Here is a 72,089-nt window from a genome sequence, read left to right on the forward strand (position 1 = left end):
TTGGGGTGTCACATGTGATGGGGTCTGGGGGTGTCCAGTCTCGAGGGGCTGCCTGTGGGGAGTGTCCAGTCTGGAGTGTGCTGCCTGTGGGGGGTGTCCCGTCTGGAGTTGGCTGCCTGTGGGGGTTATCACAGGTGAGGGGGCTGGGGGTCAGTGTGTGGACTACAGTGATTCATGTGCAGTAGGGGGATTTGAGGACAGGATGGGTGCCGAGGGCGTAGGGGGAACTCACGTTTTTGTAAGGGGTTTAGCCTACACTTAGGGGATACAGAGAACGTTGCTCATTGGGCAAAGGGGACAAGTCAGTACACATTACATAGATGCATTGCTCCGGGATTGGTCAGCGCCGATCTTGTAACTTCTTGGAGGGCGCAGGTCAGCTGGGCTCATCAGGTAGGGGTACAGGGACAGGCGGTGTCTGTGCAGTAATATTTATTGCTCTTTCTCTGATCTAGCTCATCTCATCAATTCTAATCAAACCTAGCCATAGCATATATATCACATAAGCTTTTGACGTGGGCCACAGTGAGAGCGAAGATACCTGGGTCCAGGTGCCTTATCTAACACAGCATTTCAGAATACATTGATCAAGTGCCTCTAGGATCAAACACATGTTTTACTTTTGTTAGTACAAGAAGAATATATGGCCTCACGGGATTAGTACTATGGGGGTGAACTGGGGTGGCTCATGGGCAGGGGTCTCACAACTGGCCCATCAAAGAAATGTAAGGTTAGGGGGCTTGTGGTCTATATTTCTCTAAAAGGGGTCTCCTATTCATCACATAGCCAGCCGCCTGTATACCATGCCTCGTATATCTCTGCTTCTGTGTCCAGGATCCACTGCTGTGCCTGCACATAGCTCCAGCAACTCTCTCCTCTGTGCTCCAACTGTACTCTCAGTATCAAGCACTACATGGTGTCTCAGGAACATTTGCAGGGTTCCACATAGGTCTGTTTATGCCATGTCCCACTCCCAATACAATCCCACCCATCCAATAGAACGAGGGCCTGAAACTACGTCTGCATACCCAGGGTATTCAACACGCTGAAAGCCAGACCGCACGGCGGATGCTTCTGTTGCTACTGTGCATTCATATGAATGCCTCCACTTGTACATAAAGCATGGCAATGCTCCACATTGAGGGACACATGTATAAATCAGACCAGCCCTTCCTTTATTAGTTTCTCAGATACACACATTAATATGAGCTACAGCTGTATAATGTCCAGAACACGTTCTGCTACTTTAAAATGCATGCATTTTTTATTGTGTTCAACATATTCTAGTAGGGTTTATATAAGTACTTTTCATACATAGGTTAATAGTTGTGATATATGATTTCTCTCTACACAAGGTAACTCTATTCCCTTACTATAGCACCGAAAACACTTTCCTAATGGCCTGATTGTCAGGAGCCCCTGGCAATTCTCCACCACCGTTACTTTATACACACCCAAGACGGAGACAGTACATCCAGGCTCAACAATTATCTAGATTGTTTGTTATGTATGGAATATAGATTTGGCCATAACATGTAAGATTATTATGCTAAATATGATGTGCATCACTACCCCTAAATAGGTCTGTCAGTACATCTAGGCCATGTATGCTGTCGCACTCGCATAACACAAATGTACTGAATGTCTGTACACTGTACCTCCAGTCACTACTGTTATTGACCTTTTATGCTAAAATCACATCTAGATGCCAGTATGTTTGAACATCCTCAATGCTTTTCTACATTGTAAGTGTACTGAATGTTAGTTTACTGTACCCACTAGTCACTAGTGTTTTAGCCCTTCTGTGCTCTCCAGTTATCAGTGTTTTAAGCCTGTGCGCTAAAGTCGAATCTAGATGCCAGTATGTTTGAACATCCTCACTGCTTTTCTACATTCTAAGTGTACTGTATGTTAATTTACTGTACCCACTAGTCACTAGTGTTTTAGCCCTTCTGTGCTCTCCAGTTATCAGTGTTTAAGCCTGTGTGCTAAAAGTCGAATCTAGATGCCAGCATGTTTGAACTCCTTCACTGCTTTTCCTACAACTTAAATGTACTAAATGTTAGTTTAATGTACTCCCTAGTCATTAGTGTCCTAGGCATTAGCATTTAAAAATAGCTCTGTGCGACCCTAACTAAAATACCCAGACGCCAGCACACAGGATGCTCCTGGCATAGACAGAAATGTCCCCTACCTGCCTCCTCAAAGTCACCTTGACCCTAATATTCATCACCACTATATTTAGCATAATGGCCTCTACTATCAAAACCAACTCCCCCAAGGATAGAAATTTGAGACTCAGGTCCAGGCTGCCCACCTTCTATGAACCTGTAAGAAACCATCCGAATAATGCCAATAGACGTACCAATACCCAGCCAAAAAACCTGTCTCGATCAGTCAAACAATCCACCTACTCTGGCGCTCAAACTTCAACTAAAATCTGCATAACTCTAGATACCATACCACCTAAAACTTGTCAAATAACCAAACCCAATACCTCTTTAACGCTAATAGGATCCTTCATTTACGCGAGATCAGTGGTGGCCCACGCCACAGAAATTGCTGACATCCTAAACAATGACAACTTGGACCTATTGGCCATAACTGAGACCTGGCTTCACGAGGCTGCAGGACCAACACTAATGTTAGCAGTGCCTGATAAATACCAAATTCTCACAGCAGACAGGCCAAATGCGAGAGGCGGCGGACTAGCCATCATCTTCAAATCTACCCATCCCATCAGACCTGCCACGTCCGCTTCCTACTCATCCTGTGAAACACTCACAGCTAAAATGTCCCTTTATAACAATCGCACGCTCTCAATCCATTTGATATATAGACCTCCTGGGCCACTAGGCACCTTTGAAGACGATCTAACCAGCCTTATAGCCAACAACACCAAAGATCATTCCCAAACCCTACTACTGGGAGACTTTAACCTCGGCTTTAATGATACGGACAATAAACATGTAAAGTCAGTTGCAGCCCTGATCAAGGACCATGGGCTTGATCAAAAAGTCCTCTCCCCTACCCACATCAAAGGAAGGACCCTCGACTGGGTATCTGAACTGAATTGCAATGTGAGTATTACAGATATTGCTCCTCAAACATGGACTGATCATTATCTAATAACTTTTTCCGCCACACTAGATCTCCTGAGCCCCAAAATCAACAACATGGTTCCCCCTCTCCCGACTAGAAGCAAGAAGGATATGACTGTTGAAAACATCATCCCTCTCCTCCTTCCAGACATATCTGGATTGGAAAGCAATAACCCTGACGTCTTAGTAAACACTTTCAATGATGCTATGATCAAAGCACTAGACGCAACTGCCGCAATCAAACTGCGCAAAGCTGAACAGGAAGCTCATCTAAATGCCTGGTTTACGCCACACCTCAAATCTCTAAGACTACAAAAAATAAAGCTCCAATCTATCTGGCACCACTCACCTACTGAAAACAACAAAAATAACCTAAATGAATTTGCCAAATCGTACAAAAAAGAAATAATCAAAACCAAGAAGAACACCTTTAACGACAGGATCGTGAAAGCTAACTCTAATACTAAAGAGTTATTCGACATCCTCCGCGAACTGGAATCCCCTATTCAACCTACAGACAATGCCCCTAAAAACAAAGCCTGCTGTACCAACATTCAAAATGCCCTCTCCAACAAAATGTCCGCACTTCAATGCAAAAATGCACAAAAAAAGCCACACTGTCACCCTCGGACCAACAAACACCCCAATCTCAGGTGAATAAGTCTAACGCACCTTTCAGATTCAAGACCATCTCCACAATCGACACAGAAAAAATAATACTGTCCCTCAAACCGTCAAATTGCAAGGGCAACTCCTGCCCAGCACAAATAATAAAGGAGGCGGCTAGGGACTTAGCTCCCTTCATTACCAAGCTCATAAACTCCTCCTTTAAATCCAACACGGTACCCACCAACCTCAAAGAATTATGGGTCCTACCACTATTGAAAAAACAAACCTTGGACCCCAATATCCCCACCAACTACAGACCCATCACTACTGTGCCATTTCTACTTAAAATTCTAGACAGAGCCGCCTACATACAAATCCAGGATTATCTGGAAACTAACCACCTGCTTGGATCACAGCAACCTGGCTTCCGCCCACTCCATGGTACGGAAACAGCTCTGTTAGACCTCAAGACACAAATTGAGGAACTAAAGGATAATGGAAAAACAGCCTTGCTCCTCCTACTAGACTTGTCGGCAGCTTTCGACTTGGTGGACCATGCAGTCCTATGCAACCACCTCGAATCTGCCGCCAACTTCACTGGAGATGCCATAGCTTGGGTCCAATCCTTCTTAGCCAATCGCGCTATGCGAGTCTTCTCCACCTCCAACTCTGCTGACCCTATCAAAATAACATGTGGTGTCCCACAAAGATCCTGTGTCTCCCCCACCATGTACAACATCTTCACCAAGCCTTTGTTTGACAAGTTGGACAGACTGGGTGTCACCTACACAAACTACGCAGATGACACCCAGATCCTTATACCCCTTTCAGGTGACTACGAGACAGACTTAGCCTTGGTGAACAAGATATACACCCTCATTCAGGCATGGATGGCCTCACATGGCCTCTGCCTGAATGACGATAAAGCGGAGATACTAATCTTAGGCTCTGAAGCCAACATCCATAAACTAAGCCCAAACTACATATCCTTCAGCATTGATAACAACCCTATCAAGGTGATGTCTGTGGTTAAAACCCTTGGATTCTATCTGGACTCCTCCCTCACCCTCAAGAAGCAGGTCAACTCCCTCACCTCTTCCACCACCTACACCTGCAAACTCATCCGCGCATCCAGACCTTACCTCTCTAGTGCTAGCTGTACCACTCTAGCTAATGCTCTCATCATGTCTAGATTAGACTATTGCAATGCCCTGTACTCAGGAGCCAACAAATACATCACCGACAAAATCCAAAGACTGCAGAACAATGCCCTGAGAGCAGCACTAAATATCCCTCACAGAGAGCACGTCACCAAATCCAGGAAAGAGGTTAATTGGCTACAAATAACGGACACAATCCTACTCAAAACAGCTTCCCTCACCTCTAAATGTCTGAACAACCTAGCCCTCCCGTACCTAATGGAAAAAATCACGAGAAAAACTTCCACGCGACCCACGAGATTCGCAAACACCTTTAAACTGGAGATTCCTAGGTTTAAACGCTTGACTGCAGGAGGAACTAGCTTTCCTGTCAAAGCTGCTCGCTGCTGGAACAAGTTACCACTTGACCTCAGAACTGAACAACCGTACCCTAAATTCAGACACAAGATAATCAACTGGTTGCGGGCCAATGACACATAACCTGACTTACACCCTACCCATTCCCACCCTCGGCCCTCACCATATCTCCTGCTTCCATGTATTTCTCCTTACTTATATTTCCGAGCATGCATCCCGACTCTCCCACCTAGCCTATATGTGATACTTAGATTTATAGTCTGACTTATAAACCTGATTATTATTTATCCTTCTGTAAGACAATCTTGCTAGAGTGTTTCAGACTTTTCTAAGCTAGGCCTTGTACTTGTACATATTGTTTGTATATAATTCTGCATATATTTTTTGCCTATGCTCCTTATACTCATGCCATATACTATAATAAGCCTAAGATTTCTTGTACACTGTTGCGCCCGGCTACCCAAGGGTTTGGCGCGCATTATCAAATAAACAAACAAAACAAACAAACAAACAAGCTTTAAATATCCTTTAATATTTTTTAAAATCTGTAATTTAGCAGGTTGCATGGTGAAGTTAAAAGCCCCGTTCTTCAGAAACCTATGACTCGTGACCAAGTAATCGAAGTAAGCAGAGGCTAAAAGTTGGAACAATATCCTTGAAAAATGTTTGGAATAAGTGAACCTTCAAAAAATGTCAAAGTTTCCATTTTTTTTTAACTTTTAATTTGTTTATTTGTTTTGGTAGCAAAAATAAATTTACACCTTTACAAATTATACATAACACATGTGAAACATATAAAATCTCATGAAACAAACACACTAACACAAATGATTGTACAACCAAACAATACTAAGATCAATAGCTCGTTAAAACATTTCCTAATGCATCAGCAAGAATCCTCAAAGTCGCCAACTCACAAAGTCACAAGGTCACATAAACGTCGCCGAATCGCAGAATCACCACATCACAGAGTCACAATGTCACAGAATCACAAAGTCACAGTAAAGATCAATGATGCTAAATATCAAACCTAACCCATCCTAACCTACCCAACATGGTAGTGCTAATAGGGCATCGCAGGCCTCCACCAACATAGGTCTTGCCACAAACAGACGGCAAAGACCACTAATCATCGAGTATGCAAAATCTCACAGATTTAAAAGTTTACCCACTCCAGAAGGTCCTATTGAGTGGCAACAGATGTTCTTCGATTATTGCAACGAGTCTAACGGTTGCTAATATGATAGAGTTGGAATTTCCCTGCATACATCGCAGCCATACTAGATGACATTCAAACAGCGAGAACGAAGTAAGGTATGCAGCCAAACAGCGTTGTCTCTGCCTGAAAAAGAAATTACAGTACATGAAAAGATGAGACAGGGTTTCAGGCTCGGATGTAATTAGCCAAAATCTGCATCCCTCCCATTTTGCCAGTGTCCTGTAGCCATTCCAATTTCTGATGCGAGCACCCGTCTCTATGAGATCCATGCGGAAGCGCATATAATGCCTTCTTGCTCCTTTGTCTGGAAAAGCTAGAATATAAGGCAGCCGAGGTGCGACTGCATGTCTAAAGGAGGCATATATAGTGAAGGAAGAGTAGCGTCCAATCCGATCGCAATTTTGGGCCCAAGAATTTTTTAAAAAACGCCTTTTGACTTTGGCAGGGTTATTTACCAGGTCATCCTGCGTCATATTCAGAGAGATTAAAACCGCTTAGATTTTATCTTTCACGCTAGTGATTGAACTGGGACACTTTCCGGCTATCATTTCCTGGAAATCCTCATAGAGTGAGTTAGGGGGGGGAGAAATCATTTTGGAAAAGGCAGATACCGTCCGCCAAATAAGTCTGTCTTCTAGTGGATATAGACCCAATTCGTGAATAATTAAAGCGTTCGGTAAGTATCCGGGCAACCCCAAGATGTTCTTCCAAAGTTTACCCTGTAAAATGTTTAGAAGGGGCCCCAAGTTCAACAGGCAGATGTCTAGTGCATAGAGAAGGATGGGCTCTATCTTCGTGGTGTAATATTGTATCAAAGGCAAAAGAGAGTAACGACAATATTTGGTGAAGATGATTCTCATTTGGGCCAAGAGGGGATTAAACTTTGCAATCAATACGGAGCGCCACTTATTAGCTGACATTCCATTCGATATATGGTAGCCCAAATACTTGATCTCTTCTTTTCTCAAGATCACCTGAGCATTTATAGTAAAGTTGAATCTCGGAAGCTTTTTTTTAGCAGTGAAAGCCAGTATATGCGATTTAATTGAGTTAATAGTCATGTTATTGAGCTTACAATAATCTCCAAAAAGATTTAGTTTGTTTTGGAGTCCAAACGGCACTCTGTCAAATATTATAATGTCGTCGGCAAAAGCTAGCCAATGGAGCCGCATAGAACCCAGTATAACCGGAAAAGAGTTAGAACCCTGCCAGATCTCCTCGATGTCGGCAAGGTAAAGATTAAACAGGACTGCTGCCAAGTTGCAGCCCTGTTTAACACCAATGAACGTCGGTATATTGTCAGACAGTAGCCCTTCCGCATTAATGCGGACTCGGTAAGAAGTCTTCTGATGTAGTGCTGCGATTAATGCAACAAGTGGAGAAGGAACGCCATAAGCCAACATCTTCTGCCAAAGCCGGGTACGGAGTACGTTATCAAAAGCAGCCGAGAGGTCCAAGGCAGCCATGTATATAGTTCCATTTGTTTCGATGTGAGCGTTCCGAAGCAAATGGGCTAAGATCGTAGCATTTAATTGGGTGCCCATTGCTCTGCGGAAACCGACCTGTGATTTGGAAAGAATTTTTAGCTCATGTATACAGCGTTCCAATTCCACTAAAAGCAAACGTGCAAAAATTTTCGCAGCAGTATCTATAAGGGCAATAGGCCTGAAATTTGAGGGGTTGTTGAGCACACCCTTTTTGTGTATGGGAATAATTATAGCAGTCAACCATGATTCCGGGATCTTACCAGTTAAATAGATCAACTGGTAACAGGGAAGAAGATAACTAGCCCAGAAATGGGGGTCGTCTTTTATGACGCAAGGCGGAAGCCCATCGGGACCGGCTGCTTTGGAGAACTTCAATTGGGAAATTGCCCATATGATGTCTTTAGTGGCCCATGGACAGACTCGCGGTATGGGCAAACACATATCTGAGCTCTCAAGAGTGTCGTGAGTTGTGGGCAAAGCATATTTTTGAGAGAAATACTTCTCCCATTCTGAGCCCGAGATGATCGCCACAGATCGAGTCTCCACCTTACCATAGGGGTTTCTTAGGATTGCCCATATCTCTCGGTTTTTTTTTTTGCAGAGCAGGCTAATCATGTGTTGATTTGCGAGAGTAAAGGCAGCCTGAGAAAGAGACTTTATATGGTGCTTAAAGCACCCAATGATATGGTTTTTTTCACGATGGTAGGAGAGAGGGCAGAGGGCCTTTTTTCTTAAAATCGCCAAATCCTGATTTTTTTGCTTTTTTAATGTTGCTATCTGATTCGGGAGAGAGTTGACATCGGATGGGCTGCCTTTAACCAAAGCGTCCTTCGCTAAAGAAAGTAAATGAAACTGAATCATGTTGATGTTTCTATCGTTGATTTTTTTAATATGCCCCTGCGACATGAGGTTATCATGGTTTGGTATAAGATCTCTATTCACCAGAAACACCAATTTCCTACACACGGCCCGATTCCAGTTGACAGAGATGGTGTTTCGGTCAGGAACCGCCAAAGAAGCCGAAGGTGAAGGACTAAAGACCTCGTACCTCATATAAAGTGTTGAACACAACATGTGGTGGTCGCTCAGACCCAAGTCTAAAATTGAGACTGGTTCGAGCAACCCGGAACACACTTTAGACGCAAGGATGTAGTCAATAAGGGATGAAAGGTTGCCTCGTGACCATGAGATATGTGAAGAGTTAGGTGCAAATTGAATTGGATAGATACCCCATTTTTCAAAGAATCTTAACAAGTGGTACCCTCTATAAACAGCATGTTGGGCGTAGGAGGAGAGGGAGGAAAGAGAGCCTGATGACTGAAAGTACTGAAGGTATGAATTTAAATCGCCTCCAATCACAATTTCATGGAAAGGACACGAGACTGAAGCATGACCCAACATCCTGTCGAGATCATCCACGAGCAGGGAAAAGGAAACAGCCTTGGGATTCCAATACAGCGAGATTAAGAGCAGAGGGACAGCCTCGGCAGATTCAAACGACAGCTCCACTAGGACACAAGATTTCGAAGTGTCAAGAATAGAGGCCACTGCTTTTAGACCATTTTTGATAAGGATAGCAATACCGCCGGAGGGACGGCCTGTAGAAATACGACTGGCTGGAACCGAAAAAGTGGCGTACCCATCGAGAAAAAACTCGGTTAGGCACATCGTTTTCTGCAGAAATTAGATGTCAGGTTTCTGGGCAAAGGCAGCCCGCTTGTGCCATACGACCAAATTGGTGAGGCCACAACAATTCCAAGATGCAATAGTCAGGCTCGACTGTTATGAGCCTAGAGTGGGCCCTTTGCTGGCTGCAGCTGTTTTTATCAAGGGTTCCAACCACGCTAGCCCACTCAATGCTTGGGTTAGCGATGCTAGTTGGAGGGCTAGTTGCGTAACCTGAGAGTCAGATGAGTCTATGGCCTGCCCGACTGGACATACTGGCAAGGGGGGAGCTACCCAGTCAAGATAGGCCCATGCACTATCCATGTCCGGAAATAGGCATGGAGTCAGACCAATGGAATGGAAGTCCTCAGCAAAGTCCAACAGCATTTTGGTAATAATCTGCGATTGGACTCTGCACAGGGCTCTATGATTGTTGTGGGTTGCCAGTTTGACCCAATCTAGGTCTTTAGATGAAAGGTTCCTAAGGGCTGGAATTTGGAAGAATGAATTCATCAGAAATGACCTATTTATGCGAGCAGGGCCGTTTGTATCTGGGTTGCTCGTCCAGCCAAGAATTAATTTCATGTCCTTTGGAGTATGCGAGAAGGATAAGACGGCTGGTAGAGATGATCCGGCCACTAAGGGCGGGAAATGCTTAACCTCCACGTAAGGAGACACAGAGACCCCAGGTACTTCCAAAGGAGACGGAGAACAACCAAGATCTGCTCTTACCGCACCTTGGGGGGCTGGAGGCATGGTAACAACATCCGTCCCAACCAAGGCGAGATCCAACTGGGAGGGCGCATTACTTGGATTCAGAACAGGTGTGGTAGAGGCCTCGGCTAGCATTGTCGTGCTCGCCTTTCTGGGTTGAATGGAGGGAAAAAAGGAGTGTAACTGTGATTGGAGCTTGACCGTGGGAGGGCCATGGGGGCCACGAGCGGCGATTTGTGTGTTCCCAGATTTCGGGGCTGCAACCTGAAGATGTTTTCTACTTTCTTCATCAAGGTCGCAGAGGGTTAAGCCAATATCGTCATGACTGGCCCCCATGCCCAAGGATACTGTGGGTTCGGGGATCGTCATAGCACGAACCGGAGGTGGTATGTGAATGCTAGCTTTCTTTAGGCCAGCCTTGGTATGATTTAAGCGTTTTTGAGCTCTTAGGAAGGACTTTCTCGCTTTGCGCGAGACAAAGTGTCTTCCTTCATGCACCACCGGTCCTTCGTCCAAGTCCGAGCCCAAGTCTACTGCCAACAATGCGGGACTGGGCGGAGCCTCAATGATGTCAGTCAGGGCGGAGGGACTATCCAAGGAAGTAGCAAGACCTTGAGTAACGTTGGAACCCTCTCTTGAGGGGACCACTGGATCAAAAAGCTGTTTGGTGTCAGCTAGCTTATAAAGGAGCTGTTCCACCTGTAGTAGACGTTCGTGCTGAAGTTTGAGAACCTCCACCAAGTCGATAGCCTCCGAGGTGGCATGAGTCGTCGTCAAGGGATTAGCGCCAGACACTACCTGAGAGTAAGACGTCTGTGGGACAACTATAGAGCCCATTCCCAGCTCAGTCTGGGAGCCCTGAGTGTGAGTCATAATGGAGGTTTGGAGCTGGGGGGCTCTATGTGGAACATTCTCCAACAGTTTTTCAAAGTGGGCCAGATAGAAGGATCTAGAGTGCTCCTCAGCTAGAATAAAGCCTTCAAGTCTGGCCATCTTGTCTTTCATAAGAGAAAAAGAGGCTTGCATCTCCCTTAAGGTGCAATGTGTCAACTCGTGTCCCTTATCCAATAAATTGAGAATGCGTGAAATAACTGGAAAATTGAAGGGTTCGTTTAGCTGCGAGTGTGCGCTATATTCCTCTGGGGTGGAGGCCGATCTAACCTCGCCTTTTGGAGCAGTGGCGTCAGCCTCTTCATTCGCCAGGGAGAAGGGAACCGCACCTCCTACGAACGAAGACTCTACTGCCGTCTCTGTGCCAAAAGATGTGTTATCATATAGAGTAGCAACACCCCCTTCCAAGACCCTATATTGAGACGTCGGTGGAGCCGTCCCATGGTCACCATTTGTTTCGCTGTTAGATACTGGGGGGATGTAAAAGTGTACTTGTTCACGAAATGGAAAAGCGGATGACGCAGGAGACGAAGGGCCCAAGGAGAGCCGCACTCTTTTGCTTAGTTCGCTTACAATCGTGGGTGCCAGGATAGACGTATCTGTAAGATAGGAAAGGCCTCGAAGGCCTTGTGGAGAGGGGCAATCTACATCAAGCCCATGATTGAACACCTCACCCTCATCACCAACATAGTCATTAGCGTCTTGGACTGAAAAAGTTGCCATAGCTAATGCCAAAGATGGACCATGCAGTGAAGGGGAGTTGGCCAAAGATGGTGTGGCTAGATTGGCAGGTTCCATATATCCCGCCTGGACCCGTCCCACCCCGCTCTCGATGGGGAGGCTAGACATAGGTGGAACAGGGGCAGTGGCTGCCGAGTACTGAAGAAGGGCAGGGGATGGCATGTTGGTGGAAGCCTCTGGGGCGAGGTCCTGCAAGGGAGAGCCGATTTTGCAGCCACTTCTTAAAATCGGACTCATATTCAGGATCGATATACACCCCAAAACCAAAACGTAAGGGCCGCCCCTTGTTAGCCAAGGCGAGGGATGCAGCCAGCTAACAGTGAACCAAGTAGTATAGGGGCCCAAAAACCACACTTCAAGACGAGACCTCTATAGGTTTACAGGGCAAGTTGCAAAAAAGTAAACCAGGCCTCTAAACACATGAAAAATAACATCTTAGAAAAGTGACAATAGTGTTACGCCTTTGTGTGAATTGTGGACACAATGTTGAGGGCACCCCCCACAAAGCACCACACAGGGAACCCCACCCAGGCTGAGGGACTCCCCGACTCCTGAAGGGTTAGGCCACAGTATCCAAAAATGTAACAGAAGTTTCAAAGTAAGTTAGAATAAACTAAGAACAATAAATCACAAACCGCTTGTGCCTCTAGATCAAACAGGACACTACCAGGAGCCTACAGACCTCCTCCGCGCTCCCGCAAACCGCGAACAGCCAACAGTACTTAGAATGTACTTGGCAGGTGCGCGGCGCGGGTGCGCGAGGAGGCTGGTATTAATAAGGCTTCCTGGGCGTCGCTCGGCACAAGGGGGCGGGGCCTAAAGAAAAGAAACACAAAAAAAAAAACGTTAACCACACCTTCCGGGACGGTACAAGGCGGGGAATACAATTGAAACAATGTGGGGACAAGTGCTGACGTAACGAAACGGGGCCCTTGCCCAAGGATGAGATCAATTAGAGGCAGTTCGATGGGCAGCTCAATGGGCAGTTCGATGGGCAGGGACAAATTAGGGCATAGAAAGCAGTCACCTCCTTTCCACGAACGAGGGCCAGGCAGACTGTGTGTATCACAGAAGGACGTCCTCCAGGCGGTCGAGAAGCTCCGAGTACACACAGCGTCCAAAGGCAGGGCGTGGGCCTGCACGAAACAAAGGCAGCGCTGCAGGGAAAATCCAAAGGCAGCGCAGACCAGTCCGAGTCCACAGCCAACAGTACTTAGAATGTACTTGGCAGGTGCGCGGCGCGGGTGCGCGAGGAGGCTGGTATTAATAAGGCTTCCTGGGCGTCGCTCGGCACAAGGGGGCGGGGCCTCCTTTCCACGAACGAGGGCCAGGCAGACTGTGTGTATCACAGAAGGACGTCCTCCAGGCGGTCGAGAAGCTCCGAGTACACACAGCGTCCAAAGGCAGGGCGTGGGCCTGCACGAAACAAAGGCAGCGCTGCAGGGAAAATCCAAAGGCAGCGCAGACCAGTCCGAGTCCACAGCCAACAGTACTTAGAATGCTTTGTTTGTCCTAGAGTTCAAATTAAAAGTTGGGCTATTTCTTTAAACCAATGCGTTCAGGGGTGGACTAGGAACCAAAGGAGGCCCTGGAAATATTTTCAAAGTTGCCCCATATTAGACATTTTCCTATGAAAACATTTAGAAATAACATAGGTTACCGCACAAAAGAGCCCCTGAATGCAGAGGCTTACCCGGAAATCTCCAGAGTTCCCTAAAGGCCACTCCACCCCTAAATGCATTATACGTATAAAACAGACAAGGTTTGAAAGTTCTGCTGCAAGCAAAGTCAGAACACAATTTTAGCAGCTTGCATATTGTGATTAATAACTTCACGATGAAATATTTTCATTACTGTCACTTTTGCAGGGCGCCAATAAGCAAAGAGACCCGTGAACCTCTCAGGGGAAAGCAGGGGAGTTGTTAATGAGAGGATGCATTATTAATAATAGTGCCAGAATGAAGAAACAGAATTATCAAATCGCTGGACTCGGGTCATACAAATGCATATGAGATTTTGTACAAAAATAAAGTTTACTGATGCAGAGAATATCCCGAGAGGGCTGCCACTCATCAATATACAGTAGGCATGACCTCTACGCAGGTGACAAAAGTGTCACGTTAATAGTCTAATAATGAAAGAAGGTCAGATGAGGAATTTTTGCATTGCCATGGCCTTTACAATATGCAAAACAACACTCGTAAAAATGATTTTACATTAAAACTCATCATTATGGAAAAGAAAGCCCAGCGGTACAAATTTAGCTTAATAGATCATTAATTCAAGAACAAGCCATCTCTGCTCCGCTCATTGTATGGGCTCTCCTGGAGACCAGCGCCACCACAAGCATGTGAAGCCCACCCCTCTTTTCAGGATCAGCATCGCCCTTGGGCAACCTTATTGTAGCCCACTTCCTCCTTTCCTTCCTCCTTTCCTTCCATGCTCACCAAACATAGGGCACAACTGCCACCTGATATTATGCTTTGTGGATGCACACAAGTCTTCCACAGTCGGTGTTGTTGAAACTGCAAAGTAATACAAAGGAGAAACAACTTTCCATTTGTTTCCCTTGGATTACAAACATGCCCCTTCACACTCCTTATTACCAATTCTTGCATCAGTTGCCTTCTACGAGGCCTGAAAGGAGGACGCGCACACGGAGGGGTTTCTCAACACGTCTTTATTTTACTTTCCCTAACAGTAACTGGCGCTTCTCGCGCCTTACCCAGAACTCCCTTCGTTCCCCAGCTCCCCGTCACAAACTCCGCCTCTCCAACGGCGGGGGCTAAACAAGTTAACCCATGGGTGGCCGGCAACAGCATTTTCTTTTTATTCCTTTAAATTCTCTGTTTAGTTGACAATTGTCTTAGATGACGCCTAAAACATAATGGAGCTCATTTTCGTGAGCACATAACGTAAATGCATGGCGTAAAAGCCTTGTGTAAGGCTTTTAAGCAAAGCATTAATATAACGTCACATTTTTGTAATTTGTACAGCAGAGAGCAAGGACGGAATGCAACTTGCATTTCCACCTCTCCATTCCTCTCCACCATACGAATCCTCCAGCATTTCCGCCGGCATGCATTTTCAATCCAGCGAAAATGCTGGGCATCCTTATCCAGCTTTTTGCACCAGACCAACTCAAGTCCACCTAGGAACGGATCAAGGAAACGGCTCTACTTTCTATTTCAGAGGTATTTTGTTCTGTAGTGTGGTACCCTGGACCCATAGAACCCTGCTTACCTAATTATTTATTTTCAAAATGCATAACAATTATAATTTTTCGCAGAAGGATCAAGCTGGACTATATATGGATATCTTCAACTAAATACATTGAAGGCTTTATGCTTGAAGCAACCTATTATGATCTGTGACTCGAAGCTAATGATATCCTGAAGGCTGATATGTGATCACATTCACACATGCCCCCGGAACAGCCACACTGCTGCATACTGGGCTTGCTGCAGTTGGTCAACCAGATGGGTGAGCATGGCAGAATTCAATCTACCTTAGTAGTTGTGGAGAGAGTTAGGCAGGACTGCCTAACTCGTGCCTTGAAATCTTGTGTATTGGCGCGCTATAAATAAAATATCATATCACATGATATCATAAATATCTTTAGTGATACAATCTGGTACAAAATAACAATAAAGCAAAGGAAAGAAAACATGTACTGTAAACTTTGATGTGAAAGAGAGGCCGCCACACCACCACACATCCAAGTTCCATACTTTTTCTTAAAGCAATATGTCGCATGGAACAATTAAGGGGGGGGGACTGAGGAGGCAGGCATTTTAAAACCATCGTGATTCACAAATAAAATAATCCCAGCCTTATCTGCATTTAATTTGAGTTACTTGGTCTCTGTCAACTTCTCCAAAGTGGAGAGGCAGCTGGATGGAGCATGGCTTGTTCTAGCCTGCCATTCATTGAGATGCTCAAAAAGTGTCTCTTAAATAGAATAGATGAAGCAGAAGGTAAAGGTGACCAGCATGGTCCTGCTGAGGAAGCAGACTAAGCCAGTAGATTGCCTATAACTTTCTCGCTTTTTTGGCTAGATGACAAACTCATTTTGAAAAGGGAGCACAGACTGCTAACTTCCATCTTCCTCTCTTATGAAAAATTAAGCCATTTGCCGCAGCTGAGCTTTTTTCCTCAGTGACTCAAGATCGGATTCCCGCCCCACAGTAACGCCATTCTATTAGCAGCATATAGGTGTGCCTTTAAAACCCATGAAGTGTTCCTTGCGCAGAGCTGCTCGCCTGATGACTAGGACAGAAATGTGACCATATTACACTAATTCTAGCCAATCTGCATTGACTACCTTGGTATGCTTGGATTCCTCTCAAACCAGGACGTATAACCAAAAAATGGCAGAAAAATGTTGGTAAGCAGGAGGTTCTGGAGGTAAACGAAGCAAAGATATCCTGCATGTTATTATTCCCAAAGGGTATACATCTCAAAATTAGAAGTAAATGCTGCCAGTAGCTCTACCCAGATGTTTTAATTCATTGCCTAATTCTTTGTGCTTGTCACCACCACTGTTGCTTTTTCTTAACAGACATAAAAATGTTTTCTTTCACAAATAATTTGTATTTTTATTTTAAATTGTCTTTTGATAGATGTGTAATTCAATTCAAACCCTTGGGTTAAGATTGCTCACTATAAATATTAAAATAAATAACTAAAGTGCAGTAGAAAATACTGACATTAGATTCAGAAGAAGGACAGACTGAAGTATATTTCTGGGTAAATGGTGATCCCGGTTTTGAAGGTTGACTTCTAAACACCTCTAAAATGTCAACGATTACACAGCAAAGGCCACAACATACTGGAACAAGAAGTACCTAACGACTTTTTATTGAATGATCTCTACAGTATAAGAAGTTGAGACCTAGCCTACAAGATGTGGAAAATGGTTCACTTTGCATTACAGTGACTATGGAGTTTTTCAGTCCCGGTCGACTACTCAAAAGAGATGAGGATACACATTAGATTTTCTTGCATATTAGGCAATAGGGATATACGTTACGGTCTTTTATACCCAGACATTATTTTTTATCACAAAAGACCAGAACATTTTTGATTTACATTAACCTGCTGAGCAGTAAAACTAGAGCAATCAATACATCATCAAGCTATGGCATAGTCCATGACATGTACTTTCAAAAGCCTACTCACTGAATCACTTTCTCATTCACTCACTCACCTCACTCACTCACTCACTCACTCACTCACTCACTCACTCACTCACTCAGACATTCACGCATTCACTGGTCCTTGTTTCACATATTGCAAGCGTAAACCAGGGACAATAAAGGAAGAAATACCTATCCTTTTATAAACTGTTCTGTGTTATGAAACTTGTAGACCAGAGACAATAAAGGAAGAAATACCTATCCTTTTATAAACTGTTCTGTGTTATGAAACTTGTAGAGTGCATGGTCAACCATGAATGGGTTTCTTGGCACTCCTATAAGAGAGTATTTGCCACCTACAAGACAAAACTTCAATTAGCAATCTTTAAAAGGGAGGAATGATTGTGTGACAAAATGCATCTCTGGCTGAGGGAAAATATTGGAAACCGGGACAAGTGCGTGGGGATTACAAAAATAGCATAGTCTCTTCACACTTGATTCTGAATGTCCAGAAGGGTTTTGAGGCTTGGGAGGAAATGATACTTAGAAGATGAGGTCAGGAAGCAGACATGGTTCTTGTTTCTGAAGGAAAAGACAAAAGTGTCCTGGGAATCATCTGTATTAGAGGGAATTCATTGCAGAAAAAGACGCTGTTAGGACTAACCTATTGGATAAACTAATTAATTAAAAAAGCCATGGGATAGGGATTTGTGGCTGTTGATATCTATCATTGTGGGGGAAAGAGTAGCCTTTGGCTGTCATGCTTCTACTTTTGCCTTATTCAGATGGTGATGGGAGTATAGACTTCATCAGTTACTGCTAATAATATCACCACCCACTGTGCAGGCATAGTTTCTGCATTATGAAATGGGCAACAGTACACACCAGACCATTCTAGACATAGTGATCAGGATAGGCATGAGGGAGTGGGGTGGCAGAATGCCCAACTATCTTAGTGTTGTTGTGGTCCTCCTTTGATCCCATCTTCTCATGCATGGGAACATCACTTAGGTCATGCTTGGTTGAGGACTGGAGGGAGGAGACCAATACCCTTCATCCATTGGTCCAGCTCTTACGTCTCCAACATGACACATGTATGTGCTATGGGAAATCTTTCCTAAATCCAAACTACTCATATTGGGTTATCCCTCACAGCAATGAAGAATAATTGTCAGCGTTCAATATATCCATGGCCCCTCTGATGCAAATGATTGGTTGGGGTGTCATTCCTTTGCCGATGACACCCAGCTACAGCTAACAGTGCATGGGAACTTCTGGAATTCTACAATTTTGGAGGCTTCTCTCTCCCTACACTATCCAGTTAACTGTACCATTCAAACAGAACATGATTGTCAAGGCAGTCAGTTCTGGCTTTGATTACTTCATCCACCTCTTTAGTGGTTTTCCTATACCAATCATTATTTATCAGTTGCAGGCACAGAATGAAATTTGATTAAATCGATGGGGGTTGTTTTTCAGGAACTTCAACCATGCATTTGGGTTGATCAGTGGTCAGCAATGGGAATTGATTCAGAAAAGAATTAAGCAAATGCCAGACATTGCCCTGCATAACAGAGTAAAAAGATGTAAAACATCTACTTCTTCATGATGCTCTTGTCGGACCATCTGATTTTCCGTTCTTTTAAGTTACACAGAGTAAAAGTGAGGAGCTTCCTAAACAATTGCTGGTCCATTAACATATCCATAAAATCAAAATCAGTCATAGCAATTTTCAGAAATACATCATACAATCTATGTTTCTCTATTGGGTGATTGTGTTTGCCTTTCTCTCCTTTCATTCAGATCGTGTGCCAAATCTCTATACTAACCTAACACTACCCTAAGAGAAAGAAAGAATTTCAAAAGGATGCATATCAGGATGCTGTACAATATAAAGTCGGTCTGCCGGCTAGAAACCTAAGCTAACCTGAGCCTGATACCTACCACTAAAAGGAAAACATCTAACATGGACACAAAAAGATTTCCCATGTCCTTCTGATCAAATGTCAATTTATTGGCTGGTTTCAGACCACAGACGTACTGTCTCTGGATTAGACAGGGCTGCTCGCCCTCAGCAAGAGCCCCCTTTTTCAAAGCAGCAAATATATATGTGGTTTCCCCCGTCTCTGTTACTTGATGAGAATTGTTTTTACCTCTTCTCAGGGTTTCCTGCTTGATGTAAAAATGAATAGGAAATGTCTCTAGGCTCCTGGCCTCCTATACAGTTCAAATCCATGATGAAAAATAGTTCCTGTCAATGTCTCTGTGTGACTGAACTGCTTCTTGCACAGTTCAGAGCCCTTTTGGTTCCTACCTCTTCCTGGGGTATCAGGATTCGCACCCTCTTCTGGGGTTGGTTTATTGAGAGCCCGCTCTGGGCCGACAGATTAACACCCCACGCTGAGGTCTTGGGTTTCAGACACCCTCTTGGGGTATTTGCTCTTTCAGCCCCTGACAAGCTATTTGTTCTGCCTGCCTTTCTTGGGCTATTCAATTTCTCAGACCCACATGGGCTCCTCAGTATCTCTGCCCCTACTTGGCTCATCAGTTGTTCAGCCTCTATTGGTCTCTTGGGCACGTTCATTTCTCAGCACCTTTTGGGCTATTCAGTTTCTCAGCCCACCTGCGGCTCTTCAGTCTCTCAGCCCCCTTGGGCTATTCAGTGTCACAACCCCTCTTGGGCCTCTCGGTTCCTCACCCCTTCTTGGGGTATAGCCACGGCTGTTCACCCTCCTCCTGCTTCTTGGGACTTACTGTGCACCTTGTTTGCTGAAGCTGCATTCTTTGTGTAAGGCGTTCTCTTTAGTGGAGGCCAGCAGCATGGTTCTGGCTTCCCCTAGGTCTACTGTTTCGAAGCACGGGCATTGTTTTCCACTAGTTCGGCATGAGACTTCGGTGTCAGCTCCAGTAGGTTCTAGCAAACCACTTTCCATGTGGTCTTTGGTCGTCTCTCTTCTCTTGGCAGCAGGCCTGGGCTTTCCCAGCTTCTGGGCTCCTTACAGGTAGCAGCGATCCACAAGCTCTCAACGTACTCTGTTCACCAACCCGTCTGCATGGGACTCTGCCTTGAAGAGGGATGGAACCTCCTCTATGTGGCTGCAGAGGCTTCTATCCTGTTTTCATATTCACAAGGAGAGGAAGCATTCCATTGATCTGGGGCTTGATGCAAAATTGGAGACAGTGCAGGGTTAGAAACCATACCAGATACTTCAGTGTGAACATGTACAGAGTTGTCTTGTGCACTATCTATAAAGATATTATATGCCTGGGATAAGTGAGGATAGCAAATATTCCTGTTAAGGACTGGACTGTCCTCTGAGGAGGGAGTCGCCCTCAGTGGGATCCTGCTTGCCCTGTCCCCTAGGGGGTAATAGGCATACCGCCCTGACCTCCCTAGTCCCAAAGGGGGTGGCTCACTCATTGGGAGAGGGAACACATTCCCTGCATTTTTCACACTACATATTAGAGAAACAGTGTCTACTGCCTTCCCATACAGTTGGTATAAAGATGCATCAATGATTTGTAAAGTGGCCTACATTTCTTTCCAAAATCTTCCCCATAGTGTGAAGCCTAGAATGGTATGAATGATACCAAGGTGCATTCCAGTAGACTCCGTTTAAAAGCGAGTGTGGGCTTGACCAGAAGTAGATAAATGCATACCCTTAAAGAATGATACAGTGATAATTGTCATAAATGTAGAGTGAAACTAAAGCATGGTCATGGAATGTGTTATCACCAAACATATTATTTTCATGTGGGCGTGTCTGCAATCGGTGTCTGTGCTCCGTGCACATTTTGAAACTGCCTTTTTGGTTAATCTAGGAAGTTTGAAGTTGAAAGTTTACCCTTCCAGAGCTCGTAGAGCCATTCTTAGTTGATCTCTCAACTTTTCGCAACTTTCCTAGGTCTATTTTAAATTCAGAAGTCCGTGGACAGGAGAAAGGTCTGTGGATGGTTCCACAGAAGGGACCCACCCATTACTTTTAGTCATTTCCAATATGGCAATCCAGGAGAGAGCACGTGCAGAAAGACCTTCTTGCAGACTATTAGCAGACCTGTTATTTACCTTCAGATGGCATCAGTCATGGCCATCCTTCCTCCCCATGGGCCACCACAAACACCAACACCACCAGCTGGAGGGCCAGGACAGGGGAGCAGGCCCACTGATGCAGAGGAGGATCAAGAGGACAAGGAAGATGAGGTAGAGGAAGTACCTACCTCCAGCACCCGGAAAGAATCACGGGTGTGGTAGTTTTTTACAACTGTTGGAGGGGCAGCAAAGGCTCGGACTGCCCTGAGTCACACTCAGTCGCGGACAACACAGACAGTACTCCTTTGGTACCACCTCCAGTCGCCACCAGACCCGCGCATTCCACCCGGGTGCTCTGCAAAAGACTGTTAATTTCTCAGGGAATAGGCTGTCTTCCTCTACCCCATGTTCCTCAACCGCTTTTGCCACCAAACAGTACACTCCTCTGGGGCAGAGGATTCCACCGGTTGCCTCACAGGCCATACAGGAGGCTGTTGATCCCTGCCTTTCTAGGACAACAGTACTCTGTATGTACTGTGACACAACACTCTGCAGGGGTGAGCAGTTTCGAAGTGCTTTCGAGTCTGCGGTCAAGGAGTATGAGAAACACTGCCCACTACCTTAGATTTAAGGCAGGCCCAAAATCTTCCCCTGTCCACCTGCCCTTCCGTATCTGTGGTTGGTGCCCCTTCCCTCCCTTCCTGCCCCCACCTTATCCCCTTACGTCTAAAAAATTACCACTAAAAAGGTTTCATTTGGAGCCACCATTCACAGTAAAAAAATAAAAAAAATCATCTTATAGATTCCATCTGCTTTACATTTTTCAGTAAAGTAGTAAGACTCAATAAGATCCTCCAACATTTCATTAGCATTGTGTTCAATGTGAATGGGAATAATGCACAATTGTATACTAGAGATAAATAAAAAAGGACAGAAACAATTTTCTGTCCCAAATACTTTTCTCTATTCTACAATAAGGACCATAACTTCCTAAGCACCTTTTGTAATCTGCATAGTCTGTGCACACTATAATAGTCCCCAGACCCCAGGAAAATTCCAGGGGGGCAGGATGCTTAAAATAAATTATGAACCTGTTTTTGCTTCAAAATGGTGGCTCTTAAAATAACCTTCCATTAAATAAATGCTTTCGGTTTTTATATACTGAACTAACAAATGTTCTACTGTACTTAATTGTTTTTTGTAACCTTCACAAAAACTGCTCCTAACTTTTTTCTGTTTTTGCTTTTCATTTACTACAACCACTAAAAAATACTTCAATACATATGTTGCATGTTCACTTAAACGGTTTCAATGCATTCTGAACATTGGAAAGAAAAATGTAAATTCCAACATCAGTCAAATTAATTCATCTCTTTGAAAAAAATATTCACGCCATCAAACTTGATATTTTCATTGTGGAAAGATGTAATTCCAACATCCCGTAAAAAAACCACATACAGCTTTATTTACATTCCGCCTGGCTTTTTTTCGATTAGAACGTTTCCACATTTCCCTTTGAGCTATTCAAGAAAAAATAATCTTCAAACCTGGAAACAGTTCCGTTAACTTTGCAAATGTATCCTTCATGGCAAACTGTAAGGATATTCCTGCCACATAGCCCAGACTATTGCCTCCACAGTGAACTATATTATGTCTGGATGCTTGAAAGTAACCATACTCTCGCAAAACGATAGCAATTCAGCCCACTTCAATGCTTGAACTCCATACCAAGAAACTTCAAATTCTTCTAATCCAAGATTCACAGATAATCCACACTGCTCAGAGTACACCTTTAACGAATGGATCCAAGAATCTCCCACCATCCAGAAACTCTGCTTCTTCATATCCATAGCCATAGCCATCTTCACTGCACACAACAAAGAAAACACTTGCTGCCCTGTCTTCCTGTACACCACAACCACAAAACCTGATTGGCTAATCCCCCTATGTCTGCGGACGTTCGTGACTGTCAGAGGTCCCCACAGTCCTGTTTCTATGCCAGGCATCTGTAAAAGACCTGGATGGCAAGTGCAGGTCCGCGGACTCCCACCTTGTCCGTGGACTGCATGGCCAATTAAAGGGAGTGTGGAGTTTTAGGATCAATTTAAATCATTTATTCTCAAATGGTGTTCTTAAAAGAGCCTTTATTGTTTTTTTGTGGTTTGTTTAAAAAAACGTGTTTGTTTTTTTTGTTTTATGTACACATGCTGAACTGTACTTATTTCTTTTTTATAACTTCTACTTCTTCAAACTTTTTTTTGTTTTTAATTTTTATGTTCTACACCTACTAACAAATGCTTTAGTATACACTCCACATCTTCCCTTTTCATCTTTTCACAGACACTGTTTCAATGAATTCTGAACATTGGAAAGAAAAATCAAATTTTCAACATCTGTCAAATGAACTGCATATCCAGACAAAATATTCACACCATCAAAATGTATGTTCTCATTGTCAAAAGCGGCCATTCCTACACCATTTAAAATAGTGTTGATGATAGAATCGTGGTTGGCTCTAGGTTTGGAAGCAACCGTGCTAAGCTCTATTGTTACTTAAGCATATTCGTAAAATACATAAGTCGCAAGATCACAGGAGCGTTTTGGGGTTTAGCCAGTACCCCAATTGTTGAGTAGGAAAGGAGGGTGTTCTCCTGGCTATCTTGCTTGATTGGTTCCAAGAAACGTTCTAACACAGTGGTTATTGCGATACAATTTTTGCTTTATTTGTGCTAGTGATGGGTTAATTCTTCATACAGTTGATATGCATCTAGTACATTTGGGGCAATATTGTCCGCTGGTTATCAGCCGACAACTCCTGGTCGAGCTCAACGAACCGCTCAAGCAGCATTCAGGGCCCAACAGGAGCCACTGTCCCCACAAGACAGTCAAGCATCATGTACCAGGACCCCACAGGGGGCTGCAGACCGCATCCAATAGCCTTGATAAAGACCCACGGGTTGAAACACGTGTCGGCTGACAACCAGGGGACAATATTGCCCCAAATGTACTAGATGCATATCAACTGTATGAAGAATTAACCCATCACTAGCCCAAATAAAGAGAAAATTGTATCTCAATAACCACTGTGTTAGAACCTTTCTTGGAACCAATTAAGCAAGATAGCAAGGGGAACACTCTCCTTTCCCATTTAAACTAGTGCATACAGCTTTATTAACAGGCTGCCTAGTTTTTCCATTTGAGGACAAGACACGTTTGGACATTTCCACATTTGCCTTTGATTATTTTCTGAAAAAATCATCTTCACAGCTGGAAATAGTTCCCTTAGGCTTTTCAACATATCCTGTGTGGAAAACAGAAAGGATACTGCAGTCACATACCCCAAACTGTTGCCTCCACAATGCACAATAACAATGTTTGGACGTTTAGTGTGAGCTATATTCTCACAGAATGGTAATAAGTTCACCCAGTTTAACCCACAAACTGCATACAATTAAATGTCCAAATCTTCCAAAGCAACACTAGCAGAGATGCCAGAGTATTCAGTATAAACCTCTGAAGTCCCCTTTCCATGCCAGGCATCCTTAAAAGACCCGGATGGCATGTGTGGATCTGCACACTCTCACGTATGTCCAGAGATGCCATAGCGCAGGGCAGCCCTTCTACCCTTTTTACTTTTATGTTTGTAACACTCCCTCATTGGCTACTTTCAAACAGTCACACATCCATCCACCAATCACATCCAGAAACTCTACATGTAACCCTGACATCTCACTGTAACACATCAGATGTACATTTCAACTCTGAGAGTGCATGTCTCCTGTAAATCACAGCCTCATGCATTAAAAAATACTGTGGAACTCTCCAAGATTTCAGTTTACAGATTCAACAATATCTAGATCTAACAAAACATAGTACAGGCATGCTTATATTTATTTAAGTAATGTTTGTAAACTTCTCATTAAATATATAGGGCCTCATTCAGAGTTTGGCAGTAACAATGGAGCTATTAGCGGCATGGCTGCCTCCAAATCCTTACCGACTCCGCCCTGGTGAATGGAGCTATTACCGCCCCATTCCAAGGTTGGCGGGGGCGGTAATTCCCCATTCACCAGGGCCCTTCCCCATTCCCATTTGAGCCCACATAGGGCTCAATGGGAATGGGGAAGGTGCTAATAACGGTACCACAAATTGCGGTACCGTTATTAGCACCAAAGTCCCTTTGCGGGTCCCGTCCTTAACGCCTGGCAAAACCAGGCATTAAGGGAGGACCCGCAAAGGGAACTCGTAATTGGGTGGTAAGGGATTACCGGTACCGGTGCCCTTACCGGTACCGGTAATCCCTTACCGTCCACCTCGTAATGAGGCCCATAGACAGTGTTCCTGTCACTAACCCTGTAATAAGCATCTCAATAAGCATATTCTCTTTTTTAACCACTGCTACCAAATGCCATGTATTGCAACATTCTGCACCTGGTCACATTATGAGGGTAATTCATAGAATTTTGCAGAAAAGTGTCGCAAGCGGCTGGCGCAGAGTGTCCGCGTGCGATTGTCTGCGCCAGGCACGTGCGCAAAAACCGATTTCCGCGCACAGCGCATTCATGGATTTTAGGCTCCCAAACCAGCCGTGGCGCAGAGTATCGCAGCGACCCTGCAGCAGCGCCAGTAACGCCCCCAAGAACGCCCTCACGCAAGGAAAAGCCATCAAAATCGCTAAATCATCGCAAAGGGCTGCACTAACACTGGACCAGTTTACAGGGCTGCCAAACAAGGAACGCAAAGCGGGTAACGTGCATATCAGGGGTACGCGGGAAGTTATACACGCGATTAGCCAGGGTACGTGTATTACAGGGGTACGCGGGAAGTTTTACACGCGATTCGGCTGGGTACGTGTATTACAGGGGTGCGCGTGAATTCTCACATGCGATTTGGCCAGGTACGTGTATTACAGGGGTGCGCGGGAAGTTCCACACGCGAATAGCCTGGGCGCGTGTATTTCAGGGGTGCGCGGGAAGTTCCACACGCGAATAGCCTGGGCGCGTGTATTTCAGGGGTGCGCGGCAAGTTTTACACACAATTTCAGCAGGGTACGTGTATTACAGGGGTGCGCGGGAATTCTCACATGCGATTTGGCCAGGTACGTGTATTACAGGGGTGCGCGGGAATTCTCACACGCGATTTGGCTTGGTACGTGTATTACAGGGGTGCGTGGGAAGTTACACACACGATTAGGCTGGGTGGGTCCTCACAGGTGTTCCCTGTACACCCTCGGCGGCCCCTGCAGGCAGCCCACAAAACAGGGGACTACCCTGCACACCTGCTCATGTCCCCCTGCGCCCCCACCCCCCAGCAGTGCAGGGGCACCCTCCACCAGGCCCCCACTCATGTCTCCCACCACCCCCACCCCCCAGCAGTGCAGGGGCAGCCCCCACCAGGCCCCCACTCATGTCTCCCACCACCCCCACCCCCCAGCAGTGCAGGGGCACCCTCCACCAGGCCCCCACTCATGTCTCCCACCACCCCCACCCCCCCAGCCACCAGGGGCACCCTCCACCAGGCCCCCACTCATGTCTCCCACCACCCCCACCCCCCAGTCACCAGGGGCACCCTCCACCAGGCCCCCACTCATGTCTCCCAGCGTGCTACGTGTATTTCAGGGGTGCGCGGGAAGTTCCACACGCGAATAGCCTAGGCGCATGTATTTCAGGGGTGCGCGGGAAGTTTTACACGCGATTTCAGCAGGGTACGTGTATTTCAGGGGTGCGCGGGAAGTTCCACACGCGAATAGCCTGGGCGCGTGTATTTCAGGGGTGCGCGGGAAGTTCCACACGCGAATAGCCTAGGCGCGTGTATTTCAGGGGTGCGCGGGAAGTTCCACACGCAAATAGCCTGGGCGCGTGTATTTCAGGGGTGCGCGGGAAGTTTTACACGCGATTTCAGCAGGGTACGTGTATTTCAGGGGTGCGCGGGAAGTTCCACACGCGAATAGCCTGGGCGCGTGTATTTCAGGGGTGCGCGGGAAGTTCCACACGCGAATAGCCTAGGCGTGTGTATTTCAGGGGTGCGCGGGAAGTTCCACACGCAAATAGCCTGGGCGCGTGTATTTCAGGGGTGCGCGGGAAGTTTTACACGCGATTTCAGCAGGGTACGTGTATTTCAGGGGTGCGCGGGAAGTTCCACACGCGAATAGCCTGGGCGCGTGTATTTCAGGGGTGCGCGGGAAGTTTTACACGCGATTTCAGCAGGGTACGTGTATTTCATGGGTGCGCGGGAAGTTCCACACGCGAATAGCCTGGGCGCGTGTATTTCAGGGGTGCGCGGGAAGTTCCACTCGCGAATAGCCTGGGCGCGTGTATTTCAGGGGTGCGCGGGACGTTCCACACGCGAATAACCTGGGCGCGTGTATTTCAGGGGTGCGCGGGAAGTTTTACACGCGATTTCAGCAGGGTACGTGTATTTCAGGGGTACGCGGGAAGTTCCACACGCGAATAGCCTGGGCGCGTGTATTTCAGGGGTGCGCGGGAAGTTCCACACGCGAATAGCCTAGGCGCGTGTATTTCAGGGGTGCGCGGGAAGTTCCACACGCAAATAGCCTGGGCGCGTGTATTTCAGGGGTGCGTGGGAAGTTTTACACGCGATTTCAGCAGGGTACGTGTATTTCAGGGGTGAGCGGGAAGTTCCACACGCGAATAGCCTGGGCGCGTGTATTTCAGGGGTGCTCGGGAAGTTCCACACGCGAATAGCCTGGGCGTGTGTATTTCAGGGGTGCGCGGGAAGTTCAACACGCGAATAGCCTGGGCGCGTGTATTTCAGGGGTGCGCGGGAAGTTTTACACGTGATTTCAGCAGGGTACATGTATTTCAGGGTTGCGCGGGAAGTTCCACACGCGAATAGCCTGGGCGCGTGTATTTCAGGGGTGCGCGGGAAGTTCCACACGCGAATAGCCTGGGCGCGTGTATTTCAGGGGTGCGCGGGAAGTTCCACACGCGAATAGCCTGGGCGCGTGTATTTCAGGGGTGCGCAGGAAGTTTTACACGCGATTTCAGCAGGGTACGTGTATTTCAGGGGTGCGCGGGAATTCTCACACGCGATTTGGCTTGGTACGTGTATTACAGGGGTGCGTGGGAAGTTACACACGCGATTAGGCTGGGTGGGTCCTCACAGGTGTTCCCTGTACACCCTTGACGGCCCCTGCAGGCAGCCCACAAAACAGGGGACTACCCTGCACACCTGCTCATGTCCCCCTGCACCCCCACCCCCCAGCAGTGCAGGGGCAGCCTCCACCAGGCCCCCACCCATGTCTCCCACCACCCCCACACCCCAGCAGTGCAGGGGCAGCCTCCACCAGGCCCACACTCATGTCCCCTATCACCCCCTCCCCGCCCGCCACTAGGGGCACCCTCCACCAGGCCCCCATCCATGTGTCCCACCACCCCCACCCCCCAGCAGTGCAGGGGCAGCCTCCACCAGGCCCCCAACCATGTCTCCCACCACCCCCACCCCCCAGCAGTGCAGGGGCAGCAGGCAGTCAGGCAGCAGCAGATGGCAGGTGGGAGCGTGCTCGGGGCTCTGGGGGGCAGTAGTTCGGCCTTCCGGGCAGGAGCGTGGTATTCCGTGTGCTTACGCGTGGCCAGCTTGGTACGGAGTGATTTGGCACGTGAAAATCCTGCACGTCAGCGTGAAAACCGAGGAAAGGCCCTCAGCGCGTCTGTGACGTGACCCGCATGGGTGTTTCCCACACAGCACGTGATGACAGAGCACACGTGGAAAGACTGCACGTCAGAGTGTAATCGCGTGTGATTGGTGGAAATGGCCCTACACGCAGAAGTGACAAAGCGTGTGATTGGTGGAAATGGCCCTACACGCAGAAGTGACAAAGCGTGTAATTGGTGGAAATGGCCCTACACGCAGAAGTGACAAAGCGTGTAATAGGTGGAAATGGCCCTAGCGCGTACACGCCGCGTAAGTGACGCTGGACGTGTGGGCCTGTATAAAAGGTACGTGTAGAACACGTTTTCCTTGCTTTTCGTGGAGAGCGAGTGGGTGAATTCTGTACTTCTTGTCGTTTCACACGCGATTTACTTCACGGCGTTTCAAGTTCGTATTCCCTGTTACCTCTGACAGCTTTTTCTCTTTTTTCGCTTTTACTGGTTTACCTGGGCCTGTTCCCTCAAACAGTGTTCCCTTCTACTGTTGTCCTGTCTCCTCAGACAGCGTACAAATCTTCTTTTGGCGGGGGTGTTGCCAACCAAACGTGCTCCTTTTACACGCTCGTTTACCAGGCAGACGGTGAGTTACGCACGTATCTAACATCTGTGCTTGCCCCGTGTGTAGCCTACCCCTTCAGAGGTCATTCTAGGCTGCGTGTGACACGCATACGTTCATTCTTGTGTTACTGGGTGCCACAGCATAGTGCAGGTTTTTCTTTCTGCACACGTGGTCTAGGAGGGGTTGCGTGCACGTCATCTCCCTTTTTTGGGGCTCCTGTGCGTAGCGTGACCCGTCATCTTTCCCCAGGGGTTACAATCAGCCTTGCAAGAGCACTAGGGTACAATTACCATCTGGTACCCAACCCCTTTGACCCCCAATTGCCCAGGACAATAGTTTACAGCCACTCCCATACGCACATTTACATCAGTGCCATGGCTGGGAGGCGAGGATTCCGTAAGGGTGGCAAAGGTGGAAGAGCCACAAGTGGTGGCCGTGGTGGATCCGGTAGGGGACGTGGTCGTTACTTGCAGGGTGAGCCTGTCCCCCCATGTGTGGAGGACCAGTCAAGGGCACCCATAATCCCCCCCCCTCCCGTTGAGGCTGATGTGGCTGACACCATCCATGCTCAGCCCTTGTTGGACCAGCCCATTGTGGCACCAGATCTGGCTGACTCCATGGCTGACTTCCAGGTCAGCAGGCCTATGACACGTGCGCTGGTGCACGTTGATGTCACCATGCCACGTGCATCTGGGCCAGCAAGGTCATCTGCTGCACCAAGGAGGCAGGGCAGAGAGGCTGCAGGGGCAGCTGCGGCTCCATCCACCCCAGCCCTCACACACCCAGCCAGGACAGTGTTGGTCCTAGTCCATGCTGCTGACATTCCCCCTGACACCATCACACTAGAGCCAATGCCTGCACCAACTCCCATGCTGAGTGTGCAATCCCACACTCCTGATACAGAGTCCACCAGGGCTCCTGCCCCTAGTGTCCAGAGCGGCGCAGGACACTCAGGATCACCACCACCTTCCAAGCGGAAGAGAAAGAGTGCTCATCCGGCACAGGCTGATGCCCCAGACACGGCTACACAGTCCGGCCCGTCCAGGAAACCCAGCTTCACGGATGACGAACTGAATGCACTTGTCGAGTATGTGTCCGCACATGACAACGAGATGGTCATTGTTGCAGGATCCAAGACCACACCTGCACAACGCCAGGCACACTGGCAGACCGTTGCGGACATCGTAAGTGCCCTTGGAATCGTGAGGCGCACAGCCAATGATTGCTATAAGCGCTGGAATGACCTAAAGCGCAGGGCAAAGAGTAAGCTGGCCTCAAGTCATGCCGCAACTCTAGTGACTGGAGGTGGGTCTCCAGTAGTAGACATGGAACTTACTCCACATGAGTCAGTCGCTGGGACCTACGTCACGGAGGAACAGATCCAAGGCGTGGGAGATCTGGCTGATTACGAGGCATTGTCCGGTGAGTGCACATGCATATGTGTGTCATCCATGTGCATGGTGTGTGTGTGAGGGCTTCTGTTTGTGTGCCAGGTGAGAGTGTGTGCGCCTGAGTCGTATGGGTCAGCCATGTGCTTCATGCAATACTTCCTGTGCAGCTGCATTTGGCCATAGCAGTATCCCTTCTGCCAACAGTAGACATCTAGCCCAACTGCACGCCAGTTGCCCTTGAAGTGTCACCTTGCCACAACATAGTTGCTTATTTTTCACTGTTCATTCAGTCAGATTGTTTACATTCCCCCACTTTTACTAGGCATGTCGCTGTCCACTAGTCACATGTCTGACATGGCTATGGTAAAGTGGAGTGACTTTGTTACCTGGATATCATCTGTACACATATGTCCCTGTGCAATTGGACCATTTCAGACTGGCAGCTCCAGGTGAAAAATCTGACCTGTTAGAATTAGAAAAGCAATTACATGCGGGAACTGGACTGAATGAATAGGTGCTGCCCTCCTCTCCATCTTCACTCAATAGCAATGGTACATGCCATCTGTGTGATGGCATGTGTGTTTCACCTGGCAATCACAGGCCAATGTGTGATGCCACTGCCAGGCAGCATGCAGAAAATGTGTTCATCTTCCATCTTGGTGTCATCAGTGTGTGCCATTTGCCTGCCCTTCATACGCAGTGAGGGTGCATGCATGGGAGGGTTTTAGTCATGTGGGACATGTGTCAATCAAGTACTGGTTCTCTTGCTTCTCAGCCCTCATTGTGTGCCATGGTGCTAATGCCTGTTTCCATTTCTTTGTTTTTATGTCTTTGCAGGGGAAGACGCACCTGATACTGCTGGGGTTGTGGAGATGGTGCAGACCCAGGAGGGGTCCGAGGGCCGACCAACCACCAGTGAGGGACGTGGTGTGGTGGTGGGGGAGAACCCACAATTGCTGCAGGTCGTGCTCTCAAGGGGTGTCTCTGGCTGCACCTCCCCCGAGCTGTACTCAGGTGTTGATTCGGATGAGACCTACGTGCCGTCGCAGGTGAGTGTTCCAGGGAGGGATTCTGTTCTGTCTCACCCACCTGCACCAGGGTCAGAACCCTCAATGGGGATGTCAGTGTTGGCAGCTACGCCTTTGGTGGTTACGGATGCAGGGTCACACTCCGCGACATCTGATCCTGTTCCTGGGCCAGCAGATCAGAGGGGGAATGCAGTCCTGCAGCCTCAGGCAGTGCGGGCACAGCAAGGCGCAGTTCGCCTTGCCCCAGACAGGTGTGGTGCCCGCCGACGTGGTGGCCGTACGCCACCTGGCAATACCGCATGGGAGCAATCCATTTACGGTATGGCAACCCAACAGGCTGCATCATCCGAGATGATGGCTCAGGCCATGGATAGGGTGGCCACTTCCATTGTCCCCCCAGAAAGGCTGATGGAGCGACTAGAGCAGGCAACCGACTCCATCTGCCAGTCACAATGGGAGGACATGTTGGGGTCCAACAGGGACAGGCGGGCGGCACTGGCGACTCTGCAGGAAGCCATCTCCATTGAGTCCCAGGGCCACAGGGAAGCCCTGAGGCAGGAGCTCCTTCACCTCAGGACGACTCTTGTTGAGCTTGAGGCTTCAACACACCAAAGGACAGAACAGCAGCTGGAGCGTCTCACCCGTACGCTCTCAGCTGAGATGCAGGCAACGAGGGCGGAGGTCCAGGCATCCCCTGAGTTGTTGCATGGGGACCTCCGCACACTCATCCTCCAGAACCAGACCTACCACACCCGCATGCTTGCAGCCATGGAGGAGCAGACTAGGGCCTTGCGTGGGCTGCCTCCCACAGTGCAACCACCTCCGGATGCAGCTGCACAGGGTGATAATAGCGACAGCAGTGATACTCCCACAATAGGGTAGCCGTGTGGGCCATGAGCCCATGGAGGTGTTTTATTTTCCCAGGATCCACGCAGGTGGGTTCTGGTGTGCATCCTGTCCTCGGACCTCCTGGGTGGCCTCCCCAACCCCTCCGGGCCCATCAATGGCCATTTTTGATTGTTTCTTATTTTTATTTTTATTTATTTTATTCCCTATTTTTTTGGGACGATTTGTTGGCTTCCGTGGTTCCTGTGGGCATACGCTGCATTGTGGCTGGGCACATGCAGGCTTGTAATGTATTTGGTTCAGATGCTTGGGTTTGAGTCACACACACCCCTCCTCCTTCCCGTTTCCATGGGCTTGCAAAGGGTGTGCCCAAGTGACAGTGAATTACACGGTGACGTTGGACTCCCATGAGCTGTGTGGGCAGTCTGTAGTCAATACTGTGTATACATTCCTAGTGCATATTGCTGTTGTGTTGTACACTGCATGTTGCATTGATGTGTAACTCATCTTCTGTGTCTACCTCCCAATTTGCAGGTCCCTTCCTCATGTCTACACAAGGACCTCTAGTCTGGAGATGGGGTCCATGTTGGCAGCAGTGCACCTACAACTCTACATGGCGCCAACACTGCACAGTTGGTAGTGGTGGGAGTGCAGGCATTTCCAGGTGGTGAGACTACTAATATGTAACATTTGTGATGTCATGTTAATGGTAGTACATGCTCAAGTATGTTGTTGGTCCGGCATTGCTGTGAGCATTTCAGGTGTTGCAGGTTTCTAATAGGGACACTGTACATAGTGACACTAGTGTCATGTTGTGGGGATTACTTTGTTTACCTGCAAATAGCATGACATGGCACGGTGTGTCGTGTGGCGGTGCTGGGGTTGGGTTGGCTGACATGGCACTGTCCTCTTGTTGCATTTTGCAAGTGGGTATTCATTTTAGCTGCTTGAATGTGTAACTTCACAAAACTGCATTGGTGGTGTCTGTGTGGGTAGGGATGCACACATTGTGACACTTCCAGGTGAACAATCTCAGGCTGATATGGTATTCACGGTTCATTCTCCAGACATTCAGGATCAGTGTCAGGTTGAGTCATCATTGATTGTCAGATGGAATGTGCCAGGGCAGTGTGCACTCCACAGGGGTGTGATTTTTATGTGAAGTAATTAGCCACTAGCTGTGTACGGGCTGCCTCCCCCCGTGCCCTTTCCCCTCCCATGCGCAGTGGCTGTGCATGTGGTTGGGGATGTGGGGCCACCACCATGTCCACGGCCAGGCCCCGGCGTGTTGCAACGTTGTGCAGGACACATGCTGCCACTATGATCCTGCACACTACTGGGGGAGCGTACAACAGCTGGCCGCCAGAACGGTCAAGGGAGCGAAAGCGTGACTTTAGCACTCCAAATGTGCGCTCCACTATGCCCCGGGTTGTAATGTGGGCTGTGTTATATCTTACCTGGGGTGGCGTGGTGGGGTTCTGAATTGGCGTCATCATGTGGGGGCTGAGAGGGTAGGCACTGTCCCCTGTGGAGGTGGTGATTGGTATCATTGGTGGGGTTGTGACCTTGCTCAGTATCTGACATGCATGCATGTGCAGTGGCATTCTTACTCACCAAGCAGCCATGTATCGCCATGCCACCCAGCTTCTAGGTCCCGGTTTAGGGTGGACATTCGGTAAATGAAGCTGTCGTGGGTTGACCCGGGATAGTTGGCATATACTGAGGTGATGATTCCCTTGGCATTACATACTACCTGCACGTTGATGGAATGCCAGTGCTTGCGGTTCCTATAGATGTGCTCTGATGCCCTGGGGGACGTAGAGCCACATGGGTGCAGTCGATGGCACCTAGCACTTTGGGGAATCGTGCCACACCGTAAAAATCCAGGGCGGCAGCATGCCTTTCTGCAGGTGTTCTGGGCAGGTATATGTGCCTGCGGACTGATGGCCGTGCAGTGATGATGTTCAAGACCTGGTGTAGGCAGCGTGACTGGGTGGCCTGTGATACACCACCCACAATGGCACTTGTCCGCTGAAATGATCCAGTGGCTAAGAAGTGCAGTACATTGAGGACCTTCTCCAGGGGGCTGAGTGCTTGGGAGCACAGGGTGGGTGATGTGAGGTCATCCTCCCACTCACTCACCAGGTCCAGTATAATGTGTGGTGGAAACCTGTACCTCCCATGCACCTGGTCATCAGGCATCCCGAAAAGGCTGGTTCTGGGTGTGAATATTCTGGCCCTGACTATCCTCCTCCTCCTCCTTTGGTAGCCCACGCCCACTGCTGCTAGGAACGGTATGTTCATCCTGGGTCTGAGCTTGTTCTTTTGTTAGCGCGCAAATTTATGCGTTGCGCGTGTTGTAGGCGAGCGTGTGACCCGCGCACCCCTGAAATCCAGTACCCAGTCCAATAGCGTGTGGAAATTCCCGCGCACCCCGGGATACAGGTGCGCTGACGTACTTATATATACGTACATAGGCCAATCGCGTGTACGCGCACTTTTGTCCAATTACACGCGATGACACTCTGACGTGCAGTCTTTCCACGTGTGCTCTGTCATCACGTGCTGTTTGGGAAACACCCGTGCGGGTCACCTCACAGACGCGCTTAAGCGCTAAGGGCCTTTCCTCGGTTTTCACGCTGACGTGCAGGATTTTCACGTGCCAAATCACTCCGTACCAAGCTGGCCACGCGTAAGCACACGGAAGACCACGCTCCTGCCCAGTGGCCGAACTACTGCCCCCCAGAGCCACGAGCACGCTCCCACCTGCCATCTGCTGCTGCCTGACTGCCTGCTGCCCACGTGCACTGCCATTTCCTGCCTGCACATCAGCCAGGGGTGCTGTTGCTGTGACCACCCCTGCTGGAACCGAAGACTCCCGACTGGAATTCCATCGCTCCACAGCCCAGCCCCAGGACCCAGTTGCCCACCCACTCCTGTCTCTGAGGTTGTCATGTCGGGGCAAACACCATCTGTGACCACTGACAACCCCCGGCCAGAGAGGCAGAGGGGCACCAGCTTCAGTGCCACCGAAGTTGGTGTCCTGGTGGAGCAAGTCCTGGGGCAGTATGATGCCCTCTTCGGAAGTTCCTGCGCCGACAAGGAAGGACGGACTCGGATCTGGACTGACATCGTGACTGCCATCAACGCGGAGGGGGTGGCAGTCCGGGACTTCCAACATGTCAGGAAGCGCTGGGAGGACTTCAGGTCCAGGACCCTGAACAAGGCCCAGCGCCTCTTGAAGGCAGCGGATGCCAAGGGGCGCCGGGGCCACTTGTCGGAAGAACAGATGGGGGTCCTGGAACGCATATCCCCAGCGCTCCACGTCCAGGTCCTGGAGAAGCAGACCCGTCTGGAGTCGAGCGGTGAGTGTACATGCATCCTGATTGTGAGCAGTGCGTGTGGTGATTATTCGGTATTGTGCAGGTTGCACATCTGTTTGTATGGGGTCGAGTATGGGTGGGGGTGTACAGGGCCGTGGGGCTGACACATGCGAGGGCTGTGATGTGCGAGACATGGATGGTGCTTGTGTGTGTAGGCTTGCATGGCAAATGCAGTTGTGCGTGCACACATGTTTGGATGAATGTGTATGTAAGTAGACATGTCCATGATGTCAGGCATGTATGTTGTTTTGGGCTGCATGTACGTGCACTGCGTACATGTGCATGTGTGTGTATTTGACAAGGGTGCAACAGTGATGCAACATGGATGCATGTGACAGCGGTATGTGTAAGCCTGATTGGCAGATGTGACATGGATGCCCGTCTGAACAGTGCAACACTTGGCAGAGGTGTACACATGCATGCAAGTGTGGTGGTGTGTGTACATGTGTGGTGCACTTCCTGTGTTGCATGTGATGTCTGGCTCCCCTTTGGCTGCTCATGCTGTTGTATGTGTAGGGATGGTGCTGGCAGTTGCGATATGGCTGTGGTATGGCTCATGTGTGCGAGTTGCAATGACATGTGTGTTGGTGATTGTGATGACATGTCTGAGGTTTGCCATTGCCACTCATGTGCAACTGTCATGTGTGTATGTGTCCATTGTACAGTGCCCTGATGCCTGTGTTTTGTTTCTCCCTGTCTGCAGCGTCAACTGATGAAGAGGGCGGAGAGGGTGCTGTGGAGCACAGCGGCGGGGATCCGACCGCCAGCCGGAGACGCAAGGCCCGGCTCCCCTCCCGTGTTGTCATCTCGTCGGGGAGTGAGGAGTCCGGTGCCGCGTCCCAGGCCGCAGCTGCCGGGGGGAGGTCCAAGAGGCGGAGGTTGCAGTTGGACTCCTCGGCAGCAGAAGGGGCAGCTGGGACCCCACAGGGCCCAACTGGGGAAGATGGCACAGAGTCATCCAGGTTGGTGGGGGGTTTGGTGGAGGAGGAGGCCGTGCAAGCACCAGAGACGGGGTCTGGAGATGGGGATCCCACTGGTGCTAGTGGTGCAGTGCAGGACCAGGGACAGGAGGCAGCACAGGCGGCCGCGGAGGTGCCTGTGTGCAATCCTGTCCCCGATCCTGTCCCTGCATCATCTTGCAACAGCAGGGATGCCTACGTCCAGACCCGTTTTCAGGCAGGGGATGAGCTGACGTCAACTGGCCTTCCTCTGCCTGCGGACGTGGCCATCCAGGTCCGGGTTGAGCCTGTCCTGGCTGGTGTGGCGTTGCGTCAACGGGCCATGCGAGGTGACCTGCAGTCTTTTCATGGAGAGACTGCACGTCATCTCGAATGGCTCGTTGACCACGTCAGCCTGCTGGGACAGGTCACCCAGGCCGGATTCTGCCGTCTGATGGGGCTTGCTCCGACCCCCTCCTCAACTGGACACCCTACGCGCCAGTCGTCCTCTGTGCCATCTTCCCACCCATCAGTCACCTGGGTGCCCTGTGGAGCTGCCTCTGACGGTGCGGCCAGGCTGGTGGAGGAGGCATCCCTGCCACAGTCGGGAGTCGGAGGTCCAGCAGGGGTGGCCACATCAACAACTGCACCCCAGCCGGCGGAGGATGTGCAGGCAGCAGGAGGCAGTGCACGGGCAGAGGCAGAGCAGCAGCAGCAACATGGTGGGAGCCATGAAGTCTCGGGGCCTTCGACATCGGAGGGGCAGGCATCGGCCGGAGGGCAGGAGGACCCAGGACAGAGAGTGTCTTCCGTGTGGCAGCGGTTGGGCCACGCCATAGGTGCGGAGCGGCGGCGGGCGGAAGAGGCGCGGCTCACAATGGTCAGGGCGGAGAACTCCATGCGGAGGGCCCTGAGGCGGGCCGAGTGCCTCGAGGCAATCCGCAGGGGGTTGGAGGAGGACACGGCGTCGTCCCTGCGGACCCTCGGGGCCATGGAACTGGACCGCCTCCGGGACATCGAACAGGATTTCGATGATGCCCTGGGCCGGGACACCACGGAGTGAGCCGCTGGACTTGCCCGCCGCCTTTGTATATAGTTCTTTAGTTTTAGGTTTCCTTTGTTTCTTATTATGATTTGGAGTCGACGGACACTGCTCCACTTTTTGTATATAGTTGATTTTTAGTTAGGTTTTTTAGTAGGTTTCCTTAGTTCAGTTGGGCTCATGGACCCTTGGTAGTTTTTTACATAGTTCTTTCTTGCATAGAGATTTTTTTACAATAGACTTTGGACGAAATTTTTTTGGATTCTGATTTGCAGTTTTTTATTTTTATACGGACATGCAGCTTATTTTTTCTCATTCCCATTGTAGTTTGTTTCCTTTCTTTAGCATTCTTTGATTTTTTTCTATACATTTTTGTTTTCATACTTCACTGTGTGGTATCATCTCATTGGTTTCATGCATGTCATGTTGGGTGTTTTCCCATTCAATTGCAACCATTGTGTGTGACGGACATGGGTTCATTAGCTTCATGAACATTGGGGGTGTAACATGTAATTTCCATTTCCATGGGGGTGAATGGGTTACTTGGTAGGGCTTTTTGGCTGTGGAGGCTGACCATGACGCACAGGATTGGGGATTGTGAGGACCTGGTGGAGGGAGCCCCTGGTGGCTGGGGGGTGGGGGTGGTGGGAGACATGAGTGGGGGCCTGGTGGAGGGTGCCCATGGTGGCAGGGGGGTGGGGGTGGTGGGAGACATGAGTGGGGGCCTGGTGGAGGGTGCCCCTGGTGACTGGGGGGGTGGGGGTGGTGGGAGACATGAGTGGGGGCCTGGTGGAGGGTGCCCCTGGTGGTGGGGGGGTGGGGGTGATAGGGGACATGAGTGGGGGCCTGGTGGGGGCTGCCCCTGGATGGTGGGGGGTGGGGGTGGTGGGAGACATGAGTGGGGGCCTGGTGGAGGGTGCCCCTGGATGGTGGGGGGTGGGGGTGGTGGGAGACATGAGTGGGGGCCTGGTGGAGGGTGCCCCTGGATGGTGGGGGGTGGGAGTGGTGGGAGACATGAGTGGGGGCCTGGTGGAGGGTGCCCCTGGTGGCGGGGTGGTGGGGGTGATAGGGGACATGAGTGGGGGCCTGGTGGAGGCTGCCCCTGCACTGCTGGGGGGTGGGGGTGGTGGGAGACATGAGTGGGGGCCTGGTGGAGGGTGCCCCTGGATGGTGGGGGGTGGGGGTGGTGGGAGACATGAGTGGGGGCATGGTGGAGGGTGCCCCTGGTGACTGGGAGGGTGGGGGTGGTGGGAGACATGAGTGGGGCCCTGGTGGAGGGTGCCCCTGGATGGTGGGGGTGGGGGTGGTGGGAGACATGAGTGGGGGTCTGGTGGAGGGTGCCCCTGGATGGTGGGGTTGGGGGTGGTGGGAGACATGAGTGGGGGCCTGGTGGAGGCTGCCCCTGGATGGTGGGGGGTGGGGGTGGTGGGAGACATGAGTGGGGGCCTGGTGGAGGCTGCCCCTGCACTGCTGGGGGGTGGGGGTGGTGGGAGACATGAGTGGGGGCCTGGTGGAGGGTGCCCATGGTGGCAGGGGGGTGGGGGTGGTGGGAGACATGAGTGGGGGCCTGGTGGAGGGTGCCCCTGCACTGCTGTGGGGTGGGGGTGGTGGGAGACATGAGTGGGGGCCTGGTGGAGGGTGCCCCTGGATGGTGGGGGGTGGGGGTGGTGGGAGACATGAGTGGGGTCCTGGTGGAGGGTGCCCCTGGTGACTGGGGGGTGGGTGTGGTGGGAGACATGAGTGGGGGCCTGGTGGAGGGTGCCCCTGGTGGCGGGGGGGTGGGGGTGATAGGGGACATGAGTGGGGGCCTGGTGGAGGCTGCCCCTGCACTGCTGGGGGGTGGGGGTGATGGGAGACATGAGTGGGGGCCTGGTGGAGGGTGCCCCTGGTGACTGGGGGGGTGGGGGTGGTGGGAGACATGAGTGGGGGCCTGGTGGAGGGTGCCCCTGGATGGTGGGGGGTGGGGGTGGTGGGAGACATGAGTGGGGGCCTGGTGGAGGGTGCCCCTGGTGACTGGGGGGTGGGGGTGGTGGGAGACATGAGTGGGGGCCTGGTGGAGGGTGCCCCTGGTGGCTGGGGGGTGGGGGTGGTGGGAGACATGAGTGGGGGCCTGGTGGAGGGTGCCCCTGGTGACTGGGGGGTGGGGGTGGTGGGAGACATGGGTGGGGGCCTGGTGGAGGCTGCCCCTGCAATGCTGGGGGGTGGGGGTGGTGGGAGACATGAGTGGGGCCTGGTGGAGGGTGCCCATGGTGGCAGGGGGGTGGGGGTGGTGGGAGACATGAGTGGAGGCCTGGTGGAGGCTGCCCCTGGTGGCTGGGGGGTGGGGGTGGTGGGAGACATGAGTGGGGGCCTGGTGGAGGGTGCCCCTGGATGGTGGGGGTGGTGGGAGACATGAGTGGGGGCCTGGTGGAGGGTGCCCCTGGTGGCGGGGGGGTGGGGGTGATAGGGGACATGAGTGGGGGCCTGGTGAGGCTGCCCCTGCACTGCTGGGGGGTGGGGGTGGTGGGAGACATGAGTGGGGGCCTGGTGGAAGGTGCCCCTGGTGACTGGGGGGGTGGGGGTGGTGGGAGACATGAGTGGGGGCCTGGTGGAGGGTGCCCCTGGATGGTGGGGGTGGTGGGAGACATGAGTGGGGGCCTGATGGAGGGTGCCCCTGGTGACTGGGGGGTGGGGGTGGTGGGAGACATGGGTGGGGGCCTGGTGGGGGCTGCCCCTGCACTGCTGGGGGGTGGGGGTGGTGGGAGACATGAGTGGGGGCCTGGTGGAGGGTGCCCATGGTGGCAGGGGGGTGGGGGTGGTGGGAGACATGAGTGGGGGCCTGGTGGAGGCTGCCCCTGGATGGTGGGGGGTGGGGGTGGTGGGAGACATGGGTGGGGGCCTGGTGGAGGCTGCCCCTGGTGACTGGGGGGGTGGTGGGAGACATGAGTGGGGGCCTGGTGGAGGGTGCCCCTGGATGGTGGGGGGTGGGGTTGGTGGGAGACATGAGTGGGGGCCTGGTGGAGGGTGCCCCTGGTGACTGGGGGGGTGGGGGTGGTGGGAGACATGGGTGGGGGCCTGGTGGAGGCTGCCCCTGCACTGCTGGGGGGTGGGGGTGGTGGGAGACATGAGTGGGGGCCTGGTGGAGGGTGCCCATGGTGGCAGGGGGGTGGGGGTGGTGGGAGACATGAGTGGGGGCCTGGTGGAGGGTGCCCCTGGTGACTGGGGGGGTGGGGGTGGTGGGAGACATGAGTGGGGGCCTGGTGGAGGGTGCCCCTGGTGGCGGGGGGGTGGGGGTGATAGGGGACATGAGTGGGGGCCTGGTGGGGGCTGCCCCTGGATGGTGAGGGGTGGGGGTGGTGGGAGACATGAGTGGGGGCCTGGTGGAGGGTGCCCCTGGATGGTGGGGGGTGGGGGTGGTGGGAGACATGAGTGGGGGCCTGGTGGAGGGTGCCCCTGGATGGTGGGGGGTGGGGGTGGTGGGAGACATGAGTGGGGGCCTGGTGGAGGTTGCCCCTGGTGACTGGGGGGTGGGGGTGGTGGGAGACATGGATGGGGGCCTGGTGGAGGCTGCCCCTGGATGCTGGGGGGTGGGGGTGGTGGGAGACATGAGTGGGGGCCTGGTGGAGGGTGCCCCTGGTGACTGGGGGGGTGGGGGTGGTGGGAGACATGGGTGGGGGCCTGGTGGAGGCTGCCCCTGCACTGCTGGGGGGTGGGGGTGGTGGGAGACATGAGTGGGGGCCTGGTGGAGGGTGCCCATGGTGGCAGGGGGGTGGGGGTGGTGGGAGACATGAGTGGGGGCCTGGTGGAGGCTGCCCCTGGTGGCTGGGGGGTGGGGGTGGTGGGAGACATGAGTGGGGGCCTGGTGGAGGGTGCCCCTGGATGGTGGGGGGTGGGGGTGGTGGGAGACATGGGTGGGGGCCTGGTGGAGGCTGCCCCTGGATGCTGGGGGGTGGGGTTGGTGAGAGACATGAGTGGGGGCCTGGTGGAGGGTGCCCCTGGTGACTGGGGGGGTGGGGGTGGTTGGGGACATGAGTGGGGGCCTGGTGGAGGGTGCCCCTGGTGGCGGGGGGTGGGGGTGATAGGGGACATGAGTGGGGGCCTGGTGGGGGCTGCCCCTGGATGGTGGGGGGTGGGGGTGGTGGGAGACATGAGTGGGGGCCTGGTGGAGGGTGCCCCTGGATGGTGGGGGGTGGGGGTGGTGGGAGACATGAGTGGGGGCCTGGTGGAGGGTGCCCCTGGTGACTGGGGGGGTGGGGGTGGTGGGAGACATGAGTGGGGGCCTGGTGGAGGGTGCCCCTGGTGGCGGGGGGTGGGGGTGATAGGGGACATGAGTGGGGGCCTGGTGGGGGCTGCCCCTGGATGCTGGGGGGTGGGGGTGGTGGGAGACATGAGTGGGGGCCTGGTGGAGGGTGCCCCTGGTGACTGGGGGGGTGGGGGTGGTGGGAGACATGAGTGGGGGCCTGGTGGAGGGTGCTCCTGGTGGCGGGGGGGTGGGGGTGATAGGGGACATGACTCGGGGCCTGGTGGAGGCTGCCCCTGCACTGCTGGGGGGTGGGGGTGGTGGGAGACATGAGTGGGGGCCTGGTGGAGGGTGACCCTGGTGGCGGGGGGGTGGGGGTGATAGGGGACATGAGTGGGGGCCTGGTGAGGCTGCCCCTGCACTGCTGGGGGGTGGGGGTGGTGGGAGACATGAGTGGGGGCCTGGTGGAAGGTGCCCCTGGTGACTGGGGGGGTGGGGGTGGTGGGAGACATGAGTGGGGGCCTGGTGGAGGGTGCCCCTGGATGGTGGGGGGTGGGGGTGGTGGGAGACATGAGTGGGGGCCTGGTGGAGGGTGCCCCTGGTGACTGGGGGGGTGGGGGTGGTGGGAGACATGGGTGGGGGCCTGGTGGGGGTTGCCCCTGCACTGCTGGGGGGTGGGGGTGGTGGGAGACATGAGTGGGGGCCTGGTGGAGGGTGCCCATGGTGGCAGGGGGGTGGGGGTGGTGGGAGACATGAGTGGGGGCCTGGTGGAGGCTGCCCCTGGATGGTGGGGGGTGGGGGTGGTGGGAGACATGGGTGGGGGCCTGGTGGAGGCTGCCCCTGGTGACTGGGGGGTGGTGGGAGACATGAGTGGGGGCCTGGTGGAGGGTGCCCCTGGATGGTGGGGGGTGGGGGTGGTGGGAGACATGAGTGGGGGCCTGGTGGAGGGTGCCCCTGGTGACTGGGGGGTGGGGGTGGTGGGAGACATGGATGGGGGCCTGGTGGAGGCTGCCCCTGGATGCTGGGGGTGGGGGTGGTGGGAGACATGAGTGGGGGCCTGGTGGAGGGTACCCCTGGTGACTTGGGGGGTGGGGGTGGTGGGAGACATGGGTGGGGGCCTGGTGGAGGCTGCCCCTGCACTGCTGGGGGGTGGGGGTGGTGGGAGACATGAGTGGGGGCCTGGTGGAGGGTGCCCATGGTGGCAGGGGGGTGGGGGTGGTGGGAGACATGAGTGGGGGCCTGGTGGAGGCTGCCCCTGGTGGCTGGGGGGTGGGGGTGGTGGGAGAGATGAGTGGGGGCCTGGTGGAGGGTGCCCCTGGATGGTGGGGGGTGGGGGTGGTGGGAGACATGGGTGGGGGCCTGGTGGAGGCTGCCCCTGGATGCTGGGGGGTGGGGCTGGTGAGAGACATGAGTGGGGGCCTGGTGGAGGGTGCCCCTGGTGACTGGGGGGGTGGGGGTGGTTGGGGACATGAGTGGGGGCCTGGTGGAGGGTGCCCCTGGTGGCGGGGGGGTGGGGGTGATAGGGGACATGAGTGGGGGCCTGGTGGGGGCTGCCCCTGGATGGTGGGGTGTGGGGGTGGTGGGAGACATGAGTGGGGGCCTGGTGGAGGGTGCCCCTGGATGGTGGGGGGTGGGGGTGGTGGGAGACATGAGTGGGGGCCTGGTGGAGGGTGCCCCTGGTGACTGGGGGGGTGGGGGTGGTGGGAGACATGAGTGGGGGCCTGGTGGAGGGTGCCCCTGGTGGCGGGGGGTGGGGGTGATAGGGGACATGAGTGGGGGCCTGGTGGGGGCTGCCCCTGGATGCTGGGGGGTGGGGGTGGTGGGAGACATGAGTGGGGGCCTGGTGGAGGGTGCCCCTGGTGACTGGGGGGTGGGGGTGGTGGGAGACATGAGTGGGGGCCTGGTGGAGGGTGCTCCTGGTGGCGGGGGGGTGGGGGTGATAGGGGACATGACTCGGGGCCTGGTGGAGGCTGCCCCTGCACTGCTGGGGGGTGGGGGTGGTGGGAGACATGAGTGGGGGCCTGGTGGAGGGTGCCCCTGGATGGTGGGGGGTGGGGGTGGTGGGAGACATGAGTGGGGGCCTGGTGGAGGGTGCCCCTGGATGGTGGGGGTGGGGGTGGTGGGAGACATGAGTGGGGGCCTGGTGGAGGGTGCCCCTGGTGACTGGGGGTGGGGGTGGTGGGAGACATGAGTGGGGGCCTGGTGGAGGGTTCCCCTGGATGGTGGGGGGTGGGGGTGGTGGGAGACATGAGTGGGGGCCTGTTGGATGGTGCCCCTGGATGGTGGGGGGTGGGGGTGGTGGGAGACATGAGTGGGGGCCTGGTGGAGGGTGCCCCTGGATGGTGGGGGGTGGGGGTGGTGGGAGACATGAGTGGGGGCCTGGTGGAGGGTGCCCCTGGATGGTGGGGGGTGGGGGTGGTGGGAGACATGAGTGGGGGCCTGGTGGAGGGTGCCCCTGGTGACTGGGGGGGTGGGGGTGGTGGGAGACATGAGTGGGGGCCTGGTGGAGGGTGCCCCTGGATGGTGGGGGGTGGGGGTGGTGGGAGACATGAGTGAGGGCCTGGTGGAGGGTGCCCATGCACTGCTGGGGGGTGGGGGTGCAGGGGGACATGAGCAGGTGTGCAGGGTAGTCCCCTGTTTTGTGGGCTGCCTGCAGGGGCCGTCGAGGGTGTACACGGAACACCTGTGAGGACCCACCCAGCCTAATCGCGTGTGTAACTTCCCACGCACCCCTGTGATACACGTACCAAGCCAAATCGCGTGTGATAATTCCCGCGCACCCCTGAAATACACGCGCCCAGGCTATTCGCATGTGGAACTTCCCGCGCACCCCTGAAATACACGTACCCTGCTGAAATTGCGTGTTAAACTTCCCGCGCACCCCTGAAATACACGCGCCCAGGCTATTCGCGTGTTAAACTTCCCGCGCACCCCTGAAATACACGCGCCCAGGCTATTCGCGTGTGGAACTTCCCGCGCACCCCTGAAATACACGCGCCCAGGCTATTCGCGTGTGGAACTTCCCGCGCACCCCTGAAATACACGTACCTTGCTGAAATTGCGTGTAAAACTTCCCGCGCACCCCTGAAATACACGCGCCCAGGCTATTCGCGTGTTAAACTTCCCGCGCACCCCTGAAATACACGTGCCCAGGCTATTCGCGTGTGGAACTTCCCGCGCACCCCTGAAATACACGTACCCTGCTGTAATCGCGTTTGGGACTTCCCGCGCACCCCTGAAATACAAGCGCCCAGGCTATTCGCGTGTGGAACTTCCCGCGCACCCCTGAAATACACGCGCCCAGGCTATTCGCGTGTGGAACTTCCCGCGCACCCCTGAAATACACGCGCCCAGGCTATTCGCATGTGGAACTTCCCGCGCACCCCTGAAATACACGTACCCTGCTGTAATCGCGTGTGGGACTTCCCGCGCACCCCTGAAATACACGTACCCTGATGGAATCGCGTGTGGAACTTCCCGCGCACCCCTGAAATACACCTACCCTGATGGAATCGCGTGTGGAACTTCCCGCGCACCCCTGAAATCCACGTACCCGGCCAAATCGCGTGTGAGACTTCCCGCGCACCCCGGTATACACGCACACGTATTTTTTGTCAGCGTGTCCGTGTTTGTGGGTACCCCTTTGCACATCATTTGTCCTGGAGGGCCACAGTATAGGACATTCATCATGGCAGTATATAGGTGCTATTTGTTGGCGCACCTTTTGGCGCACATTTCTTCCAGGCGTAGAGACGCTACCGCCTGCTTTCTTGTGGCGGTCGTGTTTGTGCCTGTGCGCTGGTTTGAGCGTGCGCTTTTTTGCCCTATTCTATTCCATGAATACGTGTTGTAGGCGAGCGTGTGGGCGTTCCGCGCACTTGTGCCCTGTACTTCCCCCGTGACGCCCACGTTTTTGCAAGTTGTTCCCCATTCCGAGTGTTACGCCCGTGTTCCGCCTACTTTTGTTGCGTGCGCCGCGCTATGTGCGAATTTCGCTGTGGCCTGTGCGATTTTCACTGTGACCTTGCGCACGCTGTTAGATGGCCTGTGTGCCAACGTGCGCGGCGCACTTTTTTATCGCACATCCGCTGGTTTTCTCGCGCACGGGCTTCCATGAATCGACGTGCGCTGCTTTTCGTGCGATTTTCGCACTTGCACTGCGATTTTCGCTATTCCACTGCGATTCGCACGTTTTTGCCCACTTGCGCCGCGCTAATTATTCCATGAATCGGCCTGAAAGTGTTATTTACTTACATGTACTGCTGACAAATTAAACTTCCACACACCAACTGCCACTTAACAGTGTTCCGCAATCTTTTGCAACTGCATTTCCTTTACTTGTAGAACATAGTTACAAACAGTGCTGCTGTAAATGCACATATGCATTTTTTTACTTTCTGCAAAATGCCCCTGAAAAAAAACATTTTTAAACAAACAGCATTTTGCATTTGTCCTTATGCATAAATGTCATACTTTCCAACCTTTCGCATCACATCCCTTATAGTACCAATATTCTCCACCTGGTCACACATATGTGTACACTTGCAAAGTATCTATATGCAACACTTATCCTTACATACAAATCACTGCTCTTTTCCAACCACCACTATAAGACACCATACACTGCTCTAACTACAAACTGCAATTGCACTACCACTACACCACAGTTTCCCTATTCTTAAAAAACACTGAAACATATTACAAATATATTGCACCACAAACACAGCACCTTTCTTATTAAAAGCACCACCAGAAACATTGCCCTACATCAAAACCATACATGTTTCATGCATCTGTGCATGATTCCAAACGTTGCTGTACAGCTATTACCATTCCATATTAAACCTCCTGCAAACTTTCCTGTGCTGCAAAAATGCACTAAATAGGCATCCTTTTTACATTACGCCAATGTTTACCCTGTTGCTTACAATTTGCCAAACTGCACGTGTTATATTGTAATCATTGTAATAACATGGTTAACATAATTTAGCACTCGACAAATGTATTCACGCTTTCTTAAAATAACTTCACCTACCATAATATATAACAACCTTTGTTAATGTAATCTCTCCGCCATTACTACAAACACCAACTAACGTTCTTGTACAATTACAGGAAAAAAGAAGATTGACAAAGACAACTGCCAAAGAAAGAACACTCTTCACATCCTACAAAGTAAGTATATTAGTACAGCATGTATATCTCTCTAATTGTAACAATGTAATTTCACTATATATTAGCCTACAGTATTCTTTTCTTTTTTTTTAACTTTGTTTTTATTGACATCATACATATAAGGTAGGGTGCACGGGCAATCCCTGCCAGCAATACATTGAGCAAACATAAATGGCAGTTAACATTTTTGATTTTTTTTTTAATCTTACCCGCCAACTCTCCCCCATCCCCCCAACTTTTTTGAACATACCAGGTCTAGAGGTTTTGCGGGTTATGGAAGCTGCAGAGCAGAGAGAACATTCGGAAATCAATATGTTATTAGACATACAATTTGACATAATGGGGTCAGATCAGTTCATAGCGAGTAGGGGGCCCATGCTGGGTCCCTGGGGTTAGTGGAGAGACATGTGAATTGGGGGCATTGAGGGAGGTACTTTACAGACACATAGTGATGCAGTCGTCATTAAGAAGCACTGCGGTCCATTCCTGTACAAAATCCGACATGGTGTCATTTGTTATCGCAGAGAGTTTTTCATAGGTGAAGATCGACCTAAGTTTACAAAGCCATTCCTCCTTGGATGGAGCTAGGACATTTTTCCATTTTTGAGCTAGTGCTAGCCTCCCTGCCCTCAACATGGCCCCAGTGACCTTCGGGAATGCAGGCTGTTCCGTCTCCGGCATAGGAGTACCCAGGAGGTTTTCCAGTGAATGTAAGGACGGGGCGTACCCTTCTATGTCCTTGATCCAGCTGAGTAGTTCCGACCAGTACACCTGAATGACCGGGCATCCCCACCACATGTGAAACCAAGTGCCCCGTTGTTGACATGTCCTGGGGCAAAAGGGGGACACCTCTTTAAACATTTTGGACAGAGTAGCTGGAGGGCGATGCCCGTGAATATAGATTTAAAGATTGCCGCCCATGTGTGGTCATCCAGCATCATGCCCAACCGTTCCTACCATATTCCTTTGAAGGGCTGCCTACCCTCCAGACTAGCCATTATCACTGTGCCATAGAACTTAGACAGGGAGCCTTTCCGGGAGGTGCTCTTAGCTAGGACGGTTTCAAAAGGTGTGAGGGGGCGTTTGAGGTTGGCGGCCCACCGAGGGTGGGTCAGGATCTCTTTCAGGCGCAAATATTCAAAGACTGAGGGCGGGTTGTCGCCCAATGCCTCCGTCAGCTGTTCATATTCTATGAAGCCCTCCTCCCGAGAGAGTTGAGCAACCCTCTCCAGGCCCAAGTCCGACCATGCCTGTGTGTCTCTAAAGCCCCTGGTGTCCAGTTCAATGGGGGGACCCCACAGCGATGTTAAAGGGGACAGCCAGGATGACAGCAGCTTGTCGCCCTTGTTCGTCTTCCAGACTGCCCAGAGGGCCGCTAAGGTTGGGTGCGTTCTGAGGTGGGGGGGGCCTTAGGGGGGGTCCATAGCAGGTCCCTGACTTTTTACGGGTGGGTGTGGACATCCTAAATGAAAGTCCAATATGTCCCCAGGTCATCCCTCATGTGCTCTAACATCACCCGGAGTTGAGCTGCTTTGTAGTAAAGTCTAAAGACCGGGAGGCCAAATCCACCATGAGACTTGGGAAGAGTTAAGGTAGTAAATTTGACCCTTGTTCTTTTACCGGGCCAGATGAACTGAAGGACTCGGGACTGTTGTGTCTCAAAGAAGGCCTCCGGGATCACCACAGGGAGGGCCGCAAAGAGGTAGAGTAGGCAGGGCAGGATATTCATTTTAACCGTGACCATATGCCCAAACCAAGAGAGTGTGAGAGGCGCCCATCTTTTGAGATCACTACTAATCTTGGCCAAGATCCCGGGAAGTTACATTGATAGAGTTGTGACAGATCCCTGGGAATGGTGGTGCCCAAATACCTGGTGGAAACCCGCTCTATTCTCACTCCCAGGATTTCGGAGTTCCCCCCGATGTCATGGTCCCCGGGACCCATGGGCATAATGCTAGACTTGGATGTGTTCACTTTAAGCCCTGAAAAGATGCCATAGTAGTCTATAAGTCGGGGTAGAGAGTCCTGAAGGTTAGTCAGGTATCCCAGGATATCGTCTGCAAACAAGGAGAGTTTAAAGTCACAATTGTCACATCTAATCCCTGTGATTTCCTGGTCAGCTCTGATCGCTATAGCCAGGGGCTCCATTGCCAAGGCGTAAAGAAGGGGAGATAAGGGACAGCCCTGACGGGTGCCTCTAGATAGGGCCAGCGGGTCTGAGGTGCCACCATTAACCAAGACTCTTGCCGAGGGACCGTTGTAAAGTGCTGAAACCCAACCACAGAAGTTGTCCCTCAGACCCATTTTTGGGAGGACTTTTCCCATATAAGGCCACTCGACGCGGTCGAAGGAATTTCCCGAATCTAGTGAGAGGAGATAGCGTTCCACCCCCTGCCTTGAGGCCTCATGCATAAGATCCAGGGTCTTCCGTATGTTATCAGATCCCTGACGACCCGGGATAAAGCCCACTTGATCTCCGTGTACTAGGGAATGGAGGAGTCTCGCCAGTCTGTTTGCTAAAGGTTTGGCCAGTATCTTTACATCGGCGTTGAGGAGGGATATATGGTGGTATGATTGGCACTGAGAGGGGTCCTTCCCTTCTTTGGGGAGCACTACTATCAGAGCGGATATCATCGTGGGTGGAAGGGAGCCCAGTTCCAGTGCCGAGTTGAACATTCTGGCCATGAACAGGGCCAACGTAGACCGGTAGGTCTTGTAAAACTTAACATCCCCCGGGGCTGTAACACTCTTCAAAGAGGATATGGTGTCTATTATTTCTTGTGGGGTTATGGGAAGTTCTAGTGTTTCTGCCTTGTCGGGAGAGAGGCCCGGGATCGGGAGGGAGTCCAGGAAGCCATCTATTTCTGTCCCGTCCCCTGCATACTCCGAGCAATACAGCCGTTCATAATATTGTCTGAATTGCTCAGCTATCTTGCTGTCTCTCACTGTTGAGTCCCCTTTCGGGGTGCGAATGGAGTTCACCCTCCTACTATTTCTGAGCTCGATGAGCCTCCAAGCTAGTATCTTATCTGCTTTTTCCCCCTTTTCCATGTTTTTCTGTTTCAAGAAAGACAGCTTCCTTTCCGTTTGTCCCACCTGGAGGTCTGCCAGCCCAGAACGCAATCTTTGTCGCTCCTCCCATTTTCCGGGGAACATCTGCGTTTTCAGTTCCCCCCCGGTTGGATAGAATCTATCTTTTCCCTCAATAGCTTCTCCTCGTGGCCCCTCTCCCTCTTTTTTCTCGATAAGGACGCCCCTAATGGTTGCCTTGAATGCCTCCCAGACACCCATGACGCCAACCTCCCCATTGTCATTGGCAGAGAAGTAATCTTTTATAGCTTCTACAAGGGTTTGGCGGACTTCCTTATCATGCAGGACGAGGTCGTTGCACCTCCACAGGGATCCGGATGCGGGGGCAGGGGGAATGCCCAATTTTATTCTAACCAAATCGTGATCAGACCAAGGGACAATCTCCACCCCGAGTCCGTAACCTCACCCCGGAGCGTGGCATCAACCAGAATGTAATCGATACGGGAGAATGTGGCATGAGGCTTTGAGTAGAAGGTAAAGTCAGGGTGTCGGCCTTGCTTAATGGGGTGCATATCACTCAAGCCCAATTCTCCACTGACTTCTTGGAAAACTTCTGCCAGATTTTTGTGGTAACGCAAGTTTGGACATGGATTTACTGACTTCCTATCCCTCTTGGGGCAAAGAACCATGTTAAAGTCCCAACCTACCAATAGGGTGCCCTCGGAGAAAGCCATCATTTTCTCTTTCATCCCTTTCCAAAAGATATCCTGTGCCTCGTTTGGAGCATAAATACAAAGCAGGGTAAACAGCCGGCCCCTCACCTCCCCCTTGACCATAATATATCGTCCTTCCAGGTCCAGCTTCTGAGCTTTGGCCACGAAGTGGGCCCCGGGAGAAATCAGAAGGGCCACTCCACGTTTTTTAGCCCGGAAGGACGCCACATACACCTGATCAATGTTCTTAGCCCTTAGCTTAGGGTCCTTGCCCCGAACCCAGTGAGTTACAGTATTCTTTTCTACTCAACAATATTGTATTTCACTCTTACTTATTCTAATGCAGCATTTACACTTTTTCTTTTACTATCTAAACATTGCTCTTTATTCAATACATCACCAATTTCTTACTGCCTTACAACACATTCATCTCTCATCAACTTCTACACCACAATTTAATTTCCTTACTGTTCCATAGCCCTATCCACATGAAATCCTTAATTCCAACCCAACAACTTTCACAACCATGCATTCCAAATCACTAACACACATTAGCACACATACACAGACTTCCTCACCCCTTTTCAATTACACCCATGCAACCCTCATACCTATGCGCTAAATTACACCATTACAGCAACCACTGTTTTCCTCAACACATCATGAAATTCCCACTTATTCAATCACACCACTGCTCCCTTACTCACTAACACGAGTAGTGCTCAAGACATTCTACTATTAATAGTTTATTACCCCTTCCCCATCACATAAGAAACTTTATTTTATGCACCTGGTTTTAATCTCATATGAATCACACCTATACAGCCTCTTACTCTTACAAACTTCCCAACCACACCTATCATCCCACTGCATAATTGAACACCACTCTATTCATCTGTACAATAACACCCATTAGCCCATACATAATGCATGCATAAACATTCCACAACTTTTAAAAACAAACTTTCTTTTTTCCCAACAGACAGAACAGAATGCCTACTAAAAACCAACTCTGTAGAAAACAAAGAAAATATACAGCAGATAAAAAAAAAAAAAAACATATTGTAGAGGAGGTGCCAAGTACCTCTACCGGAAGTTCTGCCCTTATTCTGCCTTTATGTTGGCAACCAGAAATTGTGAAATGTGTCCCCTCCCTCCTTCTCTGCCTTTCCCCTGTTCTCCCCAGACAAGGTTTCTAGACAAGTCCGGTCTATTAAAGTCTCATCAAAACAGGTTCTCCCCTGTTCCTCTAAAACCATCAAAGACCACATTGACACCCTAGCTCCTGCTTTGGCTGACTTCTGCAACCACTCCTTCACCACCAGAGTCTTCCATTCCTCTGTGAAGCACTCCCTTGTGCACCCTCTTCTTAAGAAACTCTCTGCCGAACCTTCCCGCCCTGCTAACTACAACCCAATCTCCATCACTCTTTTCCTGAGCAAACTCCTGGAAAAGCTGGCCATCTCCCAGCTTAATCTTCACACTGAATTGGTTGGTTGTCTCATTGACCATAAATCTGGTTTCAGAGCTGCCAGAAGCACAAAAACTGCTCTCCTGAACATCTGTGAAGATCTGCTCTCCAACCTTGACTCCAATACCCCGTGTCCTCATCTTACTTGATCTCTCTTCTGCCTTTGAGACAGTCAACCATGCCATCCTGCTCAACCATCTCTGTGATTACCTGGGTATCACCGATCAGGCACTGGCTTGGCTGACCTCTTTCCTCTCCGATCGACCCTCCCAGGTTCAACTAGGGTCCTTGCTCTCCTCCATCTCTATTTCTACCTGTGGTATTCCCCAGGGGTCTAGCCTCTCTCCCTGGCTGTTCAACAAATACTTGGCACTTCTTGCCCACCGCATTGCCGCTCTCTGCCCCAACTTTCAGTGCTATGCGGCAGACACTCAACAAATTTTCAGGCTCCCTTCTGCCACCTCTTCTGCTTCTCTCATCTCTGCCCGTCCGCTATTCAGGAGTGGTGTGCCGCCAACGATCTCTGCCTTAATGCCAGTAAGACTGAGATTCCCCTCATCAGCACACCTGCTCCCTCCATTTCTTCCTTCTCCCACCTGTGAGGCTAAAAACCTTGGGGTCATAGAGGGAGTTGAAGGCGGTTGAAGTTGAACACTTGTGTATATGTGCATTATAAATGCCATATCATATCATATCATATCATATCGTCAACTCCAATCTCTCCTTCTTGCCTTTCATCTCTGACGTCTCTAAGAAGTCACACTACCAGCTGCACCTCCTCAGCAGTATTCTTCCTTTCCTCTCCTTCCCCCAGAAGCTCACTGTCACCAGAGCTCTGGTTCTCTCTAGGCTGGACTACTGCAACAGCCTCTTTCTAAATCTGCCTGCTTCTACCCCCCGCCCTCTGCAACTCATCCAGAACAGGAATGCAAGACTTGTCCTTCGCCTCAAGCTCAGGGATCGCATCTCTCCAGGACTGAAATCTCTGCACTGGCTCCCAGTGGCTGCGAGTATTAAGTTAAAAAAGTCCTTCTGAGGCCTGGGGCCTCAATACCTCCAACTCTCTCTTCCTAAATATCTTCCTTCTCAAGCTCTTCACTCATCCGCCTTCAACTCCCTCAGGGTCAGTTGCTTCTCCAAGCAACAAGTCGGTGGTAGATCACTTTCTTCAGCTGGGGCCTCCCTTTGGAACAGCCTCCATGCCTCCCTGAAACTTGAGGAGAACCATCTCCGGTTCCGGAAGCACCTCAAAACATTCCTTTTTTGCTCCTGCTTTCTCTCCTCCTCTCCCCTGCTGAACTCCTGACTGAAACTGCACTGGTCACCTGGCTACCCTCTGATCTCTGGCCCATGTCCCCACCCCACCAGCTGGACACCTGCACTGCCTCCCGCGCAAACCCTGCACTTGGAGGCTGTTTCTGTATCCCTATAGTCCCCACCAGTTCTTGACCGTTGATGTCTGCACTCACTCCTGCACTTTTCACTAGCTGGCCGCACTTTTACCTATTGTTTTATTTATTTTATTTATTCTTTCCTGTTGATTCTATGTATTGCACTGCCCCCTCACCCTTGCCCCGCACTTATCCTCCCCCCCTCCCATGCACTTGCGCGATCTCAATTTCACCTGGTCTAGTAAGATCGTTGTCTTTGTCTTCCCTCTGTTCCCCCTCCCTTGCCTCATCATGCCTTGACACACTTGTGTATAGGCACATTATAAATACCATATCATATCATATTGTATATCATGAAAAGTCCTTGAAACAAGATATCCATTGAGAAAACCCTATATGTATCCGCAGAGAAATGACAGTCTTCTGAAGGAAATTCCGGACGAAGTGTGAAAATGAATGGAAGAGAAGAATGGTGATGTCACATAAAGCAGGCGTGACACACCCAGAAGAGATTGAAATGAAGAAAGAATATAGACCTTATAGAACTTTATGACGAAGTAGAGAAGTGATCAACATTTCAGGAGTGAAATGAAGATTGCACATGCAGAGAAGCACTGAAGAAAATGCAAAACCATTTTACAAATGTACAGACGCAGTCACGCAAGTAGACGAAGTAATCATAAGGCTGGCTACATAGTGAATAGATTGGAGGCAATGCGCCAATATATATATATGCACTTTATGATCTAGCAATAGTTTGCACGCACTTTGCACTTTACAAAGAGGAAACTTTTGCGGAATGATGACCAGAGCAGACGTCCATGCACATACCTCAGAACGTGAAAAAATCTAAACTTATAGAGATTCACTTTATTTGACATATATCAGATATTGTATCCATTTAGTAAAGCATAAAGTTGAGAGGCTTATATGAATAAGAGAGGTATGTGCATGGACGGAGAGCACTATGCACTTTACTTTATTGCTGCTATGCATGTAATTTTGCTGCTGGAATGCTATCTTGCACAGACATCCAAATGTTTTATACTTGGCAATTTTGCACATATCATATACCGTCTGTATGCACCTAGTCCGAGGTTTATTTGAGTACGCTAGATGCTACTTTGTATAGGTTACCATTGCTAATTTATGATCATGCAGCTAGGAGTTACATGTGACTAATTCCTCCTTTTCTGATGCATTGGCAAACGCATTTTTAAAAATATAAATCATGTCGAAAACCATGGCATATTGCTGAAATCGAAAAACACATGATTGCTTTGTGAAAATAATGCATTTTTTGTTACATCACACACTTTGTGTCTTTTATGCACTTACAAATTATGAAAGTAATTCATGTGGCACATATTAGAGGACAAAGTTAGAACTCCTCCATGAGTAATTACATACTGTTGAACCGTTCCAATATGGCTGCCTTACAAAACATGATGAACGAATGGTCCATAGCAGGTGGACACTCTCTATGTGAAATCAGAGAGTCAGCCTGGGGATAAATTGCAGTCCATTCTCTGTGTTGTTGGTAAACCCACGTGATCAAGCGGTCTGTGCACCGCGAAACGCGTCGTTTTTGTTTTCCTTCCTGATGTACTCACACCAATAAAGAAAACGTGTTGCCAGGAGTGCTGAGGAGTTTCTTTCCACTTTCTTTTGCTGCAAGGATACTGGTTCTTGATTGCAGCTGCTCTCTGGAGTGCACTCCACTTGCTGTTTTTTTCCAAAAGGCATTCTTCTCATATATATATATATATATATATATATATATATATATATATATATATGTATGAATGTATAGAATCTTGATGTTCCACGATGCATTTTCAGCAAACTTGGATCCCGTGAATGAAAGAGCGAGAAGTGTGGAGCAGCAGAATAAGAATAACTGACGGCGAAGAAAGATTCGAGAAAGGCTTTCCAAGATTTCTTCATTTAATAGTATTAAATGCAATGAAAGAGCTCAAAAATGTGTTCTCCAGTTACATGGTCAGATGAAATAGACTTTGGGGCAAGCTACACCGAGACCAGAAGATAAGCCCATGCCACACTTCCTTTTATTTAGGGAAAGAAAGTGTTCACGGGCTGTGGATCACTCGCATCCCCTGCACACTCAAGGTATTGCCAAAAGCAATCAATCTGTCAATGTTTGTAGTTATGTAGTTCTACTGACACAAATTTATCACTTTAACTATAGCCCATGGAGTTAGCCCTACTGTGAAGCAGGGGTAGATGCTTTAATTATTCAATTAACAAAAATTACTTTTCAAAACTTATAGATATGAAAGTGATCATACAGTTTAATCTTCCTAAAAAATGACAACATATTCTCTTGATTTCCAATTTCCATAACCCTGTGTAAAATGTATTTATACATGCCAATCTGTATGTTTCAATATTCCCAATTGCTGATAATCATATAAATTCATGCATATATGTTATTGGATACAATATTATATGCATATTGTAGTATGCAGTATAGCCTCACTACTGTTGCAATAGTTCAACGCGTTTTGGGACTCAAGTTCCCTTCCTCAGGAGCAAAACACTAAGTTTATGTTGTGTTTGTACACTGCAATGTTCTTATTCTCATACTCAAGCTCTTCTAGGTAGTTTGCTTCACACTGAAGAGATAATAACAAGATAATAGTATTTTATTATTGAGATAATTATCTTTAACATAGATTCATAAAGTCTAGATTGTCACCTCATTGTCAAGACACCCTACCTCTCATTGGTGCCCCGTAAGCCTTTAATCAGTATAGATAATTTGTTGGTCGATTCCTGCTATCAGGTAATGTATTATCATCTCTATTCAAGTGGACTTCCCTTCACAGTGCATCTACTCTTCCACACCGGCTTCCAAAAACACTGGAACTGGAGTCGCTGTGGGGAACATTTGTATGCTCAATATTACAATAATCTGTCTTCTGTAAGCTATACCCAAATTGTCATATTGATTGGTAACATTGGTTACAGTTAGTGAATAATACCCAATTACCTCATAACTGTGGTTCCTCTGAGGGCATGTTTGCAATAAAGTTGATTAGATGAGTTAGACTTGACAGTCGAGGTCATATTACACTCCTATGGTGGTACAAATCACCCAGTTACATATAGATACTGTTATTCTCTATGTATCAGAACTTATATTGACTAGTCTCATACTGATGATATTGGTCACTTACCCCCTTCTAGAGAAAACGATGTGTGGATGGCTTCAATAATTGTGGAAAACCGTTGCTTGCCTTACAGTGGCCCCAGACAATCATTAGTGGCAGAATGCCAACTCGGGAAAATTCCAAGGCAACTACCTAGGAGTGGAGTGGAAAAACGTGTAAGCCCTTAATTGGTCTATTGTAAATGGGAATTGTATTAAGAAGCGACTTTCTACCCTCAAAGTTGTAGGTTTTATCAGGTCTTACGTCACAATGTCACCATCCCTTCTGTGCGAAGTCCGCGAGTGAAGAAAACCACGGGCTCTCTGTTGTGTATATTTAATGTTATGACGTCTTAGCGCATCAACGTGAAGACGTCAAATGTCAACACTCCACGTCATCACGCACGCGCATGCAAAGTCGTAACGGGATCTATCCGCAGAGTGGAAAGCGGAACATTATATTGAAACTGTCTAATGTGCTGTCTAATGTGCTAAACAGGACACAATTCACTCGAATATTGTGTATTCCAAAAATTATTATTTTAATGTGCAATGTTGCATCATCAAAATTATCGTGTTAGTGCCAAAAATATTGAATAAATAATAGAACTACTGAAGTTGTTTCTCATGGGTCCAGAGACTCCAAAGTAATCTGCAATCATTATTACGGGGCACCTCTGCTCACAATCTTAGCTAATACAGTTGTTTTAGTATCATTATTATACACTGAATACCATTGAGTCTGCCTGTAGACATATGACAAATGAAGCAAAACAACATCTTCTCATATTCCAAAGTTATTACAAACATATTGGAGAGAGTGTTTCTTTTATGTGTGTATGTTATTACCCAGTGTACAGATATTGTTACACAATTAGAAGAATTACTCATAAGAAAATCGTGCCTTCTCATTAATGTAACTCCTTGAACCACTATTTAACATAACGCCAATGGCAGGTATTCAGTATTTTCATTTTTTTGTTCTTTTTGAGTATTGTTGCATACATTTTGTGTATGTTACTTGTAAAGTGAGTGGCCCCAAAGTTCTTTGCATAGCTATAGATAATAATTACCAATACATTATGCATTGAGTTCCCGATTACATAATTGTTTACCTGATCAGTGCGATTCTTCATGATTACGTGATCCATACAATTCACTGTGACATATATGCACTATAAACCAAAGTTTATTCTGGTTGAATATCAACCTTCACTTATAGATGCATAATCCTGGTTATGGATTTTAAAATCACATTTTAAACTACTGGTCTTTAAGTAATGTCTCAGTGGGTTCTCCACATGAACCTCATTCATGTTACTCAGGATGTCCTCTTAGTTTAGGTTACCCCATTGTAGTATGTCATCAGTGTTATTAATTTACTGCAGATTGTTGTTGTAATCATGTTCACAGGAATGCCCCCAAGTGGAAGTCCTTGTTCATTCCATATGGGCACATGCTGTCCAATTTGTCAATCCAATAAAGTTCCCGTTGGTCTAACTTTTTTGAATGGTTGCCACCCCTTGGTGCTCTCTGCACCACTTCCAAGATTTGGTATCTCAATTGTGCAACTGAATGTTGCTTGTCAGTGAAATGTCTTGCCACTGGTGATCGTTCGTTTTTGGTGCTGATGCTGCTCTTATACTCATTGCATCTTTTTTCATTTTTCTTTTTGTTTGTCCAACGTAATATATATCACACGGGCAGCTCAAGGCATACATCACCAATTTCGTGTCACAAGTAGTCTGTCTGAGTTTGATTTTAGCTCCCGTACATGGGTGTTTTACGAAATCCCCTTTCGTGATATTATTACAATTGCCGCAGTGTAAACATGCAAAGGTTCCCAATTTCTTGCTTTGTAAAACCCTTTGTCGCTGGTCTTGAGTCCGCTCTGCCTTCACCAGTTGATCTCTGAGATTGTTCCCTCTTTTATAGGTGATTAGAGGTGGCTCTGGAAAACGTTTCTGGAGTTGTGGGTCCAATTGTATTAACCTCCAATTTTTTCTGATTAGACGAGTAATCTGATGGCTTTGACTGGAATATTTAGAGTATATAAGAATCGTATGTCCTTTTTCTCAGGTTTTTTCTTCAATAGATCCTCCTTGGATATATGAGTGGATCTTTCATTCGCGGCTGTTGTCACATTCTCTGGATACCCTCTCTCTGAGTATTTGGACATCATTTTCTCCATTTCAACTGTAAGTGTAGAATCTACAGATGTTATTCTTTTGGCCCGAAGAAACTGCCTATAAGGGAGATTGGGCCTCATTCCGACCCAGGCGGTAAGTTACCGCCTGGGTCGTACCTTTACCACCATGGCGTAAACTATGTTTACGCCATGGTGGTTGGCGGACTTACCGCCCCATTCCGAGGTTGGCGGGGCGGTAAGTCCCCAATCCCCATTTATCCTTCCCCATTCCCATTTTTGCCCCATAGGGCATAATGGGAGTGGGGAAGGCGTTAATTACGCCACCGTAAATTATGGTGGCGTAATTAACAACATGGTCCCTTAGCGCCATGGATTTTAACACCTGCTAAAAGCAGGTGTTAAATCCTCCATGGCGCTAAGGGACCTCGGAATCAGGCGGTAAGGGTCGGCCCTGTTTACGCTGCCGTAAACCCCTTACCGCCTGGGTCGGAATGAGGCCCATTGTCTTTTAGGTGTTTCGGGTGGAAGCTTCTATAATGTAAGCTATTGTTCACATCAGTCAGTTTGGTGAATAGATTGGTGATGATTACTCCATCAATAAGTTCAAGTTCTACATCCAGATAATGGATCTTAGGTGACCCTATCTGCATTGTAAATTTAATCCTGTCATTGACTGAGTTAATGTACATCAAGAATTTTTCTAATAGTTTCCTCTCCCCTCTACAAATTACAAAGACGTCATCCATGTATCTCATCCAGCATACTAGTCTTGGTCCTCATTCCTCATGTGTGGTTATGTGTTGTGATTCCAGATGATGCATGAACAGATTTGCAAAGGCAGGGGCCATCTGAGAGCCCATTGAAGTACCGGAAGCTTGTAAATAAAATTGATGACTGAATCTGAAGAAATTGTTCTGCAGAATAATTTTGGCCAATTCAAGTAGAAAGGTTTTTTCTGCTTTATAGTCATTCTCTTGTAGTGGTGCCCATTCTAGTGCCTCGATTCCCTTGTCATGTGGAATTGACGTGTACATACTTTGTACATTAAAAGTTACTAAGAGTTCATTTTCTTGCAGATCCCTTATATTCTGTATGATGTTAAGGACGTGAGTAGTGTCCCAAAGGCAAGTATTAGTCTTTTGTACTAACAGTTGAAGGATATTGATCAACGTAGATTGCCAAAGGGTCGAATACACTGTCCGTTCCTGCTACTATCAGTCTCAACGGGGGTCTTGACAATTGTTTATGAATTTTGGGGAGACCGTAAAATAGTGGCGTTATTGGATTCCTTTTGAATAGATATTGGTTCATTTTTGCTGTGATCCAATCCTTCTCTAGGGCTTTCTCCAAAGTATACTCTATCATAGTTAAGACTCTAGATGTAGGATCCTCATCGATAGGTATGTAGGTGTCCCTGTCATTCAAAAGTGCAAGGCACTGAGAATTGTAGAAGGTGGTATCCATAAGCACAATTGCTCCTCCCTTATCAGCTGGCTTTAAGGTCAATGAAATGTCCTCTACAAGTCCTTAATGATTTTGCTCTGGTGTTTCCTAATATTGTATTTCCTTACTTTGTTGTAATCAATCTTTTTTAATTGATTCAACATTTGAGTTTCAAAAACTTTCAATGTTCTGTTATGTACTGGAGGATCGAACACGCTCTTTGGTTTAATCTCAAGGTATTGAGAAGGCATCGGGTGGTTCACTGGTGGTTGTATGTCAAAAAACTCATTCAACCTCGTTTTTCTCATGAGTCTGTACAAATGTACATGTTCCTCTAAGTGCTTGGTATTTTAAGTTGGTGTGAAGGAAAGGCCCAAATTCAGTACTTCTAATTGACTTTGTGTTAACTGTTTCGATGAGATATTAACTACTAAGTGTTGTTTTGTTTGTTCCTTGGCCTTAGGTTTCTTAACACCTCTTCTGGTGGTCTTCTGTGGGGAACTGCGGATGTTGTCGTGGCTACTTGTAAGTTATGTATATTCCCGCCCCTCAAGTTTGGTAACGTCAACTGAACACCTGTTTTGTCGCCTGTTCTACTTCTTTCTTCCCCACTGGACGGAATGTCACTGCTGGCCTCGCTCATGTCTTGTCTTGGTGTTTCCGTTTGTGCTCTATTCGGGTGTGGAGGTCTGGTGTTTTGATAAAACTCTTGCCATGAATACACAAAATCCTGGGAGTAGTCCAAGGTATCGCGTCTAAATTTTCAAACCTTCCGTTGTTCAATTTATTTTTTGTATTGCTCTAATGATGAATTAATATCCTCAAGGATTGTTTTTAATTCTTAGCTAGTTTTAAAGGAGCTAAATTGTTCACTCAATTCACTTATCTCTGAATCTAGTTTGGTGACTGACTTTGACAGTTCCTCGATGGTGAGTAATATAGGATCAAGAGAGCACTTATTCAGGATTTGTTCCCACTTCTTCACAAAATCTGGTACTTCCTTACAGAGAGTAGCTTTAAGGTAAACCCTGAGTCCCCCTGGTATCCTTTGGGCACGATAATATTGCGCTAATATCGTGGAATGTCATTTTTGGGAAATTTCCCTTCAAATCAATTTCTTCAGGCGAAATATTATTTGTTTTTGGTTGGTCGCTGCCGGGGTAGTAGTTTCTATGTCTTTGATTAATCCTAAAATACGAGTTGCTTCTTCTTCATTGAAAGCAAAGGTTGTAGCATGTTTATCGGTGATTGCATTAATATTGGAGAATGACATATCATAGCCTATAGATTTGATGTGCTGGGTGCTGTCTGAGGCAATGTGTCACACACTCAGGGAGCGGGAATCTAAATGCGGAAACAATTTAGACCCAGCTGCACACCAAATTGTAAGTAAGTTCTTACGGTAAGTAGTAGGTAATTAGTGAGGTGCAAAGGAGAGAGCCACTACCCTCACACTAGGCAGTGGTACAAAATAGGGAAAGAAAGTGTCCACGGGCTATGGATCACTCGCGTTCCCTGCACACTCAAGGTATTGCCAAAAGCAATCAATCTGTCAATGTTTGTAGTTATGTAATTCTACTGACACAAATGTATCACTTTAACTATAGCCCATGGATTTAGCACTACTGTGAAGCAGGGGTAGATGCTTTAATTATTCAATCAACAAAATTTACTTTTCAAAACTTATAGATATGAAAGTGATCATACAGTTTAATCTTTCTAAAAAATGACAACATATTCTCTTGGTTTCCAATTTCCATAACCTTGTGTAAAATTTACTAATACATGCCAATCTATATTTTGCAATATTCCCAATGCTGATATTCATATAAATTCATGCATACATGTTATTGGATACAATATTACATTCATATGGTAGTATACAGTATAGCCTCACTAATGTTGCAATAGCTCAATGCGTTTCAGGACTCCCTTCCTCAGGAGCAAAATACTAAGTTTCTGTTGTGTTTGTACACTGCAATATTCTTATTCTCATACTCAAGCTCTTCCAGGTAGTCTGCTTCACACTGAAGAGATAATAACAAAATAATAGTATTTTAGTATTGAGATAATTATCTTTAACATAGATTCATAAAGTCTAGAGTGTTATCTGATTGTCAAGACACCCTACCTCTCACCGGTGCCCGTAAGCCTTTAATCAGTGGAGATAATTTGTTGGTCGCTCCCTTTTATTCTCAGGCACAGTGAGCCTCTGCAAGGCCGAGTTCAAAGAGCTAATTGAATGGCAGGAGTGATGATGTATGTTGGGCTAATTGAGTGGGAAGGCATGATCAGGCCTACCCGCCAAGCCCATGGGGTACCAGCTTGCGTGCTGCTAGCAAGTGGAATATTCCAGAAGGGTACAAGCATGTCGACCAATTGTAGGGGGCCCCGTATTAAGGAGCCCTATAGTTTGAGAAGCCAATAGCATGTTGTGTATTAGTCTAACATGGAAGATGACTTGCACTTGGGATGGGCTTAGTTGTCCACCTGATTTTAGAGACCCAATAACGTCCTTGTATCCCATAGAAAGTATATGTAGATATTCCCCGCAAACCAACCACAACCCCTAGTAGGTTTTCTTATTTGCCACATAGTTTGATGTCACTTATGACGAATATTTGCTATAAAAGTAATGTTTTTTATGTAATGCGATCATGCTGTGCGACGTCCGTTTATGTCTGTTGTACTCCCTGTTTAAAGACTTGTTATTAAAACATCCTTGATTTTGCTTATTGATGTATGAGTAAGATCTGCCTCCCCATCCATCTCAGATACTGTTACATCGTCTTAAAGGACCCATTCCTCGGGTTCAATATAGTCAACGAGACTAAACCAGCAACCACTAAAAAAGTAAAGTCACTGTTGCAAAAGTTAAAAGTAAAAAAAGACGTACAAACAAAAGCAGACCTACAAAAGAACCTAACACTATATCTATCAATGTAATGTAGCCACAGTAAAACATTCAAAAGAATCAATTTTACAAACAAATTCCACTGTATAATTCTTGAAAATGTATTTATTTATTTTATTTTGAAATCTGTATAGCGCACCTAACCCTGAGGCATCTGGGCGCTTTTTGCTTAAAGAGTTTGGTTACATAATTTCTAGCACATTTTACATACATTGCTTATGCAGGTACATAGTATAGTTTCATTCCAATAGTGTACACAAGCAAGCAGGCTTCTTTAGATGCTAGAAGAAGTATTATTTCTTATTTTTTTTATTTGTTTTGGTTTTGTACAACCCATTCCAAAATCAAATACACAGAGAAATATAATGTCACAAAAACTAAATGAACACTCAACAGTTTCTTAAAACATACCATTTAAAACAGCAAAGGCCAAATGCTTAACCTATAAAATTCACCGTAACAGAAAAATAACCACTTGCTATCTAAGAATAAAAGAAATTTCCCTAAAGTACATTTGATGACTTCACATATATTATTATTTACATATATTACAGAATTATTTCATAATTAGATACATGATTCAGAATTCAAATATCCGGACCCTGTAGACCAAAGCATGACCACCTTATTTTATTGTATTTTATTTTATTTATACACTTATAAAGCGCCGAAAGCCTGCAGGCATCAGGGTGCATAACATACAACAAAGACAAACACACAATCCACAATCTAACCTCAACTGTCTGAACTAACCAAGATCTAATTGACAATATGCTCTAAGGCAAGGAAATATTTACCAAACATACAAAGGCTGGGAAACCTAGTTCAAAACAATTCTTATTTTTGTAGGTGGAAACATTTCCTGCCCATTTCTGAGTCTTTTTATGAAAGCAGGCAGACTGCTAGTCCCACATCCATTAAGAATGCAGTCTGTGTTCTCTTCGTGCACCGGTTGCAGATCTGCAGTCCTGAGATCTAATGCACATCTGGCCCACTCTGGATTTTGTTTTTGAGTGATTCCCTTGATTCATCTTGGCTGGGCTTGGCCACATTTGTTAAAATGATGTTTCTTGAGTCGAGAACAAAACTCCTCACTTTGGGATCCTCAATTCTGGACATGGAATATTTTCTCTGGCGAAAGACATTTAGACAACGGGAGGCCAAGGTGAAAGCAGGCTTAGTACAAGTTAACGCAGAGGGCAGAATAACCTCCGATGGAAATGTGCTCCCTGAACATGGTGTTGAGGGAATTGATTTTACTTGCAGAAGCAAATCAGTGTGTGGAGGCTCACTGGGTTCTGTTTGACTACCCGAGTGAACCAGAGACTGAGTAACAAGTGTTTGAGAGATCTTGTCCATTCTTACTAGCTCAACATGGATGGACTTCTGTGGAGCAGGTGGGTATGGCAGGGGCAGCTTCAAACCTACAGTACCTTCAAAACTAAAGTCTTCAAAACTAGAACATATTGTGAGGTCCCGTAGCATGAGGTCCTTGAAAAGCAACCAGGTTTCAGGTGTTCTAGTAACATCCAACCCCCTCTCTGCGCTTGTTACGATGGCTTCTTCAGGCTGCTCTTCAATTTCTTCATGCTGGCCTAACTACACATGAAAGGTCATTAACACCGGACTTTCTATTTTGTCTATTGCCTTGTCTTCGAGTGAGGCTCCAGTTATCTATGCGTCTAAGACCTTAGCTGATGGTTGCATATACATACTCAGAGGGGAACCAGCGGTACTGTCAGTACTCATTGAGCCTTTGATTCTGAGAAGAAAGTCTGTGAGCAGATGATGCTCCTTGTGTAAATCCTTTCTTCTTTTGGCACTCAAAGCCAAAACTTCAGAAAAACGGCTCCCACTCCTGCGTGGGGCTCTAGGTGGTGACTGACTATAGTGGTTACCCGTACTCCTAGCAGAGGGCAGATGTCCACAGGTCCTTCTCCCAAACAAGTAGCAGTGGAAAGTTCAGAGTGGGAATCTGTTTCTATGTCCCTGCTGGACAAAGTTTGCAGTACCTGTAGCCTCGTAACTGGAATAAGTGGTTGTATATGGCTGGGCATGGAAACAGGAAGTGAATCAGAGGCTCGACTTTTAAATACAGAGCACACTTTCCCCCAGTCAACTGTCTAAAATTTACTGAGTACTCAGCTAGGCAGCGTTGAAAGCAAGACCCCCTTCAGGGGTCGAAAGGCTGCCAATCCATAATACATTGAAGCTGAGCAGTACCCCAGGCTACAAAATAGCACGGTCAGGCTCTCCGCCCAAGGTAAATGTCATGGCAAAAGTTGCACCTCCGACGTGTAGCAGGCTGAGCACCCTACTGACAAAAAGGGAGGTAAAACGGGGCCAAGGCCAGGGGCCGTGGATCAGATACCTGACAACGGGCCCGACTGTCAAAAGCAAACAATGACGATCTGAGGAAAGAAACTACCTCATAAAACACCCCAAGGACGATCCTAGAAGCCATGCAGACAATGTCCGCTCACCATCGGCCTCTTTACCAGCGGCTCTGTGCTCCGTGCACACTTACTGCTCACTGCTCCGCCATCGCATTAATCCGAGGAAAGGACCCTACACTGAATCAGCATCAAGCCGCACCACCTAACACGGCCGCCTCCGGCGCATTGGCTATGTTGTGCAATATGGTACCTGTGGTATTACCCACAGGGTAATACCCCCAGAATCTATTAAGTTCTTCTGTTTTCTGCCCTCTCCAAGAAGCGTGTTATTCAAAACCTCCTGGAAGTTAAACACAAAGCTGAGGGTATGCACTATACACTATCATCCCACTAAAGAGCAAACAGATGATCCTCCTTAATTGACAAAACATTTACTTAGCAACATCAGGTGGGCAATACTTAAGCCGCCCACATATATCAGAAAGAAATTGAACCACAACAATCTTTAATGAAACCGATGTACCATGTTGCATGTGCTACCAAAGGCTGTCCAGATCCACCCTTTCTAGGTTGTTCACACATTTTTTTAAACCACAGAAGCTTTTTGACCTTACAACGGAGCATTCTAGCAGAAAATGTCATAGAGTTTGTTTTAATATTATCACATTTACAGAATCTGCATAATGTCAAGCCCATGGTCGTTTCACCCCTAATTTACATTATTTCAGCAGTCTTTAACACATTAAACCTGAATCTCATGGAGCCATTGCGCCAATTTTTATCTGGAAAACGAACCAGGTAAGATTCAGGCAAACCCATTTTTTTATGGGAGATAGCAATTGATAACACAATTTCGTATTTGAAACTACCTCCATGGCTTCGGCCCAATCGGCATATTGTAAAAACATTTGAACTCTTAAGGGATTACAAATGAGAGTTTCTCTTGTCATACCCAATGTATCTAGGGTCGTCATGCATGCTTCTTGTAGATTTAATAGGAGTGCCACCTCCGGCATCCCTTGTCTTAAGCCAGTTCCTAATTGGGTATAAAGATTATTCCTTGAACTCATGAGTAGTTTCATATATAGTGAAAATCTTCTCCATTCAACAACACTTGCAATTGATTGGAGGCCCAGCTCATACCGCAACACTGCTATGGGTACTGATTTAGGCAAACAGTAAAGAATGGTTGTCCAAATTCATGATTCAAATTTGTATAGCTCTGCCATCATCCAGACTGCTTATAATTCCAAACCATAGCATAGTTTGGGGATAATTTATAGAAGCATAGTAGTGGACACAATGAGTATTTGCCATATTTACGATCCACTTTTCTCATTAATACTATTTGGTTACTAACTTTCTCTGACAAAAATTGATGATATTGGCATTTCTTTGGGTTATCAAATATTGGGAAGCCTAAATATACCCTTGAGGTCCTAATAGCTAATTTCTCATGGTTTAAAAACCATGCATGCCCAATTGCTTTTGTACACATCCTCAGCCTCATTATTACCATTTCTTTGGCATTTATCTTTAGCCCATTTGTTGAGATGTAATCGGAGAATGCAGTAATCAAATGTTGAAGACCTTTTAGAATGTGTTCTATGAGTAAAAAATCATCCGCATAGGCGGACCACCATAATTAAAACCCTTCAGGTTTTTGGAGACACGAAAGAGGCACCATCCAGAATTTTACCTGCATCAGACACATGAAGGTTGAATAGCGGAGATGCAAAAAGGCAACCTTGTCGCAGTCCATTTGAGGTTCTTATTGGATGAGATAATAAGCCTTCTTTATTTAGGTGAACTTGTATGAGTGAGCCCTCATGAAGATGCATAAGAATTGAAAGAAGTCCCCCCGGCATCCCCAAGTTGGACAGTTTAGACCATAGCTGTACCACTCCACTAAATCAAAGGCCAATGAAAGATCCATGGCTGCCATGTAAATAGGCATGGCATCTCCCTTCCATGCCTTCTCTTGCAAAAGAGAATCCAGTAAACCACCCACTCTGTCCCCACTTCCTTTCTAAACCCATTTTCTGAGCCGCCAAAATAGAATTTTGATAAGAACATTCCTCTACCTGTATTAGTATAAGCCTGCATGTAATAACGTGTTAGGGCGATAGATCGTCGGGCAGGTCCTGTCGCCCTTTGTATGTATCGGCACCACATCTGAGAAGTGCCAAGAGGCTGGGATGCATCTAGTTTGAATAATATCCGCAAACAGTATTGAGAGGGCCTCAGCCCATAAATCGGGGTTTCCCTTAAGTATAGCATTTGAGAGCTAATTTTGGCCCAGCTGTTCTAGAAGAGCTGGCTTTCTGTATTTGAAGAACAATGTCTGATATTGGAAACTCAAAATCCCAACAATAATGTTTAATGGGGTCCAGTTCTACAACCAACCGTTCATTTGAAGCATAAAGAGACCCAAAGTGCCCAGCCCAGACCTCCTCCGAGATGGAGGTGGTTTGGGAAATACATTGGCTAGAGTCCACAGCATTCATCAAGAGCCAAAATCGCCGGGAGGGACTGTCTTTTAGAGCTGTGAACATGGATTTGCTGTCAGATTGATACATAGCAGCTCAATGACCTTTGAGCCAGTTTCTCCATTTTTGTTTTTCTCTTCTCACCCCCTCCAATGTCATCTCCCAAGTGTAGCCACTTTTAAGTAAGCAACGTGCTTCTTTATTACAGGAGTTTTTACGGCACTTAAATGTGCTATCAAAGACATGATTGTGTCTTGATATTTTCTTTTTGGTTCCAGGCCTGTTAACTGATTTACAAATAAGCGTATCCACATAGGAGCAGAAATTAGCTTCATTGAATAGAGACAGCTTGGTTTCAATAGTCATGCCTGCAAAGTCGGCTATGAAAAATGTGTTTAGTTTTAGCACATTTCCATTGTGCCACACTATTCTAGATTTAGAGTTGTTCACCTCCAGATTAGCAGGATTTGTTCCTGGGCTTAGTTTCCAACCTAAAAGACAGTATTACTTCCAACATTCGATGATCGCTCAGCAGAGTGTTTCTGATATTAAAAGCTTGAATGGCATCAAACAGGGTTTGAGACATAAATATGTAGTCAATCGTGGAAGTCCTTACACCATCTGTCCATGTAGTTGGATCGTTAATGTGAACCAAAAGTGAATTTGCTGGGAACAGACCCCAATTTCAAAAGAAGTCGGACCAGAGCTGTCCCTGCAATTTCTTTCTCACTCACCCAGCAGGATCCCCTATTATAAGACTCTTTTTTTCTTTCATGCAATGATATTAAAAACCCTAAATCCTTCTCCGCTAAGAGTCCATTATCCCCATCCCATGTGATTTCCCCATTTAGATCCCCTGCAATAACAATCTGCAGCCCCGGAAATGTCAGCATCCCATCTATAATGAGTGAATTTATTATCGCTATTGTTTCCTACAGGTTCAAATCAGGATTCCAGTAGATGTTAATAATGAGAATAAATGGCGCAGGCGGGCAAACTTTTACCTCCAACACGATTGCCAAAACACATTGGGATACGTGCATGCATTCTATTATTTGCATGTCCTCCCCATTTTTAATGGCAATTAAGAGACCCCCTGATGGACGCCCTCTCTGTCACCTAGAAGCAAGTTCAAACCAAACATCGAAACCATGCAGACAAAATTTGACTTATCCATGGATACAAATGATCAAAAACTGGGTTAGTCTATCACATAGTTCAATTGGGGTGGATAGATCCCATGTCCTAGAGAATTCCAGGACAGGAAAAACAGTTGTTTATTCTGGTTAAAGATTTGTCTTTAAAGCTTTGAGTTGGGAGATGGAATTGTGTAAAGTTAAAGCCAACCATCTCCAACTAGGATATTGTTCTTCTTACATTGAACCCTACCACTTCTCTGATGTATCACCCCATCCTGAATACCACTTGCCGTTCCTATACCCTGACTACCATACTGTGGATTAGAGAATTCTGGGCTGAAAGTCAGAATGTCATAGCCCAGTTTATTAAATTTATTTACCTCCAAGAGCAGTGCATCATATACTGAGTGGGAATGCAGAACCAGGCGGACATGATCATAACGACGCGGATGGATAAAGTCTACCAATTTTACATCTGCACTAGAAAGCAATCTCAGAGTTGGAATTTAATTTAACAAAGCCAGCACCCTCCATATGTTCAATGAATTGGTCCACCATAGCCAAATATGTAATACAGGATAACAATTGGCTCACCTGGGTAGAAAGGTTGTCTCCAAAGTACAGTATTAAGTTTGCTGTTAAAAGCTGATTTGGGAACCCTCGCTTCCCTCCCCAACATGGCATCTACCCTTTAGTTTGCATGATTACAGTTAGTATCCACAAACATACTGGGAATTTCCCCTCCATTTGGTGTCAAGACCCTAAAATGATCTACTGCGGTGGGGGGGTCCCTTAATCCATAGATAATTGGGCCATCAAAAGAAGTCCATCCCTGCTGCTTTCTTATCCCCAAATCTTGTTCCAAACTAACGTTGCTATAACTTGTTGGTGTGCGAGATGAGTCCCTTTGGGGTCCCACATCCACTTGGCTCATCTGCGCAGGCGCCCTCGGCCCTGCGAGTAAGTAGACAACGAACCTGGCAACTGGTAACACAACATGTGGGTCAAGGTGTTTCTTACCATTGCTTCTAGCCATTGATTTTTGGGGGAAGGGACTTCTGCCCAAGAATCAAAGGTCTGTAGGTTGCATTACTGGCTTTTCATGTGTAGGTGCGCAGGATATATCGTTATCTGCAATTTTATTAGATTGAAGCAGCTCTTCCACCCGAGTAACGGAGGCCCGCAAATTGCCTAAAGACCTTGCACGTCTAGGTACTGAGGCTGTATCATTAGTTATATTATTAGTGACAGTAAATTGACTAGAGCCTGGGGTAGAAAAGATTGCGGTTTTGCCTACACTGCAGATTTCACAGGTCCCGGCTGTATATTTTCATCATTTATTATACTGATCTCTCCCCTTTCGTCAATTATTTTACTTTGTTCCTCAGTACGAGTATTGGGAAAGACTCTAATATTGTTCCTCTTTTCAGCCTTCTTGGAGAAAAATTGATACATCCCATCACCGCTCTTGAAGTTTCCTGACTCAATCCCTACACTCAAACTATTTGGATTGGCCACTTTTGTTTTGCCTTTATGTTTAATTTCTTCTGTTATTGTGTTATTTGCTCCACCCCTGACCACCTGGCCAGCAGGGGCCTCCTCCTCCCCCACCACATCTAATCCATAACCAGAATCACTATATTCAACCAAATCTTTCCTTAGCAAATTTTGCCAGGAGTTGCGAGTGGGTTTATTCACCCCCTTACCCGAAACCAATTTATGAGATTTCAACTTCTTTCTCTGTTTCTGGGTAAGGGGGGAGACTTCCCCTCTACCCTGGGCCTACATGCCAGCAATGTTGCACCCTCCAGGTTATCACCTCCATCGAGACCCACTATTTGAGATTCTGGGTCTAAAGTTAATGTCTGCCTGTCATTCGTAGAGACCCCCGCCGGACCTCATCCGCGGGCAAGTCCTCAGTATTAGTTGCCATATTGGCATGACCAGCGCTTAGTTTTAGTGATGCAATACTTTGAAAATTAACCAGCCAGATAGTAATGGCTCTGAGGCATTTAGTGTGGTCTCGAAATTCATTTAATATGAGGCTCTGGAGGCCCTGGTTCTCCCTTGCCACAGCATCCTCCACATGAGCAACCTCTGGCAACTGCGCGATGGAAAGAAGTCATCCCGCTCCTCCCCCTACCCCACTGGATTCTGGAAAAGGGTCAGGAGCGAGACCTCCCTGTCAAGAAAAACAGCGTGGTATCCGGAAAAGAATGGTCCCGCTCTGGCTTTACTCTCCCCACCGACCGCCCGCCCTCCATACATGCCCCAACCTTACCAACGGGCCCCCGTGGTGAGCTCCCTGAATCTATAAGAAGCGGTGAATGCTCCCCGTCACCCAGCTCAAGCAACATAGATTCACTTGGACGGGCAGAGAGGGGGGGAAGAGGGAGAGCGAGAGCCCATCGCATTGTAT

Source organism: Ambystoma mexicanum, chromosome 5p (genome assembly GCF_040938575.1).
Source record: "Ambystoma mexicanum isolate Mex_15411 chromosome 5p, UKY_AmexF1_1, whole genome shotgun sequence".
In the NCBI taxonomy this organism is placed as follows: Eukaryota; Metazoa; Chordata; class Amphibia; order Caudata; family Ambystomatidae; genus Ambystoma; species Ambystoma mexicanum.